Below are 60,948 nucleotides of genomic sequence, written 5' to 3' on the forward strand. Positions count from 1 at the left end.
TTCAATCTCTTTTTCAAGAACTGGTTGCCAGTATTCCCTTCCCCTTATGCTTCCTGTTGCATTAGTGTTCCCTTCCAAAATTGTGCCTTCCGCTGATACTGTTGTCTACTGTCCAATATAGATGTGCACTTGGTTGTGAAAAGACCCTCGAGGTGCCGGGAGTAGTATTAGAGTGACTGCTTGAGCGTGAGAGTGCTGTTGCATTAGAACTGTTGTGAGGAAAAGTTGCTGCTTGGAGTGGCTCTCGTGTGTGACTGGATTGACCTCAAAAGGTGACAATGGAAAGGGTTGGTGCTGAAAGTGATTCTTGTAGTTGTGTAGCTAAATTAGCAGGGGAAGTGACAGTGGAAAGTGTCGGTGCTGGGGATGATCCAGGTGGGAGGATAGCTGGATTCACAGCGGAAGTGGGGGGGGGGAGGGTTGCTGCTTCACCGGACATCGTAGTGACAGGAAATGTGGGTAATGTCTGTTCACTTACCAGAGGGATGTAGTACTGACCGTTAATGGTCATTACTGGGTAGAGGGAATCTGGGCGAGTACCACTAGGGACAGCACATTTGTCTTCAACAAAATGGCTGATACCGAAAGTGGCACATGCGTCTCCTCCAAGATGGCCGACATTGGAAGTGGCACATGCTCCTCCTGCAAGATGGCTACCAGCAGATTCAGCACATGCTCCTCCTCCAAGATGGCCGACACTGGGAGTGGCACATGCTCCTCCTCCAAGATGGCCGACACTGGGAGTGGCACATGCTCCTCCTCCAAGATGGCTGACACTGGAAGTGGCACATGCTCCTCCTCCAAAATGGCCACCAGCAGATTCAGCACATGTTCCTCTATCAAGATGGCTGACACTGGAAGTGGCACATGCTCCTCCTCCAAAATGGCCACCAGCAGATTCAGCACATGGCTTTTCTCCATCATTTTGCGGCCTAGAGTCACCACATCCACAACAAAATTCATTCTCATCCGGATTTCTACAACTACAACCAGAACAGGTCCATACAACAGCATCAGCATTTTATGGAGGTGGTCGCTCACAAGGTACATTCTTGGAATACACATAATTTAAAACTCTGTCTTTTTTTCCTCACTTCTTCTACCCAATTCTCTCTATATAATCTTTCAGAAACTCTTCCCCATACACAAACAGCAGATAGCAATCCATTGTCTTTCAAAACACCTTTTCTCTCTGTTAACACAAGTTTCCACTCTAGAGGCTGCAATCTTCCTCCTGCTGGCATCCCACACAATTTCATGAGTTTTGTACATTGTTTTATATGACTCTTTCCTTCACGAGCTGCAACTAATGTGCATGGGTCTAATTTGCCATCTGAATTTGGCTTATTACCAATATGACAAAACTTCATCAATTTTTCCATCCTCTCCCAAGATAAACAACACCAAACAAACAATCTTTCTCTATGCAGACCAAGATAAGAACAACAAAGAGATGGGGAGATGACTCACAACTGAAACACTAAAGGTCCAGTCACACTAAGCAACTTACCAGCGATCCCAACAACGATAGGGATCGCTGGTAAGTTGCTAGGAGGTTGCTGGTGAGCTGTCACACTGCGACGCTCCAGCGATCCCACCAGCAACCTGACCTGGCAGGGATCGCTGGAGCGTGGCTACACGAGTTGCTGGTGAGCTCACCAGCAACCAGTGACCAGCCCCCAGTCTCCTAGTTACAGCACACATCAGGTTAATTAACCCGATGTGTGCTGCAGCTAAATGTGCACAGAGCAGGGAGCAGCGCACACTGCTTAGTGCTGGCTCCTTGCTCTCCTAGTTACAGCACACATCGGGTTAATTGCCTGATGTGTGCTGCAGCTATCTGTGCACAGAGCAGGAGCCGGCAGCACAGGCAGTGAGAGCGGAGGAGTCTGGTATCAAAGGTAAATATCGGGTAACCAAGGACAGGGCTTCTTGGTTACCCGATGTTTACATTAGTTACCAGCCTCAGCAGAAGCCGGCTCCTGCTCACTGCACATTAGTTGTTGCTGTCTCGCTGTCACACACAGCGATCTGTGCTTCACAGCAGGACAGCAACAACTAAAAAATGGCCCAGGACATTCAGCAACAACCAACGACCTCACAGCAGGGGCCAGGTTGTTGCTGGATGTCACACACAGCAACATCGCTAGCAACGTCACAAAAGTTGTTCGTTACCAGCGATGTTGCTAGCGATGTTGCTTAGTGTGACGGGGCCTTAAGGCTATGTGCCCACGCTACAGGATTTATCGCGGATTTGACGCGGATTTTGACGCGGATTTAGCGCGGATTTGCCGAAAATCTGCAGCACAGCTACTCCCCAGCCATTTCAATGGCATTTTGGAAATGCTGTGCCCATGCTGCGGATTTTTCCGCTGCGGATTTTGCCGCGGATTTTGATGCGGAACAAACTGCAGCATGTCAATTGTTTGGTGCAGTTTTGGTGCGGATTTTCTGTTTTGAATGGGGGAAAAAAAAAAATGAAATCCGCATCAAAATCCGCGGCAAATCCGCGGTAAATCCGCGGTAAATCCGCGGCAAATCCGCGGGTGCGGATTTGCCGCGAAAGTTGCGGATTTTCAGGCAAAAAAATCCGCATGGACATTCTAGCGTGGGCACATAGCCTAAAGAAAACTTCTACATCCGTCCTTGTTCCGTGGTCCCTGTCTGATTTCTGCGTTCTATAACTTAAGTCTCTTACTATTCCCTGCAACAACACATATCAACAACTTTGAGAGCCCGTGGAAAACACATGCCTAACCTGACCAATGAAAACCTGTGCTTTATCAATTTGAGAGCCCGTGGAAAACACGTGCCTAACCTGACCAATTAAAACCGCGCTATATCTTGTGTCATTACATACCAGCCTCTTAACTAGGCCTTGTACAAAACCGTATCAACAACTTTGAGAGCCCGTAGAAAACAGGTGCCTAACCTGACCAATTAAAACCTGCGCTTTATCAATTTGAGAGCCTGTGGAAAACACGTGCCTAAACTGACCAATTAAAACTGCGCTATATCTCTAGGTCTTGTACCAAACCGTATTAACTACTTAAGTCTCCACTAGAACCACAAACCATATCACAGGCGACAACCAACGGAACTCAAAACCCACATGCTCTCTTAACTACCAGTCAATCTCCCCTTGAGACAAACAGGCAGCAGGCAACTAAACACATGATGGTTCTTCCGCAATTAATATGGCGAGCAGCTGTGAGACCTGTCTGCCATGTACAGAGACCCTGAAAACCGGACACAGTCAGGCAATCAGTGCCACACACCCCGAGATCACACAGGGAAGACTACAGATTATAAAAATCAGCAGACTTACCGTGTTTAGTAGGAGGCAATCAATCTCCTTTCTCAAGGTGTAGAGCTCGTCCTGCCGTTCCAATTGCCGATTCCAAAGGTTTTCGAGTGTCGTCATCTGATGGCTCCACGTTGGCGCCAATAATGTTGGGGTGAACTCTTAACCAGAGATCACTAGTTGCCTATGTAACGCCCCGGACTAGTCGGGTCGTCCCAGGTAGTCACACACACCACACCCCCTCCCAATTAGGTGACATCAGTCAAACTAAAAACCTTGTCACCACCCTCCAGGTTTGATGTCCACACCAGGAGGGCGGAGCCAGGTGGTTGGCTTCGCCCACCGAGGAGTTCACAGGCCTGGAGGTGGGAAAACACACAGTCGAGTGAAGTCTAGTTGAAGTGCAAGTGTAGAGCAGTCAAGTTCACGGGCAGTCCTGTGTCCAGGCTGCCAAGAGACTACCAGGTGGCTGGGTCGGGGTCCAGTCACCATTGGCAAGGAGGCAGACGGTGGTGGCCGCCTGCAGGAGACCGGGAAGACGACCGGTGGAACCGTAAGGGACCGGGACAGGGTAGTGGCCTGCCGGAACCGAACCGGGGAGCCAACTGGATACCGGAGCACTAGGCAGGGTACTCAGACCCAGTACCGACAGGGCCGAGTTGAATCAACTGATTGCGGACTGGACTTAAGGACCTATCCCACACAAGCCCCGTTAGAAGACAACAGCCCAACCATACAGAGTAAAGCCACCGCCAAGACAAAGAGACCCAAAGGGTCAGCGTCTGCAGGCAAACGGGCTCCTACGGCATATACAAGTCGGGGAGCGGACTACCGGTGTCTAGGCATAGGAGTCAAACATTTACATACAGAGGTGCAGGAGAAAGGCGGAAACCACCAACCTATTCTGGGAGAAGCTACAGCGGGCTGCGGGCCCCGTTCATCACTCTGTTTGGTTTACCAAAGACTCCAGTGTCTTGTGTCAGAGTGAGATCAAAAAACAAATGGGGACGGCACCACCTTAAATAAATAAATTATGGAAGTGTGCTCCAACCCATAAATAGAACATAGAACACAACACATGGGAAAGAGTGGGCACAACTACACCAAACATGTATTGGAAAATCCAGAATAATGGGAATGAAGCAAGAGGAGTCCCTTGTTGCATGCAAAAAGTGTGAAAAAGTTTATTAATAACATATTATTAAGAACACTTAAAACTGGGAAAGATCAAGGGGGTGATCCACCCATGAACAGTTTAGCACATCACCACTGAAACCTCATGGAATAATGCAGATGGAATAAATCACATAGGCTCAAAAATAACAGTACCAGAGAACAGTATACAGCAATACATAGTCACCAAATATAGGACTAACATGAATATGGTACAGATCAAAGAGAGCCAATACAATACCAGATGAGTAAATAATGAGAGAGGAAGTGTGGGTGCGCCTGCCCCACGCGTTACGCCACCATGTGTGGCTTCATCAGGGGTAAATGAAGGAATGACCAGAGCCTAGATACAGTTAGGTCCAGAAATATTTGGACAGTGACACAAGTTTTGTTATTTTAGCTGTTTACAAAAACATGTTCAGAAATACAATTATATATATATGGGCTGAAAGTGCACACTCCCAGCTGCAATATGAGAGTTTTCACATCCAAATCGGAGAAAGGGTTTAGGAATCATAGCTCTGTAATGCATAGCCTCCTCTTTTTCAAGGGACCAAAAGTAATTGGACAAGGGACTCTAAGGGCTGCAATTAATTCTGAAGGCGTCTCCCTCGTTAACCTGTAATCAATGAAGTAGTTAAAAGGTCTGGGGTTGATTACAGGTGTGTGGTTTTGCATTTGGAAGCTGTTGCTGTGACCAGACAACATGCGGTCTAAGGAACTCTCAATTGAGGTGAAGCAGAACATCCTGAGGCTGAAAAAAAAGAAAAAATCCATCAGAGAGATAGCAGACATGCTTGGAGTAGCAAAATCAACAGTCGGGTACATTCTGAGAAAAAAGGAATTGACTGGTGAGCTTGGGAACTCAAAAAGGCCTGGGCGTCCACGGATGACAACAGTGGTGGATGATCGCCGCATACTTTCTTTGGTGAAGAAGAACCCGTTCACAACATCAACTGAAGTCCAGAACACTCTCAGTGAAGTAGGTGTATCTGTCTCTAAGTCAACAGTAAAGAGAAGACTCCATGAAAGTAAATACAAAGGGTTCACATCTAGATGCAAACCATTCATCAATTCCAAAAATAGACAGGCCAGAGTTAAATTTGCTGAAAAACACCTCATGAAGCCAGCTCAGTTCTGGAAAAGTATTCTATGGACAGATGAGACAAAGATCAACCTGTACCAGAATGATGGGAAGAAAAAAGTTTGGAGAAGAAAGGGAACGGCACATGATCCAAGGCACACCACATCCTCTGTAAAACATGGTGGAGGCAACATGATGGCATGGGCATGAATGGCGTTCAATGGCACTGGGTCACTTGTGTTTATTGATGACATAACAGCAGACAAGAGTAGCCGGATGAATTCTGAAGTGTACCGGGATATACTTTCAGCCCAGATTCAGCCAAATGCCGCAAAGTTGATCGGACGGCGCTTCATAGTACAGATGGACAATGCCCCCAAGCATACAACCAAAGCTACCCAGGAGTTCATGAGTGCAAAAAAGTGGAACATTCTGCAATGGCCAAGTCAATCACCAGATCTTAACCCAATTGAGCATGCATTTCACTTGCTCAAATCCAGACTTAAGACGGAAAGACCCACAAACAAGCAAGACCTGAAGGCTGTGGCTGTAAAGGCCTGGCAAAGCATTAAGAAGGAGGAAACCCAGCGTTTGGTGATGTCCATGGGTTCCAGATTTAAGGCAGTGATTGCTTCCAAAGGATTCGCAACAAAATATTGAAAATAAAAATATTTTGTTTGGGTTTGGTTTATTTGTCCAATTACTTTTGACCTCCTAAAATGTGGAGTGTTTGTAAAGAAATGTGTACAATTCCTACAATTTCTATCAGATATTTTTGTTCAAACCTTCAAATTAAACGTTACAATCTGCACTTGAATTCTGTTGTAGAGGTTTCATTTCAAATCCAATGTGGTGGCATGCAGAGCCCAACTCGCGAAAATTGTGTCACTGTCCAAATATTTCTGGACCTAACTGTATATATATATATATACAGAAGGACCATAGATAATTACTGACCGGTGTGTTGAATATAACGCTCACCAAACAAACAAGGAGGGCGGAATCCTCTGTAACCTCCATGTAAGCTGGAACCAAGCTGTGGGCGTGCATTCAGCAGTGTAATGCAGCACCATGTGGTCCGGTCATGTGACCGGAGTGACGTCAAGCCCCGCCCCGCAGCTCCTGTGGAGTGCGGAAGCAGATCTCAGTGTCATTCAGAGTCTGGTATCACTAAGGATGCCACAGATAAGACCCTGAATAGCAGATGTGCACATCTATTGGTTCCATAGTAATGTAATCCTTTAAGCTGGGTTTACACACTGCAACATCGCAAAGGACATCGCTGTAACGTCACCGGTTTTGTGACGTAACAGCGACCTCCCTAAGTCTCTGCTAAGTCGCTGGTGAGCTGTCAAACAGGCAAACCTGGCCAACAACTCAACAGCGATCCGGACCTGCAGAGCGACCTAGCTGGTTGTTGGGGACGTTGATAAGCAGCCTTTTGAAAGGGAAGTTGCTAACAAAGTCTCTGCAAAGTCTTTCACACACTGAAACTTTCCAGCGATGCATGCTGCACAGCGGGAAACAAAGGACCTAGGAATGGTCCTGAACGATTTGTAACGATTACAACTTCACAGCAGGGGCCGGGTCGCTGATAGGTTTCACACACTGCAACATCGCAAACAACATCGCTATTGCGTCACAAAACCGGTGACGTTACAGCGATGTCGTTTGAGATGTTGCAGTGTGTAAACCCAGCTTTAGTGCAAAACAGGAAACTGGTCACCACAGTATATAATAAAACAATGGGAAGACTTGATATGTTCTCTGCAAAGACAATACACATTTAAATACAATGTGATGCATAGATGCAAAACAACAAGGGTAAACAAACAAGCAGGTATGCAAATAGAACAGAGAGTGAGTTCATTACAGACACAGTAAAACATCTTTAAGAGATTTTATATAGAATTCTCATGTGTATAGTGAACCAAAGAGGAAAGAGGGAAGGGAAGCCCATTCAAATTGCAGGACATAAATATCTATTTTTTATAGTAGCCAGTAAATAGAAGATTCTCGTTGATGCCATTGGGCATGACTGTATCCAGCTGAAAGATCCACCAAGACTCAGTTCTCAGGAGTGCCGGAGTAGGATTACCCCCTCGTATATTGCTCAAAACTCTATCCAAGCCAACCACGGTTGTGTTTCCAATTCTGCTACCATGGTGCCTGAGATAGTGTTGTGCCACTGTAGAGATCGTTCGTCCCTGTTTTAGATGTTTGGATGCCAACGCTATGTCCGAGAAATGCTTCTGAATGCGATGGCGCAGCTCCTGCGAGGTCTGTCCAACATAAATGAGTCGGCAAGGGCAGGTAAGAGCATATACTACATTTTGGGACCTGCAGTTCACATAATGCCGTAATATATACGATTTCTGGTCACGATGGTTCAGGAAATTGGATAAAGGAGTCAGAGTGAGCACACCAGTGCCATCAGGCACCGCATCGCACCGCACCGCAACACTTCATCCTGCAGCCTGGCTCTCGCCTACCGGGCCCCGGGACCAACACCCCCTACCCACGGAGGGGTCAACACCTAGCTGCGCCATTACACTGCTCCCGGGAGCCACCATACCTTCACCGCAGCAGTGGTGTCTACAATCACCACAACCCGTGGGTGGCGTCACGAACTAACATCCCAAATCAAACCCCCGCGGCCCTGGCCGTGGAACTCCTCACCCAAATCCCCGCGTGTAGCGCCAACTCCCTTGCAGAGCGATGTGAGCCCCGGGTCCATGAGAGGCTCGAGCCACCACCCGCAGTACGAGCACGGATCCGAGCGGCTCGGCGGTCGCAGCCGAGCCCGCGGGGCGGTACACCTACTGCCTGGCCTAATTGGTATAGACCAAGTGCATGCGTAAAGAATTTACACCAGACACAGTCGGATATGAAATCTCTTCTTGGTCACAGTAAAAATGGCACCGAACAGACAGAGAAGAAGCATGCGTCCTCTGGATATAGGCTAGGGGCGTACACAAGTTCAGATAATAATAATAATAATTTTATTCATTTATATAGCGCTATTAATTCCACAGCGCTTTACATACATTTGCAACACTGTCCCCATTGGGGCTCACAATCTAGAGTCCCTATCTGTATGTCTTTGGAGTATGCCATTTAGTGGGACAGTTCATGGGCTAGCCAATGGGGAGATCCGTGTTGCTGTTGATGGGTGGGTCTGACTTCAGTGCAGGAATCCATGGTGTCATCTGACCTGGGGGTTGGTCCTCTAGCTTGACCAGGGATCTTCCCTTATATGGTGGTCTTCTTACATCTGGACATTCCTCGCATTCCAGGCAAGGTGTGGAAAACAGAAAATGGCAGCCATCTTTAAATCTGTGTCATGTGTATGATCTGAAACCTGAATTATGTAAGGCAAATCAACATATTTCCCACAATCCCTTGTCAAGAGGTTAATTAAGTATTTGATGGAAAGGTCCTCCTCAACAGAGGCACAGAAGTGGAAGGCTCAGATGTGATGGCTCTTGCAGTATAGGCTATGACGTGGTGGCACCCTGGAGATGGATCAGATATGAGGGCTTTTGCGTGACTGCACTCTGCTGAAGGCTCAGATATTACGGCTCTGGCATGGAGGCACTCTGGATATGGCTCAGATGTGACGGCAAATAGGCAATGGTCAAGAGCAGGCTCTAGGACGAGACAGAGCTTAGCAACAAAAGAAGTACTAGGACTGATAGCTAGACAAGACATAGTAACAAGAGTCCTGGAATAGCAAAGCATAGACTAACAGAATACATTGCTCAGGAGAGGCGAACTTAAATACTGTCACGCTCCCCGTGTCCCAGCACCACTCCTTACCCACTGATCCAGTCCATGTGTACACCAGTCATGGCTGCCGCTCCCGCTCTTGCTCCCGTGAGTCCTGTTCCTGGTCTCAGGAGTCTGACTCTGAGTCTTAAGCCCGCTACACACGCTTCAATATATCTCACAATCCGTCGTTGGGGTCAAGTTGTAAGTGACGCACATCCGGCATCGTTTGTGACGTATCTGCGTGTGACAGCTACATGCGATCAGGATTGAACGCAAAACCGTTGATCGCAAACACATCGTATCATTCTCTAGAATTGAGCGTTTTGTTGCAAGAACCTAGTGAATTGTAACGTGTGACATCCCTCATACGATTTTGTTGTCTGATGCTATGTGCGCAGGTGTGCGCTCTGCACCGCAGCTTAAAAAAGGTCTGCTTCAGAGCGCAGCTGAAAAGCTGCGTTCTGAAGCGCCTCACAATGTCTGTCATGCACTAATCTCTGTCAGTCGGTCACTATCTCTGTCCCTCACTCTCTGTCCATGTCAGTCTATCCCCCTCTCTCATATACTCACCGATCCCCGATCCCTGGCGCTGCACGGCATTCACACTGCTCCAGCGGCTTTTACTGTTTTGAGAAAGCCGGCCGCCCATTAAACAATTTCGTATTCCCTGCTTTCCCCGCCCACGGCGCCTATGATTGGTTACAGTGAGACACGCCCCCACTCTGAGTGACAGGTGTCACACTGCACCCAATCACAGCAGCCGGTGGGCGTGTCTATACTGTGTAGTGAAATAAATAATTAAATAATTAAAAAAAACGGCGTGCGGTTCCCCCCATTTTTAAAACCAGCCAGATAAAGCCATACGGCTGAAGGCTGGTATTCTCAGGATGGGGAGCTCCACGTTATGGGGAGCCCCCCACCCTAACAATATCAGCCAACAGCCGCCCAGAATTGCCGCATACATTAGATGCGACAGTTCTGGGACTGTACCCGGCTCTTCCCGATTTGCCCTGGTGCGTTGGCAAATCAGGGTAATAAGGAGTTATTGGCAGCCCATAGCTGCCAATAAGTCCTAGATTAATCATGTCAGGCGTCTATGAGACACCTTCCATGATTAATCTGTAAGTTACAGTAAATAAACACACACACCAGAAAAAATCCTTTATTAGAAATAAAAACACACACATATACCCTGGTTCACCACTTTAATCAGCCCCAAAAAGCCCTCCTTGTCCGGCGTAATCCAGGATGATCCAGCGTCGCTTCCACCGCAGCTGCATGGAGGTGACCGGAGCCGCAGCAGACACAGCCGCTCCGGTCACCTCCATGCAGCAAATGAACACAGCCGCGCGATCAGCTGAGCTATCACTGAGGTTACCCGCGGCCACCGGTGGATGCAGCGGTGGCCGCGGGTAACCTCAGTGACAGCAGCTGATCGCACGGCTGTCTTCATTTGCTGCATGGAGGTGACCGGAGCGGCTGTGTCTGCTGCGGCTCCGGTCACCTCCATGCAGCTGCGGTGGAAGCGACGCTGGATCATCCTGGATTACGCCGGACAAGGAGGGCTTTTTGGGGCTGATTAAAGTGGTGAACCAGGGTATATGTGTGTGTTTTTATTTCTAATAAAGGATTTTTTCGGGTGTGTGTGTTTATTTACTGTAACTTACAGATTAATCATGGAAGGTGTCTCATAGACGCCTGACATGATTAATCTAGGACTTATTGGCAGCTATGGGCTGCCAATAACTCCTTATTACCCCGATTTGCCAACGCACCAGGGCAAATCGGGAAGAGCCGGGTACAGTCCCAGAACTGTCGCATCTAATGTATGCGGCAATTCTGGGCGACTGTTGGCTGATATTGTTAGGGTGGGGGGCTCCCCATAACATGGAGCTCCCCATCCTGAGAATACCAGCCTTCAGCCGTATGGCTTTATCTGGCTGGTTTTAAAAATGGGGGGAACCGCACGCCGTTTTTTTTAATTATTTAATTATTTATTTCACTACACAGTATAGACACGCCCACCGGCTGCTGTGATTGGGTGCAGTGTGACACCTGTCACTCAGAGTGGGGGCGTGTCTCACTGTAACCAATCATAGGCGCCGGTGGGCGGGGAAAGCAGGGAATACGAAATTGTTTAATGGGCGGCCGGCTTTCTCAAAACAGTAAAAGCCGCCGGAGCAGTGTGAACGCCGTGCAGCGCCAGGGATCGGGGATCGGTGAGTATATGAGAGAGGGCTGCTAACTTCAGTTACTCAGGAGATTAGCGGTCACCGGTGAGTCTTCACTGGTGACCGCTAATCAGGACGCGACACAGACAGAGCCGCAGCATCACAATGAAGTCGGGTGAAGTTCACCCGAGTTCATTCTGACAGTGCGGCTCTGTCTGTGTCTGCTGTCATCTGCCATTCAGCTCTGCTACATGGCTGTCTGTGTCTGCTGTTAGCGGCCATGTAGCAGAGCTGAATGGCAGATGACATAGTAAAAACGCATCCCACATTACACACGCATTACACACGCTTGGCAAGTCAATAAATAAAAAAAAAAAAAAGGTGCCCAATGCATACGTCACAGAACACATGATCTAAAGGATCGCACACACAATTGACCAATTTAACATAGACTACTAACGCTCGTGTGACAGCAAATGAACGACCAACGTGAAATCTCATAGATCCCGTATGCAACCTGGGCGTGTCACATCGCAAATGCGATTGTACAACTAATTGCAACGTGTAAAGTGGGCTTTAGCCACATGGTTCTGTATAGGACCAGGCCGCGCCCACTCTCCTGGTCTTATAGGCCCAGCACACCTGCAGCAGGAAATGACATGAGGCTGTGCTGGGTATATAAGACTGGCCTTTCCATGTGGGCGGCGCCTGATCAACGTGTCTTGTAGCTAGTCTTATGAGCTAGGTGCTCAGGTCCCCTGGTACCGTGTCCTGCTGACTTCTTGTCCTTGTACTCTGGTACCTGTGCCTGATTACATTACTGTCCTAAAGAACTCTGTGACTCTGGTGACCTGCTTATACTTGCCCCTGCCACGTCAGTGCTCCGGCTGCCGTGTGCCCTGCCCTCCGGTGGGGTGCAAGGTCCAGTGGATCCACCTCCTGGGCCCACCAGTACTCCTGGCCCTGACAGATTGATCAGGCCATGGATCCCGCTGGAGCACAAACATCGGAGCTGGCTGAGCTGCGCCAGGAGCTGGCACAACAGCGTGAAACCCTGAACCGGATGCTGAAATTCATGACGTCCGTGGACCACCGGTTGTATACGCTGCAGACTGCCGTCTCGTCCACGCAGCAACCAGTCTCCAGGTCCAAACCAGTTTCTTCCACGGCCTCGCAACTTCGCCTCGCTGCTCCGTCTCGCTATGCAGGGGATCCCAAGTCCTGCCGCGGTTTCCTGAACCAGTGCTCCCTGCACTTCCAGTTGCTCCCGCACTTGTTTGCCTCAGACCAGGCCAAGGTGGCGTTCCTGATGTCACACCTGGAAGGCGAAGCCCTGGCCTGGATTAACCCCCTGTGGGAAAACGAGGATCCAATGATCACCGACATCCAGGAGTTCCTGCGAGCCTTCAGAGGCACCTTCGACGAACCCGGACGAACTACCGCAGTGACCTCTACGCTCCTCCGGCTACGCCAAGGGACCCAAACAGTTGGCCAATACGCCATCCAGTTCTGCACGCTCGCTTCGGAGCTGGGCTGGAACAATGAAGCCTTAACAGCGGCCTTTTGGGAGGGTCTCTCTGGTCATATTAAAGACAAACTAGTCGGCCGTGATGTCCCTCACACCCTGGACGCTTTGATTTCCCTGGCCACCCGGATTGATCTTCGCTTTCAGGAGCGTACCAAAGAGAGAGTCCGGGAGAAGCGACCACCTTGCCATGCCTTGCCCTCGCAGAGACCTACCGTTCCCTCGTCCCTGCCTTTCCGTGACTTATCGCCAGAACCCATGCAGGTGGACCGTCTGACCCAGGCCAAGCAACGCCGTGCAGAATGGCTCGCCCGGGGCCTGTGCTTCTATTGCGGAGACGGGTCACATATGCTACGTTCTTGCCCGGAGAAACCTGGTAGACCCCAGGTCCAAGGGGAGGTGGGAACCGCCACCCTTGGCACCGGAATCCCCTCCGTTCCAGTTACGCAGTCTGTCCAGGTGACGATGGAGAAGATCAGGTTCACAGCAGAGGCCCACATTGATTCTGGGGCAGCGGGTAATTTCATACACCAGTCTGCAGTGAACCGATACCAGGTACCTGTGATCCCGCTTGCCAAGTCCCTCTGGTTCGCCTCCGTGGATGGTAAACCACTATACGAACCTGTCCGGTATACCACTGAACCCGTGAGACTCCAGGTTGGCACTTTGCATACTGAGACCATTGCCTTCTATGTCATCCCAAGAATGGCTCCTGAGCTCCTGCTGGGTCTGCCCTGGCTTCAACTCCATGACCCTGCCATTAGTTGGCGCTCTGGCGCTATTACTCGCTGGGGGCCCTTGTGTCATGACCACTGCCTACAGCCCGTTCCTCGGCCCCTGTCACCTGAACCTGTTATGCCGCAGGAAGAGGAAGAGGTGATGACGCAGTCCAGTGCCGTACCACAACTCCTGTCACTTGTACCTGTGGTGCCACCGGAACCAGAGGAGACGACGCACTCCAGCGACGTTCCACCGTCCCTGACAATTGAGACTGTGATGCCACCGGCTACCGAGGAAGAGACATTGTCCTGTACCCGGTCCGAGGCGCCCGATCCGGTCGTCCACGATTCCAGTCCTGCTTCTGACTGTCTCCCCCCGCTTCCCGTTGCCCCCGTTGCCCCTGCAGGTAGATCGGCTAGGCGTCGTGCGGCCAGGAAGGCGGTACGGGGTCAGCGGTCCTTCCCCGCCTTTGTGTTGGATCCTGGTCCGGTGACTCGATCCGGGGTGCCCCTGGGGTTCTGTGCATAGAGGGGGGGTACTGTCACGCTCCCCGTGTCCCAGCACCACTCCTTACCCACTGATCCAGTCCATGTGTCCACCAGTCATGGCTGCCGCTCCCGCTCTTGCTCCCCTGAGTCCTGTTCCTGGTCTCAGGAGTCTGACTCTGAGTCTTAGCCACATGGTTCTGTATAGGACCAGGCCGCGCCCACTCTCCTGGTCTTATAGGCCCAGCACACCTGCAGCAGGAAATGACATGAGGCTGTGCTGGGTATATAAGACTGGCCTTTCCATGTGGGCGGCGCCTGATCAACGTGTCTTGTAGCTAGTCTTATGAGCTAGGTGCTCAGGTCCCCTGGTACCGTGTCCTGCTGACTTCTTGTCCTTGTACTCTGGTACCTGTGCCTGATTACATTACTGTCCTAAAGAACTCTGTGACTCTGGTGACCTGCTTATACTTGTCCCTGCCACGTCAGTGCTCCGGCTGCCGTGTGCCCTGCCCTCCGGTGGGGTGCAAGGTCCAGTGGATCCACCTCCTGGGCCCACCAGTACTCCCGGCCCTGACAAATACCTATGAGGTAACAGATGACCTCTGAGATCACTTCCAGGTAATGGGATGCTAGCCTATTAAGAAAGGGGCCTGGCTATGCGCGCACCCTATGTGCACTTACTGAAGCCTGTGTGTGGCCTGGAAGCAGGAAGAGGTTTCAGCAGACTCCGGGACACGAGAGGAGGAAATGGAGCTGCCGGAAGGGTGAGAGGAGGGACTCCCCCACCGAGGTCTGGGAACAGGGACGCGTGGAGATACCATGCAGGGACCGGAGGCTGCAGTGTTGCTGGACAGGTGAGAGGAAGGACTCCCCCGCCGGGGTCTGGAAACGGGTGCATGCCACGCTAGAGTCGGGACTGGGGGCTACAGTACCCCCCCTTATGCCCCCTTTCTTTCAAGAACTTCCTAAGGAGGAGAGGAGCATTAAGGTTTCCAAGACCTCTCTTCAGTACCGAACCCCTTCCAGTCCACTAGGAAGTAGGTTTTACCTCGGACCTCCTTTGTCGCAAGGATGGCTTTTTCCTCATAGATGTCTCCATCACTGACAAGAGGAGAAGAGGTACCAGGATCCCGGTGAACTCGACTCAGGATGACAGGCTTGAGGAGGGACACCTGGAAGTAGTTTGGCATGCGAAGAGTGGGTGGCAACTTTAGCTTGTAAAACATCACGTTGATCCACTGGAGCACCTCAAAAAACCCAATAAAGCGGGGACCCAACATGTATATAGGCACCTTCAGGCGGACATACTTGGATGAGAGCCATACTTTTTCTCCGGGCTGGAAGGAGGGAGCATCAAGACATCTCTTGTCAGCGTGTTTCTTCATACGGATGGAAGAGTACTCCAGAGCGGACTTGGTCTCTGTCCAGATGTCGGAGAAAGACTTTATGAGATTGTCAGCAGCTGGATTGCCAGAGGAACACATCACAGGACATGTAACTTTGGGTTATTGTCCATAGACCACCGGGAACGGAGTCTTGTCAGAGGACTCACTCACATGGTTGTTGTAGGAGAATTCTGCCCAGGGAAGGCGCTTGACCCAGTCACTGTGGTGTTCGTTGATTAAATGGCAAAGGTAGTTCGTCAAGACCTGATTAAAACGCTCAACTTAGCCATTTGACTGCGGGTGATAGGCCGACGAAAAGTCTAAAGCAAAATCCAGCATCTTACAAACAGCTCTCAAGAATCATGCCGTGAACTGGACCCCTCTATCAGACACGATGTGAAGGAGTAGACCATGTAACTGAAGATGTGCTGGATGAACAGAATGGTATGAAGTGGGCCATCTTGGAGAATCTGTCTACCACGAGCCACATAACGGTGGACCCAGAGGACCTTGGCAGATCTATGATAAAGTCTATACTGATATGTTGTCATGGAGCAGATGGTACCAGAAAAGGAAGCAGTTAACCTGCAGGAAGCGTTTTTGGGGTCTTACTCAGGGCACAGGAGGAACAAGATGAGACGAACTCTAGGACATCCTGGCATAGTTTAGGCCACCAGTAGTGCTGAGAGATCAGCTGCAGAGACTTCCTTTGACCCACATGGCCCACCAGTTTGGAGGCGTGCCCTCTCCAGAGGACATGTTCCCTATCTGCCTCTGCAACAAATGTCTTACCAGGAGGAATCTGGTGCAGATCGACTGGGGCCACCATCAGCTTGGAAGGATCAATGATGTGCTGAGGTTCTCCTCCTGGTCCACAGACAGGAACGATCAAGACAGTGCATCAGCCTTGAGGTTCTTCTTAGCTGTGCTGAAATGCAAGACAATGTTGAAACGGGTGAGGAACAATGACCATCAGGCCTGTCGTACGTTCAGCCTCAGGGCCGATTGGAGGTAAGCAGGTTCTTGTGGTCGGTATAGATGGTGACTGGAAGCACCAACCCCTCCAGCAGGTATCGCCACTCCTCCTTGATCGCAAGCAACTCTCGGTTGCTAATTAAAAAGTTCCGTTCTGCTGGGGAGAAAGCTCTAAAAAAGAAGCCACAGGTTACAGTCTTATCCCTGGTCATCTTCTGTGTAAGGACCGCACTGACACCAGTAGAAGAGGCATCCACTTCTAGGATTAACTGCTTACTGGTGTCGGGTCTCTGTAATGCCAGAGCAGAAGCGAAGGCTTGTTTTAGAGATAAGAAGGATTTTTCGGGTTCTCCACTTTGCAAGTGAGAGAAGAGATGGGACATACAAGAAACGAGAAATGTGGGATGAATTGCCCGTAGTAGTTGGCGAATCCCAGGAACCTCTGGATAGCCTTCAATCCATCCAGACAAGGCCACTTCAGTATGGCTTACACCTTTTCTGAGTCCATGTTCAGACCAGTATCAGAGACTATGTAGCCAAGTAAGGGCAACGAGGTCTGCTCGAACAGACATTTCTCGAGTTTGGCATAGAGGAGGTTCTCTCTTAACCCCTGCAGGACCAGATGAACATGTCTTTGGTGAGAAGATATATCTGGAGAGAAGATGATGATGATTTCGTCTAGGTACACAACCATGCAGGAGTAAAGAAGGTCTTGGAAGATGTCATTCACAAACTCTTGGAAGACCACAGGAGCGTTACTAAGATCCGAAAGGCATCGCTCGATATTCATAGTGTCTGTCATGAGTGTTGAATGCCATCTTCCATTCGTCACCAGATTGGATCTGGACCAGGTTGTATGCTCCCCGGAGATCTAACTTAGAGAAGATCCTGGAGTCTCAAATATGATCAAACAACTCAGGAATAAGAGTCAGCGGATATTTATTCTTCACCATCATTTTATTCAGCCCCTGGTAGTCATGCAAGGCCGTAGAGACCCGTCCTTTCTCTTGACAAAGAAAAAGCCCACTTCGGCGGGAGAAGAGGACTTTTGGATGAAGCCTTGGCCTAGATTCTCCTTTATATATTCGGACATGGCTTTGGACTTATCCTGCGACAGGGAATAGATTTGTTCACGAGGAGGACTCGTCCCGGGGAGAATGTCAGTAGGGCAGTCATAGGCCTATGTGGCAGCAACATCTCTGCCTCCTTCTTATCAAAGATATTGGCGTAGGCCTAGTAGGCAGATGGGACACCTGGAAGACTAGCTGGTGTGACTGGCAGGTGAGAGGGACACACCAGAATCAGACACTTTTCGTGGCAGAGTGTTCCCCACTGGAGTATATCTCCTGAATCCCAGTCTAGTACTGGCTTGTGCGACCAAAGCCATGGTGTTCCCAACAGCAGGGTGTGAGCCATCCCAGAAAGCACGTGGAAGGTAATCTTCTTGGAGTGCAGTAACCCCACTTACATCTCAAGGGTCTCAGTGAAAAACCGGATGGGTTCAGAAAGTGGTTTTCCATCCACGAAAGAGACAGAGATGGGATTGGCAAGGCATTGGACAGGAATCTGATGTTGATCCACCACAGACTGCTGGATATATCTCCTGGCAGAGCCAGAATCCACGCTCCATAAACTGGATGGAACCGCAGGACAGGGATATGGGAACATGGAGAAAAGAAGAGGACTTAGCGTGACCTAAGGTGGCCTCTCCGATGGACCCTAGGTTCAGTAGTTTCCCGGCTTCACTGGACAGTCCCAACTCAGGTGCTTGGCACTTTCACAGTAGAAGCGCTCTCCTGCTGCCTGCAAATTCCTCTAACGCAGTCTGGACTCTGCGACGTGATCTACTTCCATGGGCTCTTGCGGAGTAGGAAGCCAGGTGGAAGGAGGCAACATTGGTTTCTGGAAAGTGGGTGCCAGTTGCGAAGTTCTCTTCTCACGGGTGACTTCTCTGGCATGCTCCTGGAAGCGTAGATCAATACGGGTTGCCAGAGAAATCAGGTCTTCCAAGGTGGAAGGTACTCCGTGGCCAGCCAGTTTGTCCTTGATTCTTCCAGACAATCCTTCCCAGAAGGCAGCTACCAATGCATCATTGTTCCATCTGAGTTCAGAGGACAGGGTGTGAAACTCGATTGTGTACTGTCCCACAGTTGGATTCCCCTGGCGGATTCTCATGAGCGACGAGGCAGTAGAGGAGATGCGTCCCGACTTGTCGAACACCTTGCGGAAGGTGATTAGGAAGGTGGACAGATTTTGGATGATCGGGGCGTTCTTCACCCAGAGCGGATTCATCCATACCAGGGCCTGATCGGTCATATGCGACATAATAAATGCTATCTTGAAGAGGTCAGTCACCCGTTGCAGAGGTGACAGCTCAAAGTGCAAGGAACCCTGGTTCAGAAACCCACGGTACAATCTTGGGTCACCTCCATACATTGGTGGGGAAGCCAGACGGGATCTGGAAATGCATGTACACAATCCCACAGATACAGGGGTAGCAGAGGAAGTCGGGTTCTGCAGTGTATACAGACGGGAGTCCACAGACGCCATGTATTCGGATGTGCGTCTCTGAGTCTCATTCTGGCAAGAAAGTTACCTCTGCATTTCGACAAGCTGGGGGGCATCTGAGGATCTGGAGGCTTGCATGGACGCCAGGTGGGAATCAACTGACTTCATCTGTGCCACTAGCTTTGCCTGAAACTCTCAGTGGTGGGAGAGCTCTTGCTGCATGTCTGCCAGGTGAGTGGGCTTGGTCCCGGCGGAGTCCATGTAAACTGTTGCAGTCACCGACGAGGGGCGGCGACCGTCTGGGGGTGGACCCACTAGACCGTGCACCGGACTCAGTTAAAGGAGCAACCTGCAGTGAACCCCTATACACGGACTGTGAGGTGCTCCAAATGGAAGGCCTCAATGCAGCCAGGGACCCAAGGTGATAGTCTCTTATGGATGGTTATAGTCCCAATGTCCAGGGCAGGGGTGCACAGATGTGGAAGAACAGAGGCTCTATAGTACAGGCTCTGGCGTGGCGGCACTCTGGAGATGGCTGAGATGTCATGGCACATAAGCAATGGTTTAAGAAAGAGAGCGTGGCTACGTGCACACCCAATGAGCACTTACTGAAGTCATGCGTGTGGCCTGGAAGCAGAAAGAGGTTGTAGCAGACTCCGGGACATGAGAGGAGGAAATGGAGCTGCCGGACAGATGAGAGGAAGGACTTCCTCGCCGAGGTCTGGAAATGGGGCCGCGTAAAGATACCACCCAGGGACCAGAGGCTGCAGGGCTGCTGGACAGGTGAGAGGGAGGACGCCCCTGCCGGGGTCTGGTAATGTGGGCACGCGTGGACGCCATGCTGGAACCGGAACTGTGCGCTACAATTACTGACACATTTTCTCTGCGAAATCTTAACCTTCGGCTCCCCAGTAATTTTAATTTCCCTTGTACTTACCTCCCTATTGAAACATATATCTCTCGCGTTCAGAAGGATATAAATAATCCTTTGAGAGATATCAGATCGGGTGATCTACATTACATCACCTCACTGTTGAAAAATCAAAGGTGTTACTAGATTTTAAAAGCAACAAAAAACTTATAATTTAACCAGCAGATAAAAGGAGGTTCTATTGTCATCATGGAGAGGTCTTCCTATACATCGGAGATTCATTAACAACTTAATGATAGAACCACATATAACCCTTTACAAAGGAACCCCATCAATGACAAAGATATGTAGCGATGGCTGATGGACCACGACGGTGCAGAGTACAATTACGAAACCAAGATGAAGCCGCAGAAAACAAGGGTTTACATTATTTACCGGCAAGACAAACAGAGATGGTAAAAGCAGTCAGGGGAATATTTCTCAGAAAAATAAGATATTACAAGCTTCGGCTACTAGCTGGGGCTGACCGCATTTATTCCCACCTATCACAGACACAAGACTATGAGTACGGAACAATGAACCAATACAATTACTACAGTACAACCTAACTGGCCTCCACTAACAGGGATGCGCGTATGCCACACTCTGGCTACTGAGGCGCACGCTATGCCTTAAAAAGTGTGTGTACAGTATCGACTCATAATACCGCTGAGGGGGGGATCAGTCTAACTCCTACGGTTTTAGTCTTGGTGTCGGCATTAGTGCGCACTTCTCCAAATGGGGCTAGGAACTTCTCCTTTGACGTGGACCTGGTCTCCCTTCCGACTCCTAGATTGGGCTTTGCCGGCCTTGGGGGTCTCTTGCACTCGGTTCAATATTCCCACCACTGAACTCTGGGGTAACACACGGGTCGGCTGTGGTAAGTTTCTCGCACCGATACCATAATTGTTCCGACACCGCAGTATTCCAAGCTTTTACAACCAGACCGCTTCTCTCCTATACACGTTCTGCGACTCTCCTCAACTAACTGCCTCCGCCCACAACACACTCTTTCTCCTCCTCTCCTTTTCATGCTTTTTCCAGCAAACTAAATCAAGAGTGCAGCTACACAGGGAGGAAAACAAGTAGCGCCAAATACACTGGCCAGTTCATGGGTACTGAAACAGGGGTACTGTCTTTTAAAGGCAAAGCATACCCCTATAGGCCTCCCCTTTAAAGGATGGCTGTTCTTAACCATAACGACACCCAGTACCAGAGGTGTATCTAGGCTTTCCGGCACATTGGGCAAGAATTCAGTTTGGCGCCACCCCCTCTCCCTAACCAAGCGGTTTGGGTTGTTGTCATGTGACCAATCATTCATATGTGTTTGCACGCTTACAGTCACGATGAGCTTCTCTTAATAATTCTCTCAATGTTCAATGAGAAACATAGAATTCAGCTCTGCTAGTTGGTTCCAGCAGTCATCACATGGCTACTCCCTGCATATGTGATTTTCATACTTACATGTGACAACTGGATTTTCTTCCTGACAGGGAGTATATTACACCCTGTTAGAACTATAACTGCTTAATTTTATAATTAAAGGGCTTGTCCAGGTTTGAGATGAAAGTCTGCAGTGACTCTAATGGCCGCATTACACGCTACGACATGGCTAAAGCGATGTCATTGGGGTCACTGAATTTGTGACGCATATCCGGCCGCGTTAGCGATGTCGTTGCGTGTGACACCTATGAGCATTTTTGAATCGTCGCAAAAACGTTCTAAATCGCTAATCGGTGACATGCCCCCCTATTCCCAATTATCTTTGCTGCTGCAGGTACGATGTTGTTCATCGTTCCTGCGGCAGCACACATCGCTATGTGTGACACCGCAGGAACGAGGAACATCACCTTACCTGCGGCCGCCGGCAATGAGGAAGGAAGGAGGTGGGCAGGATGTTACATCCCGCTTATCTCTGCCCATCTGCTTCTATTGGGCGGCCGCTTAGTGATGTCGCTGTGACGCCGCATGAACCGCCCCCTTAGAAAGGAGGCGGTTTGCCGGTCACAGCGACGTCGCTAGGCAGGTAAGTAGTGTGACGGGGCCGCGCGATTTTGTGCGCCACGGGCAGCAATTTGCCCGTGACACACAAATGATGGGGGCGGGTACGCATGTTAGCGATCTCGCTAGCGAGATCGCAGCGTGTAAAGCGGCCTTAACTCTAGGTGACTGCAGGCTTCTGAATTCTTACAACGCATGCTCTGCACACTTTTAGGATTCTCCCATGCCAGTGACGAGAGTGACAATCATGTGAGCACAAGTATGCGATCTGTATATTTCTGGCCACATTCTAATTTGACGTGTCCGGCCTCAGTCAATTCATTTTCATTGAGCCAGGCCATGCATGTCTGTTGAGCACTTGACCACATGTATGTAAAACGCATACTTGCAGCTTCACATCCTCCCACTTTCATCGCCAGCACCAGAGATTCCGGACAGCGTGCAGTGTGCACACTATGAGAATTCAGAAGTCTGCAGTCACAGAGTGACACAGAATGAGTGCAAACTCATCACAAACTTGAACAACCTCTTTAACCCCATTACGACCGCCTTACGGAGATAAACGGCGGCAGAATCAGGTTCTTATTCTGATCCGCCGTCTATAAACGGCGGTCAGAAAAAGGTAAATAGCGCCCCCCAGCGTCAGAAAATCTCCGGGGTTTCAGCTACCGGGGGTAGCTGAGACCCTGGAGATCATGATTCGGGCAGGTTTTTCCGGTCCCCGCTCACATGATCACCGGTATACACCGTATACCGATGATCATGTAATAGTAAATCACAGCGCCGGTAAACAATGATTTATCTCCCATCTGGCATGATCAAACATGTCAGCTGGGAGATAAATCTGCTCCCCCGGTCCCCTCCGGTCCCCCGGGGTCGCCTAATTTGGGGGGACCCCACGTTTGTTTGTTTTTTAATTATTATAACATTTTAAAAAAAAAAAACAGCTTGGGGAGCCTTCCAAATTGATCACCAGCCAAGGTGAAGCTGTCAGCTGTGGTTTGCAGGCTACAGCTGTCTGCTTTACCCTAGCTGGCTATCAAAAATAGAGGGGACCCCACGTCATTTATTTTAATTATTTTTTTTTCTTTTTGGGCTAAATACAAGGCTAGGCACTCTTTAGTGCCACATGAAAGTCACTGAAGGGCGCCAGCTTAGAATATGCAGGGGGGTGGGATGTTATATATGTTTGTCATCTATCCATTCATCCATTGTAGCATTTTAGGCTGTGTGCCCACAATCAGGGTTTGCAGCGTTTTGGGTGCAGAGTGTTTTTCCTGCGTCCATAACGCTGCATTGTGCAGTAGAAGCACAGTGGAAGGATTTTTAGAAATCCCATGCCCAATGTGCTTCTTTTCTCCGCAGCATACATTCACCTGTGGTGCAGCTTCCCGAGTCTCAGCATGTCAATTTATGCTGCGGAGACGAGAGTGTTCTCTGCACGTAGAATAGAACTAAAGTGCACAGCAGCCTGAACCCAAATCGTGAGCATGGGCAGCTGCGTTCTCCCGTGGACAACACTCACATCTCTGCAGGAAGGCTGCCACTGTGTACTAGACGACGTGTCGCTGGATCATGGCCACATAGCCTAACAGTGAGAAATTTGTTGCTACAGCAACATTTTTGTGAAGTACCTGTGGAATCAAAATGCTTACTATACTCCTGAATAAAATCATTGAGGGGTCCAGTTTCCAAAATGGGGTCACTTGTGGGGGTTTCTGCTGTATAGGCACCCAAGGGGCCCTGCTAATGTGACATGGTGTGCGCAATTTATTTCAACTTTTCCAAAATTCAAATGGTGCTCCTTCCATTCCAAGCCCTCCCATTTATCCAAACAGAGGTTTTTGGCCACATGTGGGGTATCCCTGCTCTCACAAGAAATTGGATAACAACCTGTGGGATCCATGTTTTGTTGTTGCCTCTTGAAAAAGTGAGAAATTTGATGCTAAATCAACATTTTTGTGAAAAAAATGAAACGTTTCAATATGACAATGTAACGTTATCAAAATCTGTGAAGTACCTGTGGGTCCAAAATGCTCACTATACCCCTAGATAGGAGCCTTAAGGGGTCTAGTATCCAAAATGGTATCACTTGTGAGGGGTTTCTGCTGTTTAGGTACCTTAGCGGACATCTAAATGCAACATGGTGCTCGCAATCTATTTCAACCAAATTTGCTTTCCAAAATTCAAATATTGCTACTTTCGTTCCAAGCCCTCCCATTTGTCCAAACAGAGGTTTCTGACCACATGTGGGGTATTAACGCGTTCATAAGAAAGTGGGTAACAAGTTTTGGGGTCCATTTTGTTGTGTTATTTCTTCTAAAAGTGAATAAATTTGGGGTAGAGCAACATTTTAGGTAACATTTTATTTTTTGCTTTTTTTCATTCCACATTGCTTTAGTTCCTGTGTAGCACCTGAAGGGTTAATAAACTTCTTGGATGTGGTTTTGAGTACCTTGAGGGGTGCAGTTTTTAGAATGGTGTCACTTTAGGGTATTTTTTGTCACCTAGGCCTCTCAAAGTCACTTCAAATGTGATGTGGTCGCTAAAAAAAATGGTTTTGTGAATTTTGTTGAAAAAATGTGAAATTGCTGATGAACTTTGAACCCTTCTAACTTCCTAACCACAAAAAATTTTGTTTCAGAAATTGCGCTGATGTAATGTAGACAAGTGGGAAATGTTATATATTAACTATTTTGTGTGACATAACTCTCTGGTTTATGGGCATAAAAATTAAAAGTTTGAATATTGCAAAATTTTAAAAATTTTCATCAAATTTCCGATTTTTTTACAAATAAAAGCAAAAAATATCGTTCTAAATTTATAACTGTCATGAAGTACAATATGTCACGAAAAAACAATGTCAGAATCACCAGGATCCATTGAAGCGTTCCAGAGTTATAACCTCATAAAGGGACACTGGTCAGAATTGCAAAAAATGGCCTGGGCATTAAGGACAAAACTGGCTTCGTCCTTAAGGGGTTAATGCTCCTAACAATATAAATAAAAACATAGTAACCTTTAAATTGTCAGACAGCACAAGACTTTATTAAAGAGGTTGTCCACTACTTTAAAGGCCCCGTCACACACAGAGATAAATCTTTGGCAGATCTGTGGTTGCAGTGAAATCATGGACATATTGTTCCATTTCTACACAGCCACAAACCTGGCACTGATTGTCCACAATTTCACTGCAACCACAGATTTGCTGCAGATTTATCTCTGTGTGTGACAGGGCCTTAACATTGATGGCCTTTCCTTAAGATAGGTCACCAATGTCTGATTGGCTGAGGTCTGACACCTGGCACCCCCGCCAATCGCCTGTTCTAGGTGTCGTTGCAGCAGTGACAGGTGGCCAGAAGTGCTCAGTTCCAGATTTGCTCTGTCTTCTATAGTGGCAGCAGCCTCCTATTAAAATCAATGATGCGGGTGTGCAGTACCTGGCCGTGGACACTATCAGAGCACGGAGCAGATCCAGAAATAAGCATTTCCGGCCACCTGCACCTAGAACAGCTGATCAGCTGGGGTCCCATTGCCCTCATATCAGAAGCAATGCGCATGTGGGACCATGGCCTAATGATGAGACATAGTCAGTATCACAAATAAACATTACATTAAGGTACCTTATAGATGATATTGTCTCTGACTGGAATAGTTTCTGTCAATTCTTCATCTTGTCCTGACTCCATGATAACTTTTCACATTCACAGCTCACCTCTGCAGATTTACCTCTTCTCTGGTCTTCTGAAGCACATCCCGACACGATGCCCTTAAAAATAGCAGAATAATTATAATACTCCTACAGTGCCTTGCGAAAGTATTTGGTTCCCTTGAATTTTTCAACCTTTTCCCATATTTCAGGCTTCAAACATAAAGATACAAATTTTAATGTTTTGGTGAAGAGTCAACAAGTGGGACACAATAGTGAAGTTGAACAAAATTTATTGCTTATTTTAAACTTTTTAAAAAAATAAAGAACTGAAAATTGGGGCGTGCAATATTATTCGCTTTACCCCTTTAAGTTAATACTTTGTAGCGCCACCTTTTGCTGCGATTACAGTTGCAAGTCGCTTGGGGTATCTCTATAAGTTTTGCACATCGAGAGACTGAAATTCTTGCCCATTCTTCGTTTGCAAACAGCTCGAGCTGAGTGAAGTTGGATGGAGAGTGTTTGTGAACAGCAGTTTTCAGCTCTTTCCACAGATTCTCGATTGGATTCGGGTCTGGACTTTGACTGGGCCATTCTAACACCTGGATATGTTTTTTTGTGAACCATTCCATTGTAGATTTTGCTTTATGTTTGATATCATTATCTTATTGGAAGACAAATCTCCGTCCCAGTCTCAGGTCTTTTACAGACTCCAACAGGTTTTCTTCAAGAATGGTCCTGTATTTGGCTCCATCCATTTTCCCATCAATTTTAACCATCTTCCCTGTCCCTGCTGAAGAAAAGCAGGCCCAAACCATGATGCTGCCTCCACCATGTTTTTGTCAGTGGGGATGGTGTGTTCATGGTGATGAGATGTGTTGCTTTTACACCAAACATATCGTTTGGCATTGTATCCAAATAGTTAAATTTTGGTTTCATCTGACCAGAGCACCTTCTTCCACGTTTGGTGTGTCTCCCAGGTGGCTTGTGGCAAACTTTAAACGCCACTTTTTATGGATATCTTTGAGAAATGGTTTTCTTCTTGCCACTCTTCCATAAAGGCCAGATTTGTGCAGTGTACGACTGATTGTTGTCCTATGGACAGACTCTCACACCTCAGCTGTAGATCTCTGCAGTTCATCCAGAGTGATCATGGGCCTCTTGGCTGCATCTCTGATCAGTCTTTTCCTTGTTTCAGATGACAGTTTGGATGGACGGCCAGGTCTTGGTAGATTTGCAGTGGTATTATACTTCTTCCATTTCAATATGATCGCTTGCACAGTGCTCATTGGGATGTTTAAAGTTGTGGAAATCTTTTTGTAACCAAATCCAGTTTTAAACTTCTCCACAACAGTATCACGGACCTGCCTGTTGTGTTCCTTGATTTTCATGATGCTATCTGCGCTTTAAACAGAACACTGAGACTATCACAGAGCAGGTGCATTTATACGGAGACTTGATTACACACAGGTGGCTTATATTTATCATCATCAGTCATTTAGGAAAGCATTGGATCATTCAGAGATCCTCAATGAACTTCTGGAGTAAGTTTGCTGCACTGAAAGTAAAGGGGCCGAATAATATTGCACGCACCACTTTTCAGTTATTTATTTTTTTAAAAAGTGTAAAATAAGCAATACATTTTGTTCAACTTCACAATTGTGTACCACTTGTTGTTGATTCTTTACCATAACATTAAAATTTTTATCTTTATGTTTGAAGCCTGAAATGTGGGAAAGGTTGAAAAATTCAAGGGGGCCAAATACTTTCGCAAGGCACTGTATATGGGCTCCTTCCAGGTCCTGACAGCAGCTCATACATTGTAACAAACTCAGTATTGAAGACACTAGAATGTACAGGCTTCTTCCAGGTGAATATTACTGAGGATTTCAGATGTACAGGCTCTATGCCTTCACTGCAGACCGTACATTGTAACAGACTCACTTTTGAAGACATTAGAATGTACAGGTTCCTTAGGGTTCTTTCACACATCCGGATTGTGCCTGATGCAATGGATCCGTCGCAGATTATGGTAAAACTGATGCAACGGATCTGGTAAAAAAACTGATCCGTTGTAGCAGTTTGTACCGAGAATCCAGCTGTGGCCATGGGTAACCTGAGTGACGTCAAAGCTGACAGCATGACTCACTCAAGTTGCTTCGTGGAGCTCACAGCGAGTGGCGGTGTTCTACAGTCACTCCTGTCAGCTTCCGATGTAGGAGAGCTGAAAGCGACGTGGGACCTCGTGTGGATTACATCTAACCTGGAGGGGTATTTGTGGATTAATAAAGTGGTGAAAGAGAGTGGGTTTTTTTGTCTTTTATTTCAGATAAAGACTTTTTTGGTGTTTGTGTTTATTTACTTTCACTACAGTTTAGTGATGGGGGGTGTCTCATAGACACCTGCCATTACTAAGCTAGGACTTAGTGGCAGCTATGGGCTGCCATTAACTCCTTATTAACCCGATTGCCACCGCATCAGGGCAATCAGGCTGAGCCGGGTAGAGTCCTGGGACTGTCGCATGTAATGGATGCAGCATTTCCGGGCGGCTGGTGGCTGATATTTTTAGGCTGGGGGGGGCTTCCCATCCTGAGAATACCAGCCCCCAGCCGAGTGGCTTTACCTTGGCTGGTATCAAAATTGGGGGGGACCGTTTTTTTTAATTATTTATTTTACTGCAAGATATAGACCCACCCACCGGCGGCTGTGATAGGTTGCAGTGAGACAGCTGTCACTCAGTGTGGGGGCGTGTCTGACTGCAACCAATCATAGCCACCGGTGGGCGGGGGAAGCAGTGAATATGAGATGAAATAGGAGCAGTGTGACAGCTGTGCAGCGCGACGCCGCGCTGGTGATCGGTGAGTATGAGACAGGGGGTGAGAGGGAGAGACCGACCGACAAAGAGTTAGAAACCAACATCGAAAGAGAGAAACCGACAGACAGAGAGAGAGATTTTCTAACCAGAAAGGAATTTACACATCTGAGCATGCTTAGTTCTAAAAATCTTATCTGTCGCTGTAATGCGTTTTTTGCCACATTACGACGGATCCGGAGCCCATAGGCTTTCATTTTACAACACGCCGCACGGCGCCTTGCCGGTGACAAAAAATGTTCCCTTGTGTGTCCTTTCCGGCAGCCGGACACAGAATATTCGCCGGATCCAGATGAAATGTGATGCCATGCGGCTTAAGCCGGCGCTAATACAAGTCTTACAGGTGTATATTACTGAGGATTTCAGATATACGGGCTGCTTCCAGGTCCTGACTGCAGCACGTACATTGTAACAGATACCATACTATGAAGAAAAAGACATGGATCGCACATCCCAAAAATACAATGATCTAAAGCCGCTAGGCGAAAAATTAAATAGAACATGAGGTTCTTTTGTTACCATTCTGATCAGATTGTATTAAGCCCACTGCCACGTCACGGCAAACCTCTTGAGTGGGTCCCTAACCTGACCTTTTTGTGCGGCACCGTGCACTGACCACCGCCGCAGCGACAAAGCGCCAGCAGGGCGGGCGACCTGGTGCCTCACAGCACCCATGCTGCAAGGCAAAGCCCCCAAGGCTCCAGGCCGCGCCGCCCCACTGACACCACACCACCACAACAGCAGCCACCACACAGCACCAGCACACAGTGAGAGGAGCTGTGCACTCACCTCCCACTGGCTCCCATATGTGAACTGGGAGCAAAAAAATTTTTTGCCTAGCGGCTTTTAGATCATTGTATTTTTGGGATGTGCGATCCATGTCTTTTTCTTTATAGTATGGTATTTATATCAGTCTATCCCCCTCTCTTTTTTTGCTTGGATCTGCACTCTCCCCCATTTGGCACAGGTGATTTTAATCATCAGGAGACTGCAAGAGGGGTCAGCCTTCTTTTTGCTCCCAGTTCACATATGGGAGTCGGTGGGAGGTGAGTGCACAGCTCCCCTCACAGTGTGTTGGTGCTGTGTGGTGGCTGCTGTTGTGGTGGTGTGGTGTCGGTGGGGCGGCGCGACCTGGAACCTTGGGGGCTTTGCCTTGCAGCATGGGTGCTGTGAGGCACCAGGTCGCCCGTCCTGCTGGCGCTTTGTCGCTGCGGCGGTGGTCGGTGCACGGTGCCACACAAAAAGGTCAGGTTAGGGACCCACTCAAGAGGTTTGCCGTGACGTGGCAGTGGGCTTAATACAATCTGATCAGAATGGTAACAAAAGAACCTCATGTTCTATTAAATTTTTTGCCTAGCGGCTTTTAGATCATTGTATTTTTGGGATGTGCGATCCATGTCTTTTTCTTTATAGTATGGTACATTGTAACAGACTCTGCACTGAACACACTAGAATGTATGGGCTCCTTCCAGGTCTATATTAGGCCTGCGCCACACATCCGTGCCTCCGGTACGTTTTTGGCATTTTTTGCACGTACCGGAGACACGTGCTGATGTTGACATACTATTTTTAATCTAAAAAGCCTCACGTCAGTGTTTGCGCACGGAGCGTGTGTCCGTTCCGTGCGTACGTTTGTGCGTGTCGAAAAAGCGCTGACATGTCCGTTTTCCACCGGCATCACGTCCTCACGGATCCATTAAATCCTATGGGTCCGTGTTTACACGTACGTGATACGGATGGCCTCCGTATGCTATCCGTGTGGTCCGTGTCCGTGTTTTAATTAGAAAGTTTGTTACACTCTGAAATACTTTCAGGTGGCGTAGCTAACATATTTTTTTGCACAAAACTAACTGTGCATTTGCAGAAGGAGTGAGCAAGCAAGAAGTTGTAGTTCTGTGTATTGCAAGATCTATTTTGAGCAAACTTTCGTCTTCGAAATATAATAATGGCACCACGGGTGGACACGGAGAAACTTATAACAGCTGTCGAGACTCACCCACCATTATGGGATACACGTGTAGATGGTTACCATGACCGACTGACTGTTGATCGCCATTGGAATCAAGTAGCTGAGGAAGTGTACCCCAATAATGCATGGTCTAGATGTTCTCCTGCAAAGCGTGCTAAATATGGTAAGTTGTTGTATTTTTTTATAGGTATTTATTTAATATCTATATTTGGATTTGTTCATACTTTCAAACTGTGATTGTTTTGGCATAGTAATGTTGTCTTTTAGTGTAAAATCCTATGAGAAGAATTGGTCTATGTACTACTCAATATATTGAGTTCCTGTACACTTTTTTCATAGTATCACCAAACTTTCATCAGTGTCAAAAATCGAAGTATACTTAAATTTGTAATCTGACTTGGAATTCTTCATGAATTTACTTAATTAACTGATTAAACTGTCATGTTTTTTAAATTCCCTGTTGTATTAGTCTAAATTTAGTATCACACTTGAAAATGTTGGTTTTTTTTTTTTTTTAAAATAAAATTGTTTAAAATGACATGTCAATATCATTACCTACATGTATCAAATAATATTTCGAGTAATTTATAGCCAAATGTCATTGCAAAAACACCAAATTATAATTTAAATATAGATGACAATTACTTAAAATATAATTATTCAGAAATATTATTTGGTTATGTGTGAATGTCTAAACATGTTTTTGAATGATGAATATCTAAATAAAATATATTTCATCCTAAGTATTTGACCAACATAATTGTGTAAAATTGTATATTAAATTTCGCAAACATTATTTAAATTAATGTGTGCAGAATTATGGTGAATGTTGCAAGTGACATATTTGTAAATTTTCCACAGTTGACTTGGTAAAAAGGCGTTGGCGTTCAGCCCGTGATCAGTACCGAAGGGAGTACAACCCTATGCCATCCTCATCCAGCCAAGGCCGCAAACGCAGATATGTCTACTATGAACAAATAAGCTTCCTAGCACCCATCTTAGAAGTTACACAGTAAGTTTTTTTTTTCTGAAAAAAAAAAAAACCATGAAGATAATTGGACAAAGATAAATGTTAAGATTGTAATATGTTTTTTCATTTCTTATAGAACGGAGGATAATCTTGACGAATCAGATGATGAACCAACAGCAGGTCCCTCTGCTACAGCCACCTCAGCATCAGAACAAGAACCTGGCAGAGAAGACATTGAAATTCCTGAGACTCAACAAGATGCAGCAACTGAATCACATGAGGGTGGGACAGAGAGTGCACAAACCAACACCCAAGGCTCTTCAACGCAACAAACAACCACACCAGCTACACAAGCAACACAAACAAATGTACTTCCACGTTTTGCACCACAACCTCTACGTGCAAGAAGAATCCGCAGACCTGAGGAAATGAGATCCTTACCGGAAATAATTGACACACGCATTATTCACATAATGAACACTTTAATTCCAGAAACAGATGCCGAGCGTTTTTGTCGCTCTTTATCAACTAGCTTAACCAAAATTCCTTCAGATAGGCAGGAACGTGTAAGAGCTGCTATGCTGACCCTACTGTCAGCTAGTCAGGCAGAACAGGAACCAGTGAGAGTGTATGAGGCCATAGAAAATTGGCGTACCATTATGCAACAACATACAGTCCCAAACACAACAGACAATCAAAATACAATTTCAACACAAACAACAATGGCAACTGTAATAGTCAATAATCCACTATTACAACAATCTGGACAACCTTCAATTGCTTCAAGTACGTTATTCCCAACACCAATTAGACAAGGGTATGTTGCAACCAATACTGGTGCCTTAAGCACAGTACAAAGTGCTACCTCTCAGCAACCCATGAACTATATGAATTTACAACCAACTCAAACTACTAGTTACTTTACTCAACCCACAAATATTGGTGGTTTACCTAATTTGTTTCCAGGTTCAACATACCCACAATCATTCATGATGCCTCATTATCCAATCTCAACTATGTTACCTACACCACACTTACAAACATCAGTCAACTATCCTCAAGGTCAACAACATACACACACACAATACCCAATTACCCATGTAGATCCACAGGTGTACTCAACCACAGGCAATGTGTTGGGACAAACCAGCATGCAACAGACTGTTCCACACACTACTGTAGCTAGTAATAGGAATGTTGTTCAGCAAACAACTGTTTCCATTCCTGAAAATACCATTTCTGAGGCCACACAAAACAACATACTCAGCAACACTCAGGTTACTTCACTAGAAGATCTTGTTGACTTGTGATGCACATTTTTGTTAATCTTAACAATCAAACAACAAATCTGATGAATGTGTCAAAATGTTAAAAAAGAGGGATTTCCAAAAATGTGCTAACTCAAAGTTGAAAAGATTTTCAAAACATGTGTGATTATACTTAGTGACGGATCACATATATGTTTTATGGCCTTTATTTTTGGAAATTTATTAACACATTTTTACCCAACCAATTTGATGGTTAGATTATTTCTAATATTCTGAAAACACAGTTTACAATTTTTTGGTCTATGACAATGTCCAACATGATAGCAACTTTATTGGCCGACATTTTTCAACATTGTAAGCAATGCACACATTTTCTTTACAATTACTCTTGTATGTAAAGTATATTTTGTATGTTATGAAGAATACCATCAAAATTTACATTTAGAAAAATTTAACACAAGATGAACAATATGTACATTTTTAATGTGGATGTGAAAAAATAACATCCTTACTTTATGGATTAATATGCTTATTCTTAATAAAACATTCTGTTTTTGAAGAAAAGAAACATGTTTATTATTGATATTTATTAATAATATTGCATTTTTTCAATAGACGATTAACATTATTAATGTTGTAAGTTTAAAATAAGTTTCCTAAAACATGATAGTAACACAGAAATGTACATACACATACATACAACATTCAGAAAACCATGTTGCTAACAGAAATGTCAGTTTATGATTAACGCATTTGCCCTTTAATACTAGTTTGATTTAAGCTCTTAGATGTTGAGAAAATTTAACCAAGTTCCTATAATAAAAAAAATTTATATTTTTATCTACACAAAACCATCACAATCTTAACAATCATCACTATTATTATTCTCATCAAAACAATTAAAGTAATCAGTAAATAAATTTCTAATTTGTAAACCAGATGTCACGGAATTATGAGACATAGGTTCACCTGTGGGATTAACAACATGGTTTATCTGAAATTCATCATCCACATAAGTTCCTCCTTCATGTATCCGACAGTAATTGTGAAGCACTATGGTAGCCTTGAGTACAGATGTGACAAAGGTTGGCTGCAACTGAATCGTTGTCTGATAAATGCGCCATTTGTTAGCTAAAATACCAAATGCACACTCCACATAACGTCTTGCTTTAGTTAGCCGATTATTAAAGTACTGTTTCCTGTCATCAATGGATCTCCTTGGATATGGTCGCATAACATGTTTGGATAATGCAAATCCTGCATCTGCTACCATCACATATGGTGCCAACGGTCCAGATGTACCAGGTAGGGCAACTGGAGGGGGGATCAATAATGAATTTTCTTGCAGGCGTTGGGCTAATCTTGATGAACGGAAAATACGGGCATCTGAGGCACTACCATAGGCCCCAATGTCTGCATAAATAAATCGGTATTCTGTGTCAACCAATGCCAAAATAACAACGGAAAAAAACTTATGAAAATTGAAATAACGTGACCCAGAGTTTGGTGGCTTTTTAACTCTGAAATGCTTGCCATCCAAAGCTCCTATGCAGTTAGGAAAGTCAACAGAGTCCTTGAAGCCCTTAGAGATTTTCAACCAATCTTCTCTGTTTGGCTGAGGCATCATTTGTTCTTTTAAATGTTGCCATATCATGTCGCATGTGTGACGTACTATAACGGCAATGGTTGATCGCCCCAACAAAAAATCAAAATGTAAAGCACTAAAAGATTGACCAGTCGCCAAGAATCTATGAAAACAAGACAAACAATGATTTACAATTAACACTATGTTTTTATAAATTAAAACAATCATAAGAAAACACAAACATTGAATCAAAAATGAGATTACATCAATAAAGATCAATTACACATTTCACTGTGAAAAATAACACATTTACCCAAATTACAAAAATAACAAATATATTACCTCAGAGTCACCATAAATCTCTCCTCTGGGGAAATGGAAAGCCGCATCCAAGTGTCCTGATGTTGCAAATGAGGTCGTAAAATATTTAGTAAGTAATCAAAACTCTCAACTGACAACCGGCAGTATGAAAAAAACTTATCTGGGAAATTCCGTAACTCAAAAAATAAAGTATGGAAATGACCATGCATAGGCCGCATCATCATTAGTGGATGCACCCACAATCTGGTTCTTCTTACATTATCATAATGCAACATGTGCCGTCTAACGCCAAAACGACGAGATATAATCCAACATAAAAACACTAAGGCCTCCGTGGATAATGGCATTGCCACTATTTTGTCTCAACACATAGGTGCTCCAAGGCATAATACAAGCAGGAAACAGTTTATAGTTAACTTATATTTATGTCCTAATCACATACACCTATGTGTCATTTAATTCCAAGTAATCACCATTATCTCAATGTGTGAAACATGTGAAACACGCACAAAAAACGGACTGCACACGGAACACACACTGACGTATTTCACGCACAGGAAAACGCACACACGTACACACGTATGACACACGATATGCATACGGACACCACACGGAGGGGAAAAACGGACTGCAAATACGGAACACGGACACAAAAAACGGACTACACCAAACGTACGTTTTTTACACGTGAGTGTGGCAGAGGCCTTACTAAGGATTTCAGATGTATGGGCTCCTTCCAGGTCCTTACTGCAGACTATACATTGTAACAGACTCAATACTAAAGACATTAGAATGTACGGACTTCTTTCAGGTTTATATTACTGAGAATTTTAGATGTACGGGCTCCTTTCAGGTCCTGACTGCAGCATATACATTGTAACAAACTCACTACTGGAAAAACTAGACTGTACTGGGTCCTTCCAGTTGTATATTAATGAGGATTTCAGATATATGGGCTCTTTCTAGGTGTATATTACTGATTTCAGAAACTATGGGCTCATTTCAGGTTTATATTAGTAAGGGCAGCAGAATCTATGGGCTTCTTCCAGGTATATATTTTGATGCTATTAGAATGTATAGGCTAATTCCAGGTATATATGAATGAGGAAATCTGAATGTATGGGCTCCTTCCAGGTATATAATGTTGAATCCAGCAAAATGTATGGGCTCCTGTTAGTGACGACTGGTGATGAGTGAACATGCTCGCAACTGCTCGATACTTGATCACTTGAGTTCCCGCCCCGCATTTTTTGCGGCTTTTAGACAGCCAAACATGTTGGCCACTGCAATTACTGTGATTGGCGGACCTCATCACTTCATCGGGTTCTATTTAAGACCTGGTGACATGATGCTAGGCTCACTGTTCTCTGGAATCAGTTTAGGAAGAGTTGTTGTAGGGCGGAGAGCTGACTTTAGAGCCGGCATATAGGTAGTATTAAATTGGTATAGCAGTAATTCTATACTGCTGCTGCACCATTAAAACAAGAGTTCTTCTGAAGACTACATACTGTCCTTTCTTTAGTAAAACCGCTGCTACCAGCATTCAGTGTAGGGATAGTTTGTGTCAAAAAACTGAAGCACAAATCTAGTTGTGCATCATACTTTACATTATTCACTCATGTGGCTCAATAAGGGGTGGGCCTAAAATACAAACCCTAGCTGAAGCAACAAAAGCACTGCCAAAAATACTGTGAACGGCCCAATAGTTATGCACATGGCGACCTACAGAAAATGATCACCTCCTAAGAAGTTACTAAAAAGACAGCGCATGTTTTCGAGTTCGACGCCTGGCCGACCAGCTCCTCCATCCTTTAGATCTGGTTAATCTCGGCCACCAGTTCAGTCTGTGAGGACACTTTGGTCTGCCTCTAATACCTTGGGATTAATCTCCTTGCCCCCGTCAAAAAATGCATTAACAGGCTTCTCTTGAAGTTGGCAATCGAGATATTGCTTAAGGATAGAAGAGCCAGTTCCGGCGTCGGCTCAAACTTAGTGGATGACACTTTATCCAGAAGGGAAAACACATCTACCCAAAAAAAAAATGTATGAGAAGACAAGACCACCACATGTGGATGTATGAGCCTCTATTGTTTGCGCATCTCCAGCATTCTTCAGAGACAGATGGGAACATGGAATGAATTCTGGAAGGGCAGCGATACCATCTAGAATCTATTTTGTAGCCCCGCTCCTGTGACGCTACATCCAGCGACGACTTGTAGGTAAAGAGTAATATTTTTGAGCATTCCTTATGCGTGAGCGGTCTCCCCAAATCCACCTCCCATTTCAAGAAGAAAGGAGCATCATCCTCCCATACAGACAACTCAATCTGGAACATTTTGTATAGCAGGGCAATGGTGTGTTCCAGAGGCTCTCCCCCCAGACAAAGAGATTCAAAGGGCATCAAGGGCCTATAAAATTTTGTGGTGAAAGGGAGTTAATAAAACTCTTCAACTGCTCATAACCAAGCCAAGCTCCCGCAGGAATGCGGTTGTCAGGAAACAAAGAATGAAGGGGCCTCATATCCATATTGGACACTAGATCCCTCATTATGGACACCATGCCACTGGACATGTGAAGAAATATGTTGCCTGTTAAATCTATCGGGAATAAAGAATTATTATGTAAAGGTGTCAGTGGTTCAGGTACAGTGGAAATGCCAAGAAATGGCCTGGCCGGAGTGCATGGGTGGGAAGGGGCTTGCGACCACAAATCTACAAGGGGGGTGCAGTCTGTTTGAGACATCTCCACCTCCACCCAGCGTTTGGAGGATTTGTTATGGTAGAGATCCATAACGCATGTTCCTAATGCAGCAAGGTGATATTTATTGAGGTCTGGAATGCCTGCCCCCCGGCAAGTCTAGGCTTGTTCAGGACTCTATAGGCCAGCCGAGGGCATCTGTGTGCCCAGACGAATCTGGCTATGGACGTTTTTTCATGAAAAAAGGGAAACTGGCAAGGGTATAGGAATTGCCTGAAAAAAATATAACAGGCGAGGCAGAATATCCATCTCTTTATGGCATTTATCCTGCCTAACCAGGATATTGGCAGCTTATTCCATTTTAGGAGATCCGCCTCTATCTTCCCCAAAACTTTAAGGATATTAGCTCCGTACAAGGACAAGACATCAGCAGTCAAGTCAATGCCAAGATATGGCAATGATTTCCCTTGCCACCTAAAGGGGAACAACGCTCGAAGCTGATCGATTACCTGGTGCACGCGGGAAATATTAAGCACCTCCGACTTGTGCATGTTCATTTTAAAATTGCTCTGAGAGCCAAATCTGTGTAGTTCCAACATAATGTTCGGTTAGCTCGTCACTGGATTTGTTATGAACAGCATTAAGTCGTCTGCGAAGAGAGGTAGTTTATCCTCCTTGCACGGAGGCAAGACCCCTTTAATTGATTGGACCTTATTGCGCAGCCAAGTGTTCCATTGTGAGAACATAGAGCAGGTTGGACAATGAGCTCCCCTGCCGCGTTCCGTTCTTGATGTCAAAGGAATGGGAAATACCCCCGTTAACCTTAATCTGAGCAGAGGGGTTTGTATATAGGGCCGAGATCCTGTGTAGCATTGTTTGCTGCAGACCCGCCGCCTCAAGGACCTGGAACATGAACTCCCAGTGCACCCTGTCAAAGGCCTTTTCTGCGTCCACAGACAAGATGCACGTGCGTAATCCAGTCCTCCACACCCTATCAATCAGGGATATTGCACGTATTTTATTATCTCTTGGTTGTCATCCTTTAACAAATCCTATTTGATCAGTGCTAATCAGACAGGGAAGAAGCGGCTACAGTCTCTTTGAGATGAGCTTGGCATACATTTTAATATCTATATTGATCAATAATATTGATCTATAGCTCCCACACTGAGAGGGGTCTTTACCTGGCTTGGGGAGGACAATTATGTGAGCTGCCAGCGCCTGTTTCGGGAATTATCCGCTATTGGATACGTAATTACAAGTGGACAAAAATTGGGGGCTCAATTGGTCAATAAAGCGCTTTTAGAAACCCGCTGTAAACCCATCAGGCCCTGGGCTTTTCACAATCTTTAATGACATCTGTTACATCCTCTAATGAGAAGTCCTCCTCTAGCCCCGTGGTTATTATTGGGTCTAGCTCTGGTAATTTGGTAGAGCAAATATACGTTTTTATTTTCTCTACTAATTGTTGTTTAGGGACGTCGGGAAAAATGTCCCTTAATATTGTATACATTTTGATAATATTCCCTAAAGCATTGTAATATCCTCTTTATGTTCTGGATTTTTTTCCCGTTTATCATTTATGAATGGTACATGAGTAGCCAAGTTGCGTGGGTGTAGTGCTCTGGACAGAAACCTGCAGCTCCTATTCCCATACTGGTAGAACCTGCCCTTAAGGCTGGGGCCACACGGGGATTACTTTGATCCCCTTGCATGACACTCAGCTCACGCTGGCAGTACAGCAGAGCCGAGTGTCATGAGAGTGTCCCTGTGACTGAGGTCCGTTCGTGCGAGCGGACCTCAGCTGCGGGGGGCGGGCCGGCACTGAGGAGGGATTTATCTCCCTTTCTCCTCCGTTGCCGGCTATTGCCATTCTCGCACTGCACTCGCGGTACACCGGTATGCGAGTGCAGTGCGATTTTTCTCTCGCCCCATTGACTTGAATGGGTGCGAGAGAAACAATGATCGCATTACAGTCGCAGAATGCTGCGATTGTGTTCTCGGTCCGATTAGGGCTGAGAAAAGAATCGCTCATGTGCGCTGACACACAGGCTAATATTGGTCCGAGTGGAATCGCACTCCACTCGAACCGTTTTTCTCGCCGTGTGTCTTAGGCCTTAAGGGCCATTTACACGCTGCAACATTGCTAATGATATATCGTCTTGGTCACGCAGCGTGTGACAGGCTGGAGCGACCTTAAACGATCGCAAAAGAGGCAAAAATCGTTTGTCTGACAGAGGTCGTTTATTTATGAAAAATAGTTGTCTGGTCAGTAGCGATGTTGTTCCTCGTTCCTGCGGCATCACAAATCGCTATTTGTGACACCACAGGAGCGACGAACATCTCCTTACCTGCCGTCCACCGGCAATGAGGAAGGAAGGAGGTGGGTGGCATGTTCCAGCTGCTCATCTCTGCCCCTCTTCTGCTATTGGACGGCTGCCGTGTGACGTCGCTGTGACGCCACACGAACCGCCCCCTTAGAAAGGAGGCGTTTTGCCGGCCAGAGCAACGTCGCAGGGAATGTAAGTCCGTGTGACGGGTGTTAGGGATGTTGTGCGCCACGGGCAGCGATTTTCCCATGACGCACAACCGACGGGGACAGGTACGCTCGCTAGCGATATCGGTACCGATATCGCAGCGTGTAAACTACTCTTAAGTCTTTTCCTCCAGCATCGTGTTCTCTGGTCTAAGATGGACAGCAGTTTCTGCCTGGCTGTAGATAATTGACCATATATGTCCTGTGCATATGTGCGTTTGTGGGAAGACTCTAGGTCAGAGAATTGTGAAGAAAGCCTTTTGATCTCCGTTCTTTCCTTTTTAAGCCGACTGCCATGTTTTATGAGGACTCCTCTCAGGACACATTTTAATGCCTCCCACATCATGGACGGGGCAGATTGGTCAGCCATGTGATCCAGTGTGAAGTTTGAGATCGTCTGCGTCAGGTCTGACAAGCATAACGTGTCCTACAATAAGTTCTCATTGAGGCGCCATGTGAATTCTGACCTTTCTGCTTTGCCAAGTTGTATGGAAACATATATACGGACGTGGTCAGACCAAAGGATGGAGGCTATCTTTGTATCTAAGTGGAAATCTAAGAGCGTCTGAGATATGAAGAAATAGTCAATCCTGCTGTAAAGTCGGTGTGGCATGGAGTAGTATGTGTAGTCTCTCGTGTCTGGGTGAAGAACCCTCCAGGCATCCACCAGCTTCAGGCCCTGCAGCTGTCTTTTAACTTTGTGTATAGAGGAGTGAGGATATGAGGACTTACCTGAGGAGACATCCATGGACGGATCCATTGGCAAATTGAAGTCACCACTGAGTATCACAGGAAGGGGACCTGAGAAGTCCTCCAGTAATGTCCGACATCTGGCTCCGAAGCCCTGCTGGTCCTTGTTGGGAAAGTACACATTAGCTATCACAAAATTGTGGGAGGCCTAAGAAACTCTCAGAAAGAGGTATCTGCCAAATCGGTCAATGAGTGAGCCCAAAACCTCAGGAGTGAAAGACTTGCGGACAGCTATGGACATCCCGTGGGACTTGGAGTCTGGGCAAGTGCTGTGATACCAGCCTGGATAGAATTTAGATGAGCACCGAGGCACTGAATCTTGCCTAGTGTGTCTCTTGGAGTAGTAATATGGAGACACACTGTTTATGGGTATTATAACTTATTTCACTTCTTGTGTGAGGGATGTTAAGCCCCCTTTACGTTCAGAAAGCAAAACTTGAGACTATTCACTGTGTCTGAGTAGGATAAATAAACTGATATTTGGGACTGCCACGACTGCCCAGACGAGAAAGAGGGGGAAAAAGTGAGAAAGCATAGACAAAGGTAGAAGACATAAGATAAAAAACATTAATAGTAGACCTTGCGCAAAAGCGCTTGTCTCGACCTGAATGTGCCTAAGGAGTACAGTAAGGTCTGTTCTGCGCACTGTGAAGGGGGAGAAGAAGCTGAAAACAGAGCTCCCTCTCCGACCCTCCTAGCCATTCGAATATAATATAATAACATTGGGGTATTGGGGTAGTGCAACCATTATGTCAATGAAGCCATCAACATACACTTTAACAGTAACTTAATTGTTAAACCTTACACATTAGCAGAGATCATGGAGCGGACTACGAAGAAGAGTAGGGAGAGGTGGGGGATTGGAGGTGAACTGGTGAGTAAGGGGGAAGAATTGGAGAGGAGGGGGTGGAGGGGAGAAAAGAAGGGAGGGGGAAGGGGAGGGGGGAGTAGGGGGGAGGGGGAGAAAGGGGTTTATGTTTTGGGTTTTTTTGTGCAGGAAGAGAGAGCAAAGTCACAGACTATCTACTGTTGTTCTGACTTCCCAGAAAAGTACAAACAGCTCATGAATCTCCATGTCACATTGTTAATGGGTAGAAGGAGGAGGAATCATGGCATCCCTGTCTCAGGGCCAGTGAAAGGGATGTAATGAGACTAAATGGGTCTGTCTTCCAACAATTTGGGGAAGGTGATCCTGAAAGTTTTAGATGTCAAAGAAGGTCTCAAGAAGGGGACCTCTGCGGCCCCATTAAGGTCTGTTTGGGGTTTTTTGTTTGTTCCTCGATCCTGAGGCTTCTTGCCAATTGGGTGGAATCACCGGCAGGTGTAGGCTTTTCAGCCAGTCAGGTAGATCTGTCATTTGTAACTCAAATGTTCCAAGGAACTTAGGAAGGTCCCCAAGGGACCGAAATATCGCTGACTTGCCCTCCTTTGTAGCCACCAGTTGAAAGGGGTAATCCCATCTGTATAATATATTTTTGTCCTGACTTTGATCCAGCAGGGGGCGCAAAGCCCTACTCAGCATGAGGGTGCACCTGGCTAGGTCAGGGAGCAGCGTCACCTGAGAATCCTGGAAAGCAATTAGGCCTTTGGATCTGGCTGCTGCCATAATGCGTTCCTTGGATTTATACAAGTGCACCTGACCTGACATATGACATCTCTGGGCCGTGCATTGTTGGGTGGTTTGGGCCCCAAGCTCTATGAAGGCGATCTCATTCCACAGTGGTTACCTGATCTTCCCTCAAGATCTGAGTGAATAACTGCTGTGCTGCGGCGTCTAAATTGGATGATGGCACTGATTCCTGGAGTCCACGTATGCGGATATTATTCTGCCTATTGCGATTTTCCCGGTCTTCCAGGCCTGCCTCCAGCTCCTCCAGCCTGGTAGAGTAAGGCTATGTACCCACCTGTGTGCGCTCTGCATCGCAGTGTAATGTCACTGCATGTCCGCTTCAGAGCGCAGCTGAAAAGCTCCGTTCTGAAACTTTGCCGACTGCAGAATTTGTGCGCTCTGGATGCTGCCTCTCTCTATAGACAGAATGGAGACAGCATGCAAAGCGCACGAAAGAAGTGACATGTTTCTTTTTAGAACGGAGCGATTTAGCAACATGCAAATCGCTGTGTTCTAAAACGCCACGTGGGCACGGATTATGCACAATCTTCATAGATTGTGCTGGGGACACAGGACACATGCAGTTACGCTGTGGTGCAGAACGCAGCGTAACTGCATGCAATACGCACACGTGAGCACATAGCCAGAAGGTTAAGTATTTCACGGTGCTGCCTTAAAGGGAAGGTATCGTCAAAAAAAAAAAAATTTCAATAACTGAAAAAAATGTAAAGTAATAATGTTTTAATGTTTTGTTTAAATATTATTATTTGTTTTTAATTGAGCAAAATATATAAAAAAAATATATAATAAAAAGTTTGATATTTTCCACTGTTAAACACTGGGGGGAGCAGCTGCTGAAATCTTACAGAAATCCCACAGTAAAAAAGGCTCACATTACATATGAAGTAAAGTGGGCGGAGTCTGCTCTCCTGTGTGTGATGTCACGCCTCCCCCCTCCCAATCTGAGTGTTTACAACAGATAACAGAGAATGACATGTAGGGACATAGTGCAGAGACATTTTGCTGATGACCACAAATGTCTAAAGTGTCACCAAGGACAGCAGGAGTATCCCACAGGATAGGATTAGATACACGGCTCAGCAGACAGTATCACACAGCAGGGGATTAGATACACAGCTCAGCAGACCATATCACACAGCAGAGGATTAGATACACAGCTTTGCAGACATCACACAGGATAGGATTAGATACACAGCTCAGAAGACAGTATCACACGATAGGATTAGATACACAGCCCTGCAGACAGTATCACACAGGAGAGGATTAGATACACAGCTCAACATACAGTATCACACAGGATAGGATTAGATACACAGCCGTGCAGACAGTATCACACAGTATAGGATTAGATACACAGCTGTTCAGACAGTATCACACAGGATAGAATTAGATACACAGCTGTGCAGACAGTATCACACAGGATAGGATTAGATACACAGCCGTGCAGACAGTATCACACAGGATAGGATTAGATACACAGCTCAGCAGACAGTTTCACACAACATAGGATTAGGTACACAGCCCTGCAGACAGTATCACACAGGATAGGATTATATACACAGCCGTGCAGACAGTATCACACAGGATAGGATTAGATACACTGCTCAGCAGACAGTATCACACAACATAGGATTAGATACACAGCTCAGCAGACAGTATCACACGACAGGATTAGATACACAGTCGTGCAGACAGTATCACACAGGATAGGATTAGATACACAGCTCAGCAGACAGTATCACACAGGATAGGATTAGATACACGGCTCAGCAGACAGTATCACACATGATAGGATTAGATACACAACCCTGCAAACAGTATCACCGGTACACACACAGGTACTCACATGCAGTGGCGTGCACACACACACACACACACCAACCCCGGATGGGGACCTTGTGCCACACACACAATCACCCCTGATGGGCACCTCGTGCCACACACACACACAGCAGCAGCGGGCAGAGCGGGGGGAGCTGCGGCGGCAGGCAGAGCGGGGGCTTGGGAGAACGTAGGGAAGGGGTGTCATTGGAGACGGTAATGGCGGGGGGAGGGGCGGCTTATGTAGTGGGGGCAGAGCAGGGGCTGGGGAGAACGGAGGGATGGGTTGTCAGAGACGGTAACGGAGGGAGGGGAGAGGAGGCGGCCCGTACTCACACATCCCGGCGGTTGACAGGGGTAAAGTGGAGCAAACAGCACACGCTGTGAGCTCCACAATAATGGCGCTAATCTCCTCCCTCTGCTGTGATCTGGACAGCCCAGGGGGAGCATCCAGGTCACAGCAGACGCCCACTGTAACGTACTGCATGGGGTCGGATTCCGACTACTGTTCTCTGCACAGGGGCAGCCATAAAGGAATGAGTTACTGTCGTTACACACACAGCAAATCCAGCATGTCAGCCCCCAGTGCCTCCAGTAAAATAAGAATTAAATAAAAACTAAATAAGCTGCGATTTTCATTTTGTATTAGAAATACTTGATTTCATAATCACTATTTTTAATACAAAAATAAAAAAACGCTATACTTTCCCTTTAACTCTGACAGAACTGCATTCTGTGCTCTCTCCACCCCCTTTGTAAACTCCCTCTGCAGGGCATGTGCTCTCCAGCCTGCACACTAGTGATGGGGCAGTCCAGCTCTTTTTGGTGATCCGGTTCCCATGGCTCCGCTCACCAAAAAAAGCCGGATCTTTTGGATCGTTCACAACTCCGTATTAAATGTGTTCACCCCAGGTGAACACATATTTAAGATTATAATAACGCAGCTGAAACCCCGCCCACCCGTGGCTAAACCCCACCCACTTACAACAGACCAATTAGATTGTTGAGTGGGTGGGGTTTCATCCCCTGAACACCAGAGTTTTACGCCCAGTGAGAGCCGTTTAGAGAATTTAGTGGCTCTCACTGGGGATCCGGCTCCTGTCAGTCACAGCAGAAAGCCAGATCGTTCCCGACCGACACATCACTACTGCACACTAGCTTTTCCAATTCATGTTTGGTGGGGAGATATTTAATGTGTTTACTAATGTCAGGGAGAGTCACCTCCTCAGAGTCCATTTCATTCTCACTGGAATCCCGAGAAGCGGTGGCTGGGGAATCCCCTACCTCTGAGACATGTTGCAATGAGGAGTGTTGTTGTTTCCCTGCCGTCGCCATCTTGGCCTGAGCAGCTCGTGTTTGAGTGTGGGTACTGGAGGCCAGGAAGTGATCCATCCTGCTTGTCCCGGTCTCCAGATCTGCCGCTTACTTGAGGAAACGTCTGGGTCTGCCCATGTGAGGTTTGGGCTCAGCTGCACCACCAGTAACAGGCTGAAAGGGAGGCCTGGACCCGGAGCTAAGGAGATGTGTGTCTCACTCTGCCATCGGCAAGAAAGGCCCCAGACAATGTTTATTTTTTATATGGTCACAATGGTTGGACCCATAGCTATGCTGTATAGATGCGGCCATTCCTTTATCTTCTGCTGCAGCGCCTCAGCCTAGACCTTCACATCTCTCATGGCCATATCTGCCTCTTTGAGGCAGGCACAAAGACATGGTCAATGGCAGGGCTGTGGAGTCGGAGTCGTGGAGTCGGAGCTCATTTTGGTGGAGTCGGAGCCGGTATAAAATGCACCGACTCCGACTCCTAAAATATATAATAAATTGGGGACAGTAGTGCAATGCAGAATGTGCTGAATATTTTTTCATAGGAATTTGGGAAAGTTATGAAATGTCCTATAAATGTCTGTTCTATTCCTGATCTAAGGCTATGTGCCATGGGACTCTGTATCTGCAGAGATTTTTCTGCAGCTAAATCCGCAGCATTCCCCCGGAATCCGCACCTTTTCATAGGTGCTGATTTTGTTCGGATTTGTCGCGGATATTGCGATTTTTTTTTTTTACATTCAATTGAATAGGCAAAATCCGCAGGTAAATTCGCAACAATAATTGACATGCTGCAGATTATTCCGCACGGAAATCCGCATGATTTTCCGCTGCGGAAAAATCCGCAGCGTGGGCACAGCATTTCCCAAATGCCAAAGAAATGGCTGGGGAGTAGCTGTGCTGCAGATTTGTGAAAAATCCGCGGCATTTCCAAAAGAAATCTGCGGCAAAATCCGCGCATTTTCCGCAGCGTGAGCACATAGCCTAAGGCTGCATTCACACACAGCGTTTTTCGAGGATACGTTTGTCAGCTGCAAAATCAGATCAGCTTTTAAAAAAACTGCATCACCTGAAAGGTTTTTGAGCTCATAAATAATGCTTTCAATAGCAAAAGCAGATTAGAAAAAGGCCACACAAACTGACTGCTCATTGTTTGTGAGGATCCTCACAAAACGCTGTGTCTGAATGTCCTATCTTGAAACCCATTGCCTTTGCTGGGATGCCCAGAGTCACTGCATTTCACTGAATTATTTTGCCATCAATGTTCGATATGTTTGTAACAAGAAAGAAATTGTTATCAAGTCACTGGCAGTAAAAGATACTAAAGCTCATCACACCAGCCAGTTTCTCCAGGCCTTAGGGGAAAAAGTTCTGCAAGATTAGAAACTCAAAAAAAACCAAACAGGTTCTTGCTATTGTAACGAACAATGCTTCAAACATAAGTATAATTAAACTGATGAATGAGAATAATGAACAAAATCTAGAAGAAAATTTAGGTTTCAGTATGTGTGAGATGGAGCCACAGCGCTGCTCATGTAACTGAGGAACAAATAGATATTACAACAGATGAACAGCAAAATGATACTTAAGGATTAGATGATCTTGTTGAAGCTGCTTCAAAACACTTTCCTATTCATCACATGTGCTGTGTTGTGCACACGCTGCAGCTGGCAATAAGAGAGTCTGCAAGAGGGACCCCAGTTTCACACATCCGGCTTTTCGCCAGTTTGGCAGATGCAGCGCACTCCAGTACAGTGTATACAGTACAGTGGTAGTGCGACAAACGCCGGTCATATGCTGTCATGTGACCGGAACATGTGACCCGGAAGTTGCGGTGCTGCCACTGTACTGTATCGTAATATACTGGCATGCGCCGCATCCGCCAAACCGGCGAAAAGCAGGATGTGTGAAACTGGGCGGACATGCTGGAACTCTAATTGGAAAAGTGAGGAAGTTGATTATTGCCGCCAAAACCCCTAAAATTGATTCCATCTTGAAGAGATGTGCTGGGAAAGGGGCAATTGTGGATCAAGCCACTCGGTGAGGCAGCACTTATTTAATGACTGAGCGATTGCTTGAACTAAAATCGTTTCTTATAGATATGGTGAACCCTCAAGTAACATTAAATGAAGGTCAATGGACACAGGTGGCTGAATTGAAGGAATTGCTTAATCACCCATTTACCGTGACTAAAAAATTACAAGCTGAGGATTTAACTCCTGGCATTTTCATAAGGGAGTGGAAGAACTTGCTATTTTGCCTGTCCCAAAGAGGAGGTTTAATCGCAGATGGCATTTCTGCTTCAATGAAACGGAGAGAGACACAGCTATTGGAAAATAACATTCTTCTGGCAGCTGTTTATGTGGACCCAAGTCATCGTATACTGCTTGATGATCAACAGCTTACTAAAGGAAAAGAAGCTTTGAGTGAGGTAGCAGTTAGGATGAGCGGCTACAGGACTGCCAGGTGCAAGAGGACTTGGGGCCTGACAGTGCTACTGCTGCCATATCTTCATCCTCATCAGATGAGGAGTTTAACTTTGACAAGTATTTGGATGACATGGAGCAGGCAAAGCGTTGCCGCAAGGAAAAAGATTTCACTCTGTCTCCTATAGCAGCAGATTGACTAGATTTCAGCAAAATTTTTCACTTGCTCTCAAAGAAATAGAAAAATTTAACCGTTCATCAAAAATGACTGCATGAGACAATTCCTTTATACTAGGAAATTGTTAGAGATATTGCCCATGTGGTTACGGCTTTGCCTCCAACCCAAGTTACTGTAGAGAGGTTGTTCTCTAGCCTTAAAATTATTAGGTCAGATTTGAGGTCATCTATGAAGGAGGATCTGATGGAGGCAATTCTATTTCTTACAACAAATTCATAGACTGCACAAATGTTATTTAGTATGCTTTTGTTGAAAACTGTTCTTTGCTACTTACATCATGTATTAAGCCTGCGACACACATCCGTGCCGCCGGCACGTTTGTCATTTTTTACACGTACCGGCGGCACGGAGACACGTTAAGCAATGCTACCCTATTGTAGCAGGCACACACACGTAAAACCACACGGAACGTGTGTCCGTGTGCGTTTGTACGTGTGTGCGTTTTTCAAAGCGCTCACATGTCAGTGTTTTCTCCGGCAGCACGGGTGTCACACGGCCCGCACCCATACCACACGGGTGTAGTGTGGATGCGGTCCCGTGTGACACGCGCCGGAGAAAACACACGTGTCAGTGAAAAAAAAACAAAAACATTTACTCACCTTCTCCAGCCCTCCTATCTGTGCCACTGCTGCCACTTGCTGCCGACCGCCGCTCATTATGCTCATTTAATATTCACTTCACTGCCTGGCAGCAGCAGCAGCGGGAGGGCTGGAGCCGAAGATCAGCACCACAGACAGCAGCGCGGACAGCAGGAAGGACCAGGTGAGTATGTAAATTACCGGTTCTACGTGTGCTATCGCGGATAGCACACGTACAACACACGTGGCCCGCACGCACCAGAGACACGTACTTACCTGCACGCAACATGCAGGGGAAATACGTGTCTCTCGGCACGTGCGTGATTTTCACGTGAGTGTGGCAGAGGCCTTATATAGTGTTATATATAACACTACGTAATTTTATATATATATATATATATATATATATATATACAGTCAGGGCCAGAAATATTTGGACAGTGACACAAGTTTTGTTATTTTAGCTGTTTACAAAAACATGTTCAGAAATACAATTATATATATAATATGGGCTGAAAGTGCACACTCCCAGCTGCAATATGAGAGTTTTCACATCCAAATCGGAGAAAGGGTTTAGGAATCATAGCTCTGTAATGCATAGCCTCCTCTTTTTCAAGGGACCAAAAGTAATTGGATAAGGGACTCTAAGGGCTGCAATTAACTCTGAAGGCGTCTCCCTCGTTAACCTGTAATCAATGAAGTAGTTAAAAGGTCTGGGGTTGATTAGAGGTGTGTGGTTTTGCATTTGGAAGCTGTTGCTGTGACCAGACAACATGCGGTCTAAGGAACTCTCAATTGAGGTGAAGCAGAACATCCTGAGGCTGAAAAAAAAGAAAAAATCCATCAGAGAGATAGCAGACATGCTTGGAGTAGCAAAATCAACAGTCGGGTACATTCTGAGAAAAAAGGAATTGACTGGTGAGCTTGGGAACTCAAAAAGGCCTGGGCGTCCACGAATGACAACAGTGGTGGATGATCGCCGCATACTTTCTTTGGTGAAGAAGAACCCGTTCACAACATCAACTGAAGTCCAGAACACTCTCAGTGAAGTAGGTGTATCTGTCTCTAAGTCAACAGTAAAGAGAAGACTCCATGAAAGTAAATACAAAGGGTTCACATCTAGATGCAAACCATTCATCAATTCCAAAAATAGACAGGCCAGAGTTAAATTTGCTGAAAAACACCTCATGAAGCCAGCTCAGTTCTGGAAAAGTATTCTATGGACAGATGAGACAAAGATCAACCTGTAACAGAATGATGGGAAGAAAAAAGTTTGGAGAAGAAAGGGAACGGCACATGATCCAAGGCACACCACATCCTCTGTAAAACATGGTGGAGGCAATGTGATGGCATTGGCATGCATGGCTTTCAATGGCACTGGGTCACTTGTGTTTATTGATGACATAACAGCAGACAAGAGTAGCCGGATGAATTCTGAAGTGTACCGGGATATACTTTCAGCCCAGATTCAGCCAAATGCCGCAAAGTTGATCGGACGGCGCTTCATAGTCAAGATGGACAATGACCCCAAGCATACAGCCAAACCTACCCAGGAGTTCATGAGTGCAAAAAAGTGGAACATTCTGCAATGGCCAAGTCAATCACCAGATCTTAACCCAATTGAGCATGCATTTCCCTTGCTCAAATCCAGACTTAAGACGGAAAGACCCACAAACAAGCAAGACCTGAAGGCTGCGGCTGTAAAGGCCTGGCAAAGCATTAAGAAGGAGGAAACCCAGCGTTTGGTGATGTCCATGGGTTCCAGACTTAAGGCAGTGATTGCCTCCAAAGGATTCACAATAAAATATTGAAAATAAAAATATTTTGTTTGGGTTTGGTTTATTTGTCCAATTACTTTTGACCTCCTAAAATGTGGAGTGTTTGTAAAGAAATGTGTACAATTCCTACAATTTCTATCAGATATTTTTGTTCAAACCTTCAAATTAAACGTTACAATCTGCACTTGAATTCTGTTGTAGAGGTTTCATTTCAAATCCAATGTGGTGGCATGCAGAGCCCAACTCGCGAAAATTGTGTCACTGTCCAAATATTTCTGGACCTAACTGTATATATACAGTTAGGACCAGAAATATTTGGACAGTGACACAATTTTCGCGAGTTGGGCTCTGCATGCCACCACATTGGATTTGAAATGAAACCTCTACAACAGAATTCAAGTGCAGATTGTAACGTTTAATTTGAAGGTTTGAACAAAAATATCTGATAGAAATTGTAGGAATTGTACACATTTCTTTACAAACACTCCACATTTTAGGAGGTCAAAAGTAATTGGACAAATAAACCAAACCCAAGCAAAATATTTTTATTTTCAATATTTTGTTGCGAATCCTTTGGAGGCAATCACTGCCTTAAGTCTGGAACCCATGGACATCACCAAACGCTGGGTTTCCTCCTTCTTAATGCTTTGCCAGGCCTTTACAGCCGCAGCCTTCAGGTCTTGCTTGTTTGTGGGTCTTTCCGTCTTAAGTCTGGATTTGAGCAAGTGAAATGGATGCTCAATTGGGTTAAGATCTGGTGATTAACTTGGCCATTGCAGAATGTTCCACTTTTTGCACTCATGAACTCCTGGGTAGCTTTGGCTGTATGCTTGGGGTCATTGTCCATCTGTACTATGAAGCACCGTTTCGATCAACTTTGCGGCATTTGGCTGAATCTGGGCTGAAAGTATATCCCGGTACACTTCAGAATTCATCCGGCTACTCTTGTCTGCTGTTATGTCATCAATAAACACAAGTGACCCAGTGCCATTGAAAGCCATGCATGCCCATGCCATCACGTTGCCTCCACCATGTCTTACAGAGGATGTGGTGTGCCTTGGATCATGTGCCGTTCCCTTTCTTCTCCAAACTTTTTTCTTCCCATCATTCTGGTACAGGTTGATCTTTGTCTCATCTGTCCATAGAATACTTTTCCAGAACTGAGCTGGCTTCATGAGGTGTTTTTCAGAAAATTTAACTCTGGCCTGTCTATTTTTGGAATTGATGAATGGTTTGCATCTAAATGTGAACCCTTTGTATTTACTTTCATGGAGTCTTCTCTTTACTGTTGACTTAGAGACAGATACACCTACTTCACTGAGAGTGTTCTGGACTTCAGTTGATGTTGTGAACGGGTTCTTCTTCACCAAAGAAAGTATGCGGCGATCATCCACCACTGTTGTCATCCGTGGACGCCCAGGCCTTTTTGAGTTCCCAAGCTCACCAGTCAATTCCTTTTTTCTCAGAATGTACCCGACTGTTGATTTTGCTACTCCAAGCATGTCTGCTATCTCTCTGATGGATTTTTTCTTTTTTTTCAGCCTCAGGATGTTCTGCTTCACCTCAATTGAGAGTTCCTTAGACCGCATGTTGTCTGGTCACAGCAACAGCTTCCAAATGCAAAACCACACACCTGTAATCAACCCCAGACCTTTTAACTACTTCATTGATTACAGGCTAACGAGGGAGACGCCTTCAGAGTTAATTGCAGCCCTTAGAGTCCCTTGTCCAATTACTTTTGGTCCCTTGAAAAAGAGGAGGCTATGCATTACAGAGCTATGATTCCTAAACCCTTTCTCCTATTTGGATGTGAAAACTCTCATATTGCAGCTGGGAGTGTGCACTTTCAGCCCATATTATATATATAATTGTATTTCTGAACATGTTTTTGTAAACAGCTAAAATAACAAAACTTGTGTCACTGTCCAAATATTTCTGGCCCTGACTGTATATATATATATATATATATATATATATAAATATATATATATATATATACCGTGTTTTTCCAAAAATAAGACCTCCTCCAAAAATAAGCCCTAGCAGGGATTTTCAACATTTTTGGAGAAAAACTTAAATATAAGCCCTCCCCCGAAAATAAGCCTTAGTCGCGGATCAATAATGAAGTGTCCCTGCAGCTAAAAAAGGTTATAAATACCGCAGGACACTTCATTATAGACAGCGGCACCCGGCAATTACACTCACCCAACACTCAGCGGCAGGACCTGCAGTGATCACACACCCGCACACATCAACTCTCACACGCACACACACACACACACACACATACATACAATCAGATCTCACACACACACCAGATCTCACACACAGTCAGATCGCACACACAAACATCGGATCACACGCAAACATCAAATCACACACACACAAACATCGGATTGCACACACATCGGATCGCGCACACACACTCACCTCATCCAGCGACACCGATCTCTTCTCGCCGGGAGAATCCTGAGGCAGTGCAGTGGAACGCAACGAACAGGACCTGCGGCCGGACACGTGACTTGCTCTCATTCCTGCTGCCGTAACTGCTGGATGTGATGTGATGTGTGTTTGTGTGTGTGATCTGATGTGTGTGTGTGATCTGATGTGTGTGTCTGGGATCGGCTGTGTGTGTGCCTGCAATCGGCTGTGTGTTTTTCTGCGATCGGCTGTGTATGTCTGTGTTCGGCTGTGTGTATCTGTGATCGGCTGTGTGTGCCTGTGATCGGATGTGTGTATCTGTGATCGGCTGTGTGTGCCTGTGATCGGATGTGTGGGTGATCTGCTGTGTGTGTCTATCTGCTGTGTGTCTGGGTGATCTGCTGTGTGTGTGATCTGCTGTGTGTGCCTGCGATCTGCTGTGTGTGTCAGCTAGCAGCAGGGTAGGACGGCGTGCAGCACCGACCGGAGATCACAGGGAGGACCCGAGAGCCACGCAGAAGTCCTGGTCTGGTGAGTATGAGTCTCCTGGGAAGTGGGGGGGGGGGGGTCTGCATTTTTGGGGGGTAAACTTACCCCCAACCGTGTTTCTCCAAGAATAAGACCTCCTCCAAAAATAAGCCCTAGTGCTTTTTAGGGGGGCAAAAAAATATAAGACGATGTCTTATTTTTGGAAAAACACGGTATATACATACATATATATATATATATCATTACGTAGTGTTTTATATAACACTATATAATACATGATGTAAGTGGCAAAAAACAGTTTTCAACAGAAGCATACTAAATAATAACATTCAGTATAATGCTTATATTTAAGTGAAAAATGTATTATAGTACAATGTGAACATCAGACATTTAATCATTTTTATGATACAATAATCAAGATACTTAGAACATAAAATATATTTATTGGAATACAACTTTAGAACACAAAAAACTAATAAATTGTAAATATGTAATACAATATGTAATAAGTAGATTTTGGGTACTCACCGTAAAATCTCTTTCTTGGAGCCTTCATTGGGGGACACGGAGACCATGGGTTGTATGCTGCTGCCACTAGGAGGCGACACTATGCAAAAAAGGTAAACTCCTCCTATGCAGTATACATCCACCAACTGGCATTATTCCTCAGTTAGTGAGAAAGCAATAGGAGACAACAAGTAAAGAACGAACAATCTTACGGAAGTGAACATTAGAATCAACATTCAACAGTAACATGTATCCAACACAAGGGCGGGTGCTGTGTCCCCCAATGAAGGCTCCAAGAAAGAGATTTTACGGTGAGTACTCAAAATCAACTTTTCATTGATCGCTTCATTGGGGGACACAGAGACCATGGGACGTCCTAAAGCAGTCCCACGGGTGGGTCTATCGTTACTCTCAGGGCTGACCTCGGTCCACTGCAGCCTGCAGAACGCGTCTACCGAGGCTCGCATCAGAGGATGCGAAAGTGTGAACCCTGTAGAATTTCGTGAAAGTGTGGAACGAAGACCAGGTTGCAGCCTTGCAAAGCTGCAACGCCGGGGCGTAGTGACAGACCGCCCAAGAGGCTCCCACTGCCCTGGTGGAATGGGCCGTAATCCTGAGTGGGCGCACTCTGCCCCTTACCCGGTAGGCTTCTAGGATGGCAGAACGGATCCATCGCGCAATGGAGGACTTGGAAGCGGAGAGGCCTCTGCGCGGACCGGATGGAAGCACGAATAGAGAATCTGACCTTCTGAAATGAGACGTCCTGGAAATGTACAGGTGGAGGGCTCTGACCAAGTCCAGCTTGTGGAGAAGAATCTCATAAGGGTGAGACGGGTTCTGGCAAAAAGAGGGAAGAACAATGTCTTCGTTAAGGTGGAAAGAGGAGACCACCTTCGGAAGAAAGGACGGGACTGGCCGAAGAACTACCTTATCCTGGTGGAAGACGAGATAGGGAGAGCGGCAAGAAAGCGCCGCTAGTTCAGATACACGCCTGATTGACGTGATGGCAACTAAGAAGGCGACCTTCCAAGAAAGGAACGTTAGAGACACCTCCTGAATAGGTTCAAAGGGGGAATGCTGAAGAACGGACAGAACTAAGTTAAGGTCCGAAAGCTCCACTGGAGGCTGGAAGGGGGGGGAACAGAATGAGCGGCCCCTTGAATGAATGTGCGAACCTGTGAGCGAGAGGCAATCCTCTTCTGGAAGAGGATGGAAAGAGCAGACACCTGACCCTTAAGGGAGCTGAGTGCCAACCCTGCATCCAGACCGGACTGCAGGAAAGACAGCAGAACTGGTAAGAAGGTCATGGCTGCGACCTGGTTAGATTCACACCAGCGGAAGTAGGCCTTCCACGTACGGTGGTAAATGCGGGAGGAGGGTTTCCGTGCTCTAATCATTGTTTGGACGACCCTTTCTGAGAATCCTGAGGAAGTTAGTACTGCGGCTTCAACAGCCATGCCGTTAAATTGAGCGACTCTGAATTCTGGTGGAGGAATGGTCCCTGAGTGAGAAGGTCCGGGATGTCTGGTAGTCTCCACGGGACGTCGGCGAGAAGGTGCACGAGTTCTGCATATGGACGACGGGGCCAATCCGGGACCACGAGAATCACCAAGATTCCTTCTGATTTGATCTTCTTGATTAACCTGGGGATGAGCGGAAGCGGGGGGGAAGAGGTACGGCAGAGAGAACTGCGTCAAGGGGATCCGTTGCGACCGCCAGCGGATCTCTTGCTCTGGACACGAACTGGGGCACCTTGTGGTTCCACCTGGAGGCCAAGAGGTCCACGTCGGGGGTCCCCCACCTGAAGCAGATCTGCTGGAAGATGCTGGGATTGAGGGACCACTCTCCCGCGGCGAGGCCTTCTCGGTTGAGGAAGTCGGCGGCCCAATTGTCCACTCCCGGAATGTGGACGGCTGAGATCGCTGGGATGTTCGGTTTGGCCCAGTAGAGGATCTGAGACACCTCCTTCATTGCTGCTCGGCTGCGTGTTCCGCCTTGGTGGTTTATGTAAGCCACAGTTGTCGCATTGTCGGACTGTACCCGAATTGGGTGTCCGAGGAGCAGGGTCTCCCAGTGTAGGAGAGCCAATCGAACCGACCTGAGCTCCAGAATGTTTATGGAAAGGGTCGTTTCCGGCTCGGTCCAGCGACCTTGAACTGTAAGGTCTTGGAATGTGGCTCCCCAGCCTAGTAGACTGGCGTCTGTCGTAATGACCTTCCATCGAAGAGGAAGAAATGATCTCCCTTGGAGGATGAGTGGGGAGCGTTTCCACCATTCCAGTGACTCTCTGACTCGAGGAGGGAGCCACCATTTTCCCGAGAATGCTCATGCAATACCGGAGAGAGCAATGGGGAGGGCGTTGGAGGTTCCAAATTCCCTTGAGAATAGCCGAGAGCTTGTCCTCGGGCAGGAGAACTTTCACCTGTGCAGTGTCGAAGACCATGCCAAGGAATGAGATGCGTTGTGCCGGGATCAGAGATGACTTTGGTCTGTTGATCAACCAGCCGAGACGGGTTAGAGTATCCAGGGTGATGCTGAGACTTTCGCGACACTCCGATGCCGAGGGAGCTTTGACTAAAATGTCGTCCAGGTACGGGATGGCTAGGATTCCCCGGGTCCGAAGAATAGCCATGACGGTTGCCATTATCTTGGTGAAGACTCTGGGAGCCGTTGAGAGCCCGAATGGGAGAGCTGTGAAATTAAAGTGTTGATCCTGAACCGCGAAGCGTAAGAATCTCTGATGAGCTGGGAAGATCGGAATGTGAAGATAGACGTCCTGAATATGCACCGAACAAAGGAACTCCTCGGGTTCCATGGATGCAATCACTGAGCGTAGAGACTCCATGCGGAAGTGACGGAGACAGACACGCTTGTTGAGCCGCTTCAGGTCCAGAATGGGGCGGACGGTGCCATTCTTTTTTGGAACAACAAAAAGATTTGAAAACCCCAAAACCAGTCTTGAGTGGGGACGGGAGTGATGACCCCAAAATCTCGCATGGACTGGATGGCCGCAAAGAAACCCCTGGTGAGGGAGGGATCCTTGGGGGGTTGGGACTTGACGAAGCGTGAATGTGGGAGTGAAGAAAACTATCTTGTAGCCGTAACAGACGACGTCTCAGACCCAGGCGTCGTCTATCACGGAAAGCCACACGCTTCTGAACAGCCGGAGGCAACTGCCGACCCTGGATGAGAATCCGGGAATGGGAGCCCAGTCATGCGGAGGAGAATCTGTTTGGATCTGGAGCTGGAAGTCTTGGACTGCTGGCCACGGGAATGCCAGGAACGCCAGGAGGGTGTTGCTTTAAAGGAGGGCTTCCGTTTCTCTTGACGTGATGGCGACCGCTCTCGATGGGTGCTGCTGTTGGCAGCAAATTGGCGAAAGGGACGAAAGGGAAAAGACCGTCGTTTGGGAGGGGCTCGAGGGACCTTTCGCTGAGGAAGGAAGGTACTCTTACCCCCTGTTGCCTCAGAAATGATCTTGTCCAGTTTTTCTCCGAAGAGTCTGGCCCTGAAAAAGGGGAGACTGGTGAGGGACTTTTTGGATGCTGAGTCCGCGTTCCACGCCTTAAGCCACAAGGCTCCGCGGATTGCGGCAATGTTACCGGCTGCCAGTGCTGCGGAAGCAGCGGAGTCGAGGGACGCAGTAACCAGATACTTTCCGGCATGGGCGATCTGATCTGCCAGGTCCGCCAGCTCAGGGCCGGGAGCTTCAGACAGGATACCACGTCAGAGTAGCTTTGCCCAGGCGGAGATAGCCTTGGAGACCCAGGTGGATGCAAAGGCTGGACAGATGGCAGAAACGGAGGCTTCAAAGGCCGACTTGGCTAGGGATTCTATGGTCCTGTCAGAGGGGTCTTTAAGGGAGGCACAGTCAGAGAGTGGCAAGGTGGTACTAGAAGAAAGTCGGGAGATTGCAGGGTCCACTGCAGGGGACGCTGACCACTTCTGAAGTTCCGGTGCAAAGGGGTAAAGGATCTGTGCTCGCTTGCGCTTCTGGAAACGCTTGTCGGGATGTTCCCACTGTCTAGAGAAAATGTCGTCAAATTCCCTGTGGTTGCCAAAGACCCTTGGCGGTTTTTTGGCCCTTTTGAAAGGAACCGACTGACTGGCAGGGGTCGGATCTACATCCTTTACCTCTAGGGTCTGGTTGACGGCAATAACCAGACTGTCCATCATGCTGCTCAGCTTAGAGATATGTTCAGAGTCCAGATCGGAGTCCAAATCAGGGTCCTGGTCCGAATCCGGTGCTGCCGCAGATGAGGTAGGAGAGGGAGAGTGTGCCGCTCTGGAGGCCGTGGAGGAGAGCTGGAGGACGATCCCGAGAAGGACCGCTTCCTAGACCTCTTGTGCATCCTGCCCTGCCGGGCTAGTAGCGCTGCGGGCTCAGACTCGCTCTGGGCCACCGGGGGGGCTCCAGAGGTGGAGGCGGGTAGACGCTCTAGGGTTGAAACCAGGGTTTGAGATACCTTAGTTAGGTTGTCCACGGATTGCGAGAGAACTGCAGCCCACTCAGGTGTGGGGGTCGAATCCTCGTTACGGGCGGTGGGGGGCTCCGTAGTAGTCATGCTGGGGGTGCTGCAGGCTTGGCAGATGGGTGAGGACTGCACTGAGGGAAACTTCTTTAAACAAGAAGTGCAGGCGAAGTGTAGGACTATGGCCTGTGGCTGCGAGCGGGAGGCTCTTGTGCTGGACATGAGACAGGAAAGTGAGAGAGAGTGAGAGGTAGAACAGACAGGAGGATGCCAGGTGGATGGGGTACTGGGGAAGGAGCTGCCTCCCAGTGGCAGGGCTTACCCAGGTTCTGGCGTCCTGTGTTCTGCTGGCGCTGTGTCCGACTGCAGGCAGAGGGAGCAGAGGTGGGGGCTCCGGGAAGCTGCAGGGGTATGAGGGCGGTGGCTTCACGTGTTATGCTGCCACCGCACACAGTAGCAGCAGGGAGCTGCGATGGCACTGGAGAGGCAGTGGGAGCACCCGGACAGGGGGGAGCAGGAAAAGGGCGCGCAAAACTGGCGCGCTGCAGAAAGAAACCTGCAGGGATTGGCTCAGGGACAGCCGGGAGGGAGAGCGCCCGTGATTGGTCGGAAAGGGCGCGCAGAGAGGCCTGCTGTGACTGGCTGCTGGAGCAGGCGGGACTGCTGGTGAGCAAGAACTCGCGCGATAGGCTGGCCAGGAGGGGGCGTGTCTCGGACGGGAGCTAGGCCTGGGAGAAGCCGGGGACTAAATTAGCAGTGAGGCCGCAGGGGAATCGGTGGGCAGCGCCGAGGACGGGGCCGGGACTGTGAAAGGAGGGCATGCGCGCAGTCTGCGTGGAGGGGAGCTGACCCAGGGTAAGAGATTATATATATATATATATATATATATATTATATATATTTTTTTTTTTAAAAAAAATACGGCGCCCCCCATGGCCCGGGGAACGGGAGGGTACCTGTCCCGACGGCTGATAGTCCCTCTTTGATCCTGGAATGGATATAGGGAGACGGGAATCGGTCATCCTGATCCTCAGACGGGTGACCGGAAGAATCCTGTATTATTTTCGTCTCCCCTCCCTGATCAGGCCGACTGTGAAAGGCGAGCGTGCAGGGGGAGGGGGGCAAGGACCATCCGCCTGTCTTTCTGTGCGGATGCCCCCCAAACCGTCTTGAAAGTGTTAGGGGGGTAGGGTCCTGCCAGACAGACACGGAAGACAACAGTAGTGGCGGACGGACCCCACTTCTGTGCGACCGGTCTCTAGGGGGGAGAGCAGGGTGAGCGATTACAACCTGTCGCCCGACGAGCTGTGTCTGTAAAAGAGAAGAGAAAATATTAAAAATACTAACCTGGGGGGCTGAGAGCAGCCCCAAGTGTGTCCACCTCCTATGGACACTAAGCTTAAACTGAGGAATAATGCCAGTTGGTGGATGTATACTGCATAGGAGGAGTTTACTTTTTTTGCATAGTGTCGCCTCCTAGTGGCAGCAGCATACAACCCATGGTCTCTGTGTCCCCCATGGTCTGTGTCCCCCATGGTCTCTGTGTCCCCTGACTCCACAGCCCTGGTCAATGGCATTTTTATGCCTAACTGAAATGAGCAGATATGGCTGAATATGATATCCAACAGCAGCACAGTGACTCAATTTGCATCAGTACAGTCAAGGCCCTTTCTGTGCTTATGTACAAATTAAAAGTTCTCTAGGCTTTCAGATGTAAGACCTGACTGAGCCACTGACATGCAGATCAAATACAATGTGAACCCAGCCTTAGGCCTCCTTTACACATCCGCGTTTCCAGTATGTGTGACATCCGTTTTTACATGTTCCGGAGTCACGGACACATGCAGACCCATTAAATCAATAGATCTGCGCGCACATGTGTGGTTTCACATGGAAGTGTGTCCGTGTGCTCCACACAGCGACATGTTTGTTTTCTGAGGACACAACGGATGTCACAATGAGGTGGTCAGTGCAAAATGTTTGTGTCTTGCACGCATGTGTAAAGGAGGCTTTATACAGGACTTTGTGTTATTTGATGGATTTCCTCCCACACTCCAAAAACATACAGATAGGGAATGTAGCTTGTGAGCCCCAATAGGAACAGCATTGCTGATGCATGTAAAGCGCTGTGGAATTAATTTTGCTAAATAAGTGAATAAATAATATTTCTTAAGTATCTGATAAACCAATTTTATTAATAAGGCCGGGGCCACAAGGGGCACTAGTGTGATGCTCGCATGACACTCGACTCACGCTGGCAGCACAGGAGGAGCCGAGTGTCATGCTAGTATTCCTGCTACTGAGGTCCGACCCTGCGAGCGGACCTCAGCTGCGGGGGACGGGCCGGCACTAAGGAGGGGCGGGCCAGCGCTGCCGAGGGGCGGGCTGGCATGGAGGAGGGGAAGGTGGGATTTCTCTCCCTCTCTCCTGCGTAGCCGGGTATTGCGATTCTCGCTCTGCACACGCGGTACACCGGTGTACCCCGAGTGCAGTGCGACTTTTCTCTCGCCCCATTCACTTGAATGGGTGCGAGAGAAAAGAGTCTCACATTACTGTTGCAGCATGCTGCGATTTTCTCGGTCCGACTAGGACTGAGAAAATAATCGCTCATGTGTGCTGACACAATGGCTAGAA

At 47.1% G+C, this 60,948-nt stretch overlaps 1 protein-coding gene across 1 annotated transcript; it reads left to right on the plus strand.

Annotated features, from left to right (window-relative positions):
* The first annotated feature begins 19,154 nt into the window (after nucleotides 1–19,154).
* On the plus strand, nucleotides 19,155–54,821 carry LOC142297193 (uncharacterized). Its single transcript, XM_075341458.1, has 5 exons — nucleotides 19,155–19,335; nucleotides 31,367–31,517; nucleotides 31,612–32,603; nucleotides 41,445–41,506; nucleotides 54,621–54,821. Exons 1-5 carry the CDS (start codon nucleotides 19,155–19,157, stop codon nucleotides 54,819–54,821), a joined length of 1,587 nt encoding a protein of 528 aa, XP_075197573.1.
* Nucleotides 54,822–60,948: the final 6,127 nt, after the last annotated feature.

The sequence above is a fragment of the Anomaloglossus baeobatrachus genome, chromosome 3 (assembly GCF_048569485.1).
Source record: "Anomaloglossus baeobatrachus isolate aAnoBae1 chromosome 3, aAnoBae1.hap1, whole genome shotgun sequence".
NCBI classification, from domain to species: domain Eukaryota; kingdom Metazoa; phylum Chordata; class Amphibia; order Anura; family Aromobatidae; genus Anomaloglossus; species Anomaloglossus baeobatrachus.

Coding starts and splice junctions, on each gene's coding strand:
- LOC142297193 (XM_075341458.1), top strand. CDS start 19,155: ATGTGCGTCTCTGAGTCTCATTCTGGCAAGAAAGTTACCTCTGCATTT. Junction 19,336..31,366: donor TCTTGCTGCATGTCTGCCAG/GTGAGTGGGCTT, acceptor AATTTTCCACAG/TTGACTTGGTAAAAAGGCGT. Junction 32,604..41,444: donor ACAGGTGTACTCAACCACAG/GCAATGTGTTGG, acceptor CTTACACATTAG/CAGAGATCATGGAGCGGACT.